Raw genomic sequence first — 72,089 nt, 5'->3', positions numbered from 1 at the left:
CCTGAGGGATGGGATGGGGAGGGAGGTGGGAGGGAGGGTCAGGATGGGGAACACATGTATACCTATGGCTGATTCGTGTTAATGTAGGGCAAAAACCACCACGATATTGTAAAGTAATTAGCCTCCAATTAAAATTTTTTTAATAGCAAAAAAAAAAAAAAAAAAAAAAAAAAAAAACAAAGATCTTCATGACCCAGATAACCAAGATGGTGTGATCAAATCACCTAGAACCAGACATCCTGGAATGTGTAGTCAAGTGGGCCTTAGGGAGCATCACTATTAACAAACCTAGTGGAGATGATGGAATTATGGTTGAGCTATTTTAAATTCTTAAAGATGATGCTGTGAAAGTGCTACATTCAATATGCCAGCAAATTTGGAAAACTCAGCAGTGGCCACAGGAGTGGAAAATGTCAGTTTTCATTTCAACCCCAAAGAAAGGCAATGCCAAAGAATGCTCAAACTACTGAACAATTGCACTCATCTCACATGTTAGTAAAGTAATGCTCGAAACTCTCCAAGCCAGGATTCAAAAGTACATGAAACAGTAACTTCCAGAATGTTCAATCTGGATTTAGGAAAGGCAGAGGAACCAGAGATCAAATTGCCAACATTCATTGGATCATAGAAAAAACACGAGAATTCCAGAAGAACATCTACTTCTGCTTTATTGACTACACCAAAGCCTTTGACTGTATGGACCACAACAAACTGTGGAAAATTCTTCAAGTGATGGAAATACCAGACCACCTTATGTGCCTCCTGAAAAATCTGTATGAAGGTCAAGAAGCAACAGTTAGAACTGGACATGGAACAACAGACTGGTTCCAAATCAGGAAAGGAGTAGGTCAAGGCTATATAATGTCACACTGCTTATGTAACTTGTAGGTAGGGAGTTTGTGATGGGAGGCCTGGCGTGCTGCAATTCATGGGGTCACAAAGAGTCGAACATGACTGAGCAACTGAACTGACTCACTGACTGACTGACTGATGCAGAGTACATCATGTGAAATGCCAGGCTGGATCAAGCAGAAGTTAGAATCAAGATGGTTGGGAGAAATATCAATAACCTCAGATACGCAGATGACACCACCCTTGTGGCAGAAAACAAAGAAGAACTAAAGAGTCTCGATGAAATTGAAAGAGGGGAGTGAAAAACTTGTCTTAAAACTCAACTTTCAAAAAATGAAGATCACGGCATCCAGTCCCATCATTTCATGGCAAATAGATGGAGAAACAATGGAAACAGTGACAGACTTTATTTTCTTAGGCTACAAAATCATTGCAGATGGTAACTACAGCCATGAAATTAAAAGACGCTTACTCCTTGGAAGAAAAGCTATGACCAACCTAGATAGTATATTAAAAAGCGGAGACTTTACCTTGCCAATAAAGGTCCATCTAGTCCAAGCTACGGGTTTTCCAGTAATCATCTATGAATTTGAGAGTTGGACTACAAAGAAAGCTGAGCACTGAAGAATTGGTGCTTTTGAACTGTGGTGTTGGAAAACACTTTTTTTTTTTTTTTAGCTTTTTTATTTTTTTAAATTTTATTTAGTTATTTTTTTTTCAGTGGGTTTTGTCATACATTGATATGAATCAGCCATAGAGTTACACGTATTCCCCATCCCGATCCCCCCTCCCACCTCCCTCTCCACCCGATTCCTCTGGGTCTTCCCAGTGCACCAGGCCCGAGCACTTGACTCGTGCATCCCACCTGGGCTGGTAATCTGTTTCACCATAGATAATATACATGCTGTTCTTTCGAAACATCCCACCCTCACCTTCTCCCACAGAGTCCAAAAGTCTGTTCTGTACATCTGTGTCTCTTTTTCTGTTTTGCATATAGGGTTATCGCTACCATCTTTCTAAATTCCATATATATGTGTTAGTATACTGTAATGTTCTTTATCTTTCTGGCTTACTTCACTCTGTATAATGGGCTCCAGTTTCATCCATCTCATTAGAACTGATTCAAACGAATTCTTTTTAATGCTGAGTAATATTCCATGGTGTATATGTACCACAGCTTCCTTATCCATTTGTCTGCGGATGGGCATCTAGGTTGCTTCCATGTCCTGGCTATTATAAACAGTGCTGCGATGAACATTGGGGTGCACGTGTCTCTTTCAGATCTGGTTTCCTCCGTGTGTATGCCCAGAAGTGGTATTGCTGGGTCATATGGCAGTTCTATTTCCAGTTTTTTAAGAAATCTCCACACTGTTTTCCATAGTGGCTGTACTAGTTTGCATTCCCATCAACAGTGTAAGAGGGTTCCCTTTTCTCCACACCCTCTCCAGCATTTATTGCTTGTAGACTTTTGGATAGCAGCCATCCTGACTGGCGTGTAATGGTACCTCATTGTGGTTTTGATTTGCATTTCTCTGATACTGAGTGATGTTGAGCATCTTTTCATGTGTTTGTTAGCCATCTGTATGTCTTCTTTGGAGAAATGTCTGTTTATTTCTTTGGCCCATTTTTTGATTGGGTCATTTATTTTTCTGGAATTGAACTTCAGGAGTTGCTTGTATATTTTTGAGATTAATCCTTTGTCTGTTTCTTCATTTGCTATTATTTTCTCCCAATCTGATGGCTGTCTGGAAAAGACTCTTGAGAGTCCCCTGGACTGCGAGGATATCCAACCAGACCATCCTAAAGGAAATCAGTCCTGAATATTCATTGGAAGGACTGATGTTGAAACTGAAACTCCAATATTTTGGCCACCTGATGCAAAGAATTGACTCATTGGAAAAGACCCTGATACTAGGAAAGTTTGAAGGCAGAAGAAGAAGGGGACAACAGAGGATGAGATGGTTGAATAGCATCACTGACTCAATGGACTTGAGTTTGAGCAAGTTCCAGGTGTTGGTGATGGACTGGGAAGCCTGGTGTGCTGCAGTTCATGGGGTCACAAAAAGTCAGACACAACTGAGTGACTGAAATGTATTGTGCTGTATTTTTTCCCATTATCCAAAAATCTAGCCATGGCAAAATAGCTTCTTTACAGAACTAAAATGTAACTAGGTTTCTCGGTTCTAAGGCATTACTGTTAAGCAGAAAAAAAATAGCTTCTATGTTCCTTAGGCAATGTGCTTTTCACTTGTGTTTGCAACTAAGGTGTTGCTCAAAGTCAAATATAGGCATTGTCAGCATTTAAGACAGAAGGATTGGGGATAGGCAGCATGGAAAGTTAGAAACAAAAATGACCTAAAAACCCAAGATTTTGTGAGGGAAAGAACTAAGAATTCTTTTTTAATTTCTAAAAAATATTTTACGGTGGTAAAATATACACAATATAAAATTACTCTTTTAAAGCATCCATGGCATTAAGTGTATTCACATTGTTGTGTGACCAACACCACCCTCTGTCTCCAGAACTTTTTCATCTTCTCCATCTGAAACTCTATGGCTATTAAGCAATAGCTCCCCAATCCTGACTCCCCTGGTAAGTATCATTCTATTTTTGTGTCTATGAATGGCATCTCATATAAACTGAATCGTACAATTTTTGTTCTTTTATGTCTGGCCTATTTCCTTCCATCATGTCTTTGAAGTTCATCTGACCTTGTAGCCAATGTCAGAATTTCCTTCTTTCTAAGGCTAAATGATATCCCATTAAATATATAAGCTTCATTTTGTTTATCTGTTCATCTTTCAGTGGACTTTGGGGTTGCTTCATCTTTTAGATATTATGAATAACATTGATATGAATATGAGTGTAAAGTTATCTGAGTGTAAAGATAAAGAGCCTAAGAAGTCTTTATTCACTTTGTAATGAGAAAGTTGCAGTGACAAGCTAGTTAAGGAAGATTTCAGTTCAGTTCAGGTCAATCATTCAGTCATGTCCGACTTTTTGCAACCCCAAGAACCGCAGCACACCAGGCCTCCCTGTCCATCACTAACTACAGAGTTCACCCAGACCCATGTCCATTGAGTCGGTGATGCCATCCAAACATCTCATTCTCTGTCATCCCCCTCTCCTCCTGCCCCCAATCCCTCCCAGCATCAGGGTCTTTTCCAATGAGTCAGCTCTTCACATCAGGTGGCCAAAGTATTGGAGTTTCAGCTTCAACATCAGTCCTTCCAGTGAACACCCAGGACTGATCTTTAGGATGGACTGGTTGGATCTCCTTGCAGTCCAAGGGACTTGCAAGAGTCTTCGGCAACATGAAACAAAATATAATAATATGATGCTATCGCCATCCTTGAAACACCTCAGTTTTTATCAAAAAGGCAAATGAAAATGGTTTAACCAAAATGGTTAAAGGGGGACAATATCATTATTTGATATGTAGGTAAAAATGCATATGAACAAAACATATTGAATTAAAGTAGAAGAAAAAATAATTATGCATTAGATAATCAGGAAACGTTTCATCAACATAGAGGTTTTTAGCAACACGTGACTTTTCCCTGCCAAGACTGCCCTTGTATAGAAATGGTTTTAGTACAATGGCTTTCAGAAGGTCAGAAATAGAAGCTTCCCAGTGTGTGTGTTCAGGAAACTCAGCTTGTTTCATGAAATTTAACCTCTAAAGAGCATCAGTATTTCACATATGGTAATATACAAGTTTCAATGCTATTCTCTCAAATCATCCTACCCTTGCCTTCTCCCACAGAGTCCAAAAGTCTGTTTTTTATATCTGTGTCTCTTTTGCTGTCTTGCATATAGGGTCGTTGTTACCATCTTTCTAAATTCCATTTATATGCATTAATATACTGTGCTGGCACTTTTCTTTCTGACTTACTTCACTTTGTATAATATTTCATTATGCAACTTGGGCTGCATACAACGAGGTGGCTCAGAGATCTGATCTCCATTTTCTCCTGCCCACCCGCTCAGCTTTCTGAATTTCTAGTAAAATGTATGATTCCGTGGAACAGTTCTTCTAGAGAATACCAGACATAGGCATGAGTGCAAAAACTTCTTACCCCAACATCCTATGCGAACTTGCCAGTAAAATAAACTTTAAGACATAACTTTTCCTCCATTTAAAGATGGTAAGTGAGAACTGTCAAATGCCTATAAAGGGCACAGGGGACTTTTTGGTAATTAAAAGTTCTAAATGTGTAACTTAAATAGGCTCCATGAAGAAATGGAACCTCCCAGTAGTGTTTGAAATGGCAACTCTCTCAAGCAATAGCAGCAGGCAGTAATGGAAAATCCTGGTTTGGCAGAAAAAAAAAAAAAAAGAAATAGGTTTCATAGTTAAAGGTGTGGCGAAACGATTTTGTAAATTAACGCATAAATCAGTCCACTTTTATTTTAATTAACAGCCAAAAACATTATGAGGAAAAAAAAAAAAAACTTTGTTGGAATTTAGAATGAACTATAAATCACTAATTTAATGATGTATAGTGCACATACAGAAAAGTGCAGAAATCCTAAGTGTACACATCGATGAATATTCACTGGTGAACACACCCAGTAACTGCTGTCCAAATCCAGAAAGTAAACGTTATTAGCACTCCAGAAGGCCCTGTCTTGATGCTCCCTCCTAATTACTACCTGCCCCATCCTCAGAGGAGACCATTTTCTGACTTCTAACACATTAATTAATTTTGCTTGTTTATGAACTTTACATGAATGGACTAAACATAGATGGACTAACAGAGTACTTTCTTGTGTCTGGCTTCCTTTGCTCACCATGATTTTGCGGGATAGATACATATTGTGTGACGTTCTAGATTTTTCCTTCCCATTCCTATTTGCTATTCCACTGTGTAAATATACCACAATTTCATTATTCATTCTTTAATTGATGGGCATTTGGGTATTTTCCAGATTTGGGCTGTTACTAATAGAGAAGCTATAAGAATTTTAGCATATTTTAATTTCTAGTCTATGTACATTACTCCTGGGTACATGTTTAAGAGTAGAATTGCTGAGTCATTGATTACACATGCATTCTGCTTTAGTAGATACTGTAGTTTCCCAAATAATGTGCCAATTAAAATTTCTATCTGCAGTGTACACAAATTTGAATTGCTCCACATCCTTGCCAACACATGATATTTCCCATGATTTTAATTTTAGCCATACTAGTGCTAATTTATGTTTCTGCCATGATTAATAAATCTGGTCAGTTGGATATCCTCTCTTGTGAAGTACTTGTTTAAGTCTCTTGCCCATTTTTTATTGGGTTGTCTATCTTACTGACTTGTGACAGTCTCTACACGTTCATATATGTCTTCTTAAAATGTGTACGTGTTTAAGTGTCCTTCATCAGATGGAGGTATTGAAATTATCTTCACCCACTCTATAGGCTACCTTTTTACTCTCTTAATGTTGTATTTTGGTGAATTAAAATTTTAAATTTTAAAGTAATAATATACTTCATAATTTTTCTTTACGATGAGCACATTTGGAATCCCTTTTATATCTTTCTCTAAAGGCTGTTTTGCTCTATTTTTATCTTTAGGTCTGGAGTCCATCTGGAATTAATTTATGCTTTCATGTTAGCAGTTAAGATATATACATTGATGTGTGTATGTGAGAGTGTATCTTTTGCTTGCTATTGTTTATTGATTAAAATTTTTTCCTTTTTCCATCACACTATATTGTCACCTTTGCCATTAATTTAGTATATGAATCTGTTTCTAGACTGTCAATCCATTGGTCATATATTTGGGCTTCCCTGATGGTTCAGATGGTAAAGAATCTACCTGCAATCCTGGAGACTTGGGTTTGATCATATATTTATCCTTAAGTTAATCCCACACTGTCTTGGTTACTCTGGCTCTCTAATAGGTCCAGCTAGCTAGTAGTGTACCTCCTCTAAAAGATTTACACAATTATAATAACTTTGGTGGCTCAGATGATAAATATCTGCCTGCAATGCTGGAAACCTGGGTTTGATTCCTGGGTCAGGAAGATCCCTTGGAGAAGGGAATGGCAACCCATTCCAGTATTCTTGCCTGAAGAATCCCATAGACATAGGAGCCTGGTGGGCTACAGTCCATGGGGTCACAAAGAGTCAGACATGGCTAAGCGACTAAGCATGAATAGCATGCATTTTATTAACAGCATTTTTCATAAAAGCAAAAATTCTCTTCTTTGGGTTAGTGAAAACAAATAATACTGTAGGTCTTTCCTAAAAATGAAATGGTATAAAGTGAACTTTCAAAAAGTGGGGGATACTCTTCACTTTATGTCATTTCAGTTTATAAAAGACTTCATAGAAAGCTTTACTTTCTGATAACAGGGGAAACCTATTTTAATATCTATCAAAACATTGAATCTTGCAATTTCTTAATGCTATAGCTCTCCATTTACTTTGGTGCTCTCTAATTTTTCTCAATAGTGTTTCTATTTTTTTTTCAATATAAAGGTCCCACATTTGTCTTCTACATATTACTGGTCTATGTTGAAGTCCGACTGATTTTTGTAAATTTACTTGTATCCAAAAACTTTGCTTGTTTTTGAATTTTCTATATGCATAATTGTCATCTCTGAATAAGTTTATTTCTTCCTTTCTTATTCATATATATTTTAATATTTTGCCCTTGCCTACTGAACTTTCTAAGACTCATATTAAGTGCAATGTTGAACAGAAGTAATGTTAGTGGACATTCATGTTTCATTTCCAATCTCATGGCCAGCTTTCCTATTTCACCATTAAATATGTGCTTGTTACATGACCTTTTAACTTCCCTTTATTAGAGTAGAAAGTTTCCATTTATTCCTCTGACCTGCCTTGAATAATATACCAAATGTACTTTCTGCATTTCTGAGTTTATATGATTTCTCTCTTTTATTCTCTTAAGGCATTAAAATATATTGACTGATTTTCAATGTTAAACAACTTTGCGCCTCTGGACTAAAAATTGCCAGGTTATAATGTATTATCCTTTCTATATTTCATTGCTTACAGTTTGTTTAGAATTTTTGCATTTTTGTTCCTGAGAGATTGAACTACGATGTTTCTTTCTTCTCAAGTCTTTGTCATGTTTTTGATCAAGCTTATGTTGATTTCAGAAAATGATCCTCCATTTTTAATTCTCTGGAAATATTGGTGTTTGTTCTATCTTAAATATTTGGTCAAATTCACTAATGGGGCCATCTGAGTGATTCTGAGATTACCTTTTGAAATAGTGTTTAATTATGACTCAACTTAATAGTTATACCACTAGTCAGATTTTCTGTTACTCCTTTTTATTTTTTTAATAAAGTTTTGCTAAGACTATGTCCCATGTTTGTACCTTTTTACATTATTTGGCATGAATTCATATTAATGTCTTATTATTGTCTTTGTAATGTCTATTGGATTTGCTTTAATGACTACTTTTTTCATTCCTGATTATTAGTAAATTTTCTCCCCCACCTAACTGTTTCTCCTTACCCCTTGTCAATTTTATTGGTCTTTTAAAAGAATCAAACTTTGTGTTTTTTTGCATTGTTTATATTTATATTTTAATTTATATCTATTTATTTCTTCATTAATTTTTGCTGCTGTCTTTATTGTTTGTGTCTACATCACTGTATTTAGTTCTTTCTTTTGAATGGATACATCGATTTTAGTCTTCCTTCTTTTTTAATGTATACACTTCGGGCTATACACTTCCTTGTAATCACTGCCTATCTCACAAGATTTGATATGTTACATTTTTATTATCACTCAGCATAAAATGTTTTCTACTTTCCACATATGAACTCCATATGTGAGCTGATATATTTTCAGTTTCCAAAAGCTGAGAATATTCTTATTCTCTTCTGTTTTCCATTTTAGCTTTACTGTCATGTTGAAAAGAAATAGTACCTTGTGTGTGTGTGTGTGTGTGTGATAGTCAGTTGTGTCCAACTCTTTAAGACCCCATGGACTGTAGCCCGTCAGGCTCCTCTTTCCATTGAATTTTCCAGACAAAAAACCTGGAGTGGGTTGTCATTTCCTTCTCCAGGGGATCTTCCAGACTCAGGGATCAAACCCAGGTCTTCCACATTACAGAACTGAAAGTCGCTCAGTCATGTCCGACTCTTTGTGATCCCATGGAACTCTCCAGGCCAGAATACTGGAGTGGGTAGCCTAGCCCTTCTCCAGTGGATCTTCCCGACCCAGAAATCGAACTGGGGTCTCCGGCATTGCAGGCAGATTTTTAACCAACTGAGCTATCAGGGATTGCTATTTACAGCTATTGCAGGCTGTAAATAGTACCTTATCTCTTTCTATATTGTGAATAACTTTTCAGTATTCCTCCCTTAAGTAAGATATTTGTTATAAGATTTTTTTAGTATGCATTATCATGCTAAAGAAGCATAACCTGTAGTCTTAGACAAAACAATATATGTCTCATTAACTAATTAATATTCAGAATATTTTCCTTTAGCCTACTTGTTCCCTAAACTTTCCCTGAGTTAAGAAAGACCTGTATAGTTATTGTCCATCATTGCTCTTTATGGAGGGCAGGGCTTGAAAATAAATGTCCCAACATTTTAATTTTCTGCACCTCAAATGGATTTCTCAACAAAGTAATTCATTAGAAAAATAGTTACTTCTTTTGCAGCTGCCAGACTCACTGAAGCAGGTTTCTGGGACAGTTTGGATACGAAAGATATGACTGATCAAAGGGTAAATTTCAGGGCATTGTAGTCTGCATCCTTTTTACCCTGTAACTGGGCATCTGGTGCTTTGACCCCTCTTCACTCCTCTCCCCTTCTCCATATATACACTCCCACGATCAATAAAAGAACTTCTGATTTCAATCACCACCTCCATACATGGAACATGAGATTTTTCTTTATTCCAAGACATTTTCACTGCAACTTCTTTTGTGTTTGTGGGCTGAAGAGATCTAGTCAATCCCTTTCCACTTCCTCAAATGGTTTTCCATTCTTAGCAAGCAATGAATGAAATATTTATGAGTAACACTTGTTGTAGGTGCCTCAAGAACCATGTTATTTCATCCAAAGATAGTAAACATAACATTTGTATTACCCCATCACCCTCAAACGCTGCAGTAGACTTTATTAATCTTCCACAGAATACAAAATTTACTATCCTTGCCAACACTGCACCCTGGGCTTCCTCTAAGAACATTTACTTTTCATGCCTGGGACAGATATTTACTCTTCTCCTCTGTAAAACATTTTATTTCACTGTGGATTCTGAAGTTGGGCAGCCCTTTGGTGGAGGATGTGATCTCCAAGTTGCTGCTTACAAGCAAGTATGGGTTCCCTTTCAACCCCTTGAAGAGTGGAAGACAACACTGCCCGGAATATATCATCTTTAAGTGGATTTCACTTTTTATGTATTGAGAAAATCAGTGCTTTAGGAAATGAAACTAGTTGCTAAAAGAGTCATTAAAAAAAATGAGACAAAGATTGAAATTCACTTGCATCCTGAAGTTTTTAAATGCAAGAAAGAATCAAAGTCAGATGACTCACTGTTTTGTGATAACTTTCCATTTAATTTCGTCCTCTTCCATGTCCAATATTCACCTATCCTCTTTAATCTCATAACTTGGAAGTTACTAAAAGTCTCTCTCCTTTCCCATCTCCTTTCCTTATACATTAAGTCCCCAGGACTCCTCTTATTAGGTGAGTAAGTGATGAGCCTTCTCATGACTAGTGCAGCTAAGTGGAGATTCTTTCTCCAGGTTCCCACACACGCTTCCAGAGCAGAGCAAGGCCTGGTCAGTCTTGGTTACTCAAGAAAAGGAAAAGGAACCACATGACAGCTTCAAGTTGGTTCCCTCTTATACCAATTCCCTGCTTCTGGCTTTCTCTTAAAGAAGCAGTCCCTTAGGTACATTGTTCTCTTCTGAGGAATTATTGACAGCTTCCTGAGTTATGAAATGCTTTAAATATACAGAATGGGTTGAGTGACCCATTAAATAGGCATTCTGTGTAGAAGTGAGTACCAGCCTCTTTTAACAAATGTGATAAAAATAAATCCTCTTTTTGTTCTCCTTGACCTCTGTGGATACACTAGTGAAAAGGCAATTCCCAAACACATTAAGGTCCACATTGGTGTGCTAAAGATATTTTTCATTGTAAACACAGAAAAAAATTGGTGTTATACCATAGCAACTATTTTTCATGAAACACAGAGCCATATTTCTATTGTTCTGACCTCCCATGACCTTGAAGATGAACTACTGTGTTGCAATGGAAGAGGTCATAGTTACTAAGATAATTACAGTTGCTTTACCACGTCTGGATCTGCAAGTGTTCTCTCTGCCCCTCAGGTCTCCCTCTCTTCTCTCTTGCCATCTTTCTTTGCTGGCATTTGAGAGCAGCCACATAATGAACAGACACATGAGAGATCCCCCCTGCCGCTGCTCCCCCCACACATATTTAAGAAAACATGAAGACTTTGGAATGAAGTGGGGAGGCCAGTGTGTAAGAGCCAGCTTCTGTTCTATTTACTTCATGTGTATTTCTCAAGAGAAAGATGGTCCTTTTCACGAGCCTGGGACCACCCAGGACAGTGAAACAACCTTCAGACAGATGGCCTCATCAAGTGGGCCTCTTCGGGCACAAGTAGTCTTACTTCTCAAGAGATTGGCTGAAAAATTCAGTCACATTGCATAACAGATCCTGGGGCTTCAAACTGTAATATGTGCAAATTTTGGAGGGAGGGAGGGAGGGTTTACAGCAGTCCCTAGCATAGCTCACTTTCTAAGCCTCCTACCCCCACAGCTCTGCCTGATTCCCCCTTCTTATTTATTCCTTGATTCCCCTGCTCCCAGCAAATCCCTGTAACAGGGCACCGACCTACTTGAAAGTCGGCTTGCAGATCTGAGAATCCCAGTTCTTTCCAAGTCTCTGTGGTTGCCACATTCATTACTCATAAAAGAGACAGGGAGCCCCAACTCTCCACGGAGCCTCTGGTCTTTACTTTACTTTATTTATTTGTTTATTGATTTTGCCACAGCTCACACTGGAGTCCAGGGAGGGCCAGTCTACTCCACCAAGTCTGTGAGCACTCAAACTTTGCTAGAAAGAGCCATCAGATTTAGCGTCTCAATCAGGTGAGAGGGTGGTGTTTTTTTAAAATTAGCTCAACCAAAGTGTTATGCTTTCATGATTGTTCCCTACATGTGCAATTTGAAAAATGTGACTGTTCATGGAGGCAAAGAAAAAATGTCTTCCTGCATGTGCAATACTTAAAAATAACAATACCAAATGTAAATAAAAAGGGAAGGCACTTCCTGTAAGTTTGTGAAGGATTCTGAAAATAGCTTCCAGTCTCTGCCAATGCTAATATAGTTACACAGCCAGCATTTCCATGAAAGCATTGGTACCTTGGGTGTTTGTACTAGTAAAACTGTGCAAATATCTGCAGCCTGGATGCTCTGCCCGCCGCAGCCTGACTGTCTTGCATACAGTGTCTTGAGGTTCCTTGGTTCTCCTGCCCACTTTTTAACCCCCAATTAGAAAGATGGCAGTTATGTACCCTCTGATGTCCAAAGAGTTTCAAGCTTGTGCTGTATTTTGTAAAACAGCATGAAACCGGGCTGTGTCATTAAATCAACACACTGAAGGGATTTTCGTCCTTCTGAGAGTATGCATGTGTGCGTCTGCGCGAGAGTGGCCCGGGGAACTTTCCTTTCGTTCGCCACAAAAATGAAAAGGCTTGCTCGGTGTTGATGAAAACAATCATGGTTTTTCAAAATATTTTCACTTAATTAACCCATTTAACCTTCAAAAAATTCAGTGCAGTTCAGAAGCCAGAAAGGACGATTTTCACCTAAGAGATGAGGAAACAGAGACAGAAAAGCCACAACATTGAATAATTTCTGACTTTTTCATGGTCTATTTAAAAATGTAAAACTAATTCTGCAGGCCATTTAGCATGATTAGAATTTTGACAAAAAAGGACATTAAAAATTTTTTTCGTTAGTCATAGACGATCAATGCCACAACCCTTACCTTGAGCTGTGGAATCATGGGCGGTGAAGCCCCTGTTCCCTTATAGGTGCATCACTTTCCTCGCCTTTGAGATAAAATAATAACAGGTATCTCATGAGTTTGTTGTTAGCATTATGTAAGTTAACACTGGCAAGTACTCAGAGTAATGTCTGGCTCAGGAAGCACTATGGGTATTAAATGAACAAATAATCTCATTTACTGCAATACTGTGGCTGTCTGATGCAAAGAGCAGATTCTTTGGTGGGGCGGGGCGGGGGGGGGAACCACCCCAATGCTGGGAGAGATTGAAGGCAAAAGGAGAAGAGAGTGATAGAGGATGAGATGGTTGGATGGCATGACTGACCCAATGGACGTGAGTTTGAACAAATTCCGGGAGATAGTGAAGGACAGGGAAGCCTGGCATGCTGCAGTCCATGAGGTCACAAAGAAATGGACATGTTTTAGTGACTGAACAAAGAAACAATCTCATTTAACCCTCACAACAGCCCAAGAGAGGAGTAGCAAGGTTAACTAAGTTGCCAAAGGCTACACAGCTAATACTTGGTAAAAAATAATGCTCTCACCTGAAAATGTGAGTCCAGAAGTCACTCACTGAGGGGCCCATGCAATTCTGAGCATTAGCGTTTAGACTGTATTTTTTTTTTTTTTTTCCATTAAGGGGACATTTTAACCCAAGGTTAAGCAAAATTTAGTGTTAGAAGAAAGGACATTTCTCCTCAGAAAACAGAAGTTTTACAAAGTCATAAATGTATATTTATATATTTTGATTTATTTAATATATTGTTGCTATTGTTTAGTCTTTAGGTCACATCCAACTCTTTGCAACCCCATGGACTATAGCCTGCCAGGCTCCTCTTCCATAGGATTTCCCAGGCAAAAATACTGGAGTGGCTTGCTGTTTCCTTCTCCAGGGTATCTTCCTGATCCCGGGATTGAACCCATGCTCCTGCATTGACAGAAGGATTCTTTAGCACTGAACCAGCAGGAAAGCCCAATATATGTATATATATAACTGTATATGCTTGTATACACTGTATTGTGCTGCTTCCAACATTTGTATTATGTAACAATAAAAACTTGGCAGTGAGTGGCACTGATGCTTGGGACACATTGGAACTGTTGATTTGGCATATTGTTCCAGGAGATTCTTGGCCAAATTCTCTTTTATCTGTCTGAAACCCACCCCATTGCCACCTGGCAAGCAAGGCCTCTGTGTGCTGTTTTCCCGAAAAGAAGATTCCAGATGTTGTAATAAATACAAGCTAGAATGCTTCTTCCATTTTTTTAACGCTGTTGTCAGAGAAGAAAGGATAACTGACCCATGGAACTTGCCTTGCGTAATAATAGAATCATGGGTGGATGTTACTATAGCTCTCCGTCACCTTCAAGGTAGGTATGAAGAATTCAGGACATGCTCAAACTCCTAGCACCACTTTGAAGAGGTCATCTGAACATCTCTGTCTGCCACCCACCAGCAAAAAAGGAGTGAAGTCTAGAACTATTCAGACTTTAGATGAAAGAATTCTTAACAGCAAAAGGATGAAACCTGTGTGAATAATATCTGAATGGGGTTTAATGATGGATTGGGTAGAGAATAAAAGGCCAAAGAAATACCTTTGATTATCTTTTATTAAGTTTATTCTTGAATTTTTAAATCGAAATATCATTGATGTACAATACTATGTTAGTTTCAGGTGTACAACATAATAATTTTACATTTGTAGACATTACAAAATACTTACCACAGGTCTAATAACCATCCATCCTCATGCAAAATGATTATAATATTATTTACCATGCTCCTTTTGCTGTATATTACATCCCCATGATTTAATTTATTGACTAGTGTCTTGGTACCCTAAAACTTCTGTCTCACAGCTTGTTAAAGTGACTCCTGATTTGGTCAAGTTCTGAACAATTCCTTAAGATTTCATGGCTAATACACTCAGAAAGATTTCCTGAGCCTTGAATCCTAGTCCAGGGAGATTATCATCTCAAAATACTAGGTCTTGGTGATGTTGACTATCAGGACTTTAACACCCAGTGTTCTGGCAAGTTTATTGGAGGTCTTTGTTCAACCTGATCTGACCCAGTGAAAGCAGTCATTACCATGTTTCCCACGGATACAAGAAAGGATCTAGTTTCAGAAGTTTTGCATCTAATCATATTGTAATCCTGAGTGTTGGGGGTGGGGGGGTAAGATAATCATAAGGTAAAATTTACCATCTTATGCAGTTTAAACATACAGTTCAGTGGTATTAAATACATTCATAAAGTTGTGTAACCACCACCCCCATTCATCTCCATTAACTCTTTTCATCTTATATTAATAAAACTGAAATTCTATACCCATTAAACAATGACCTGGCCACCTCCCAAGTCCCTGGCAGCCACCTTTCTACTTTCTGTCATCAAGATTTTGCCTATTCTAAGTACCTCATATAAGTGGAATCATACAGTATCTATCTTTCTGTGACTGGCTTAACTTACTTAGCATAATATCCTCAAAGTTAATCCATGTGGTAGCATATGTCAGAATTTACACACAGAAATCCTCTTAGGAATCTGCCTGCCAATACAGGGAGCACACGTTTGATACTCAGTCTAGGAAGATCCCAGATGTTATGGAGCAACTAAGCCCGGGTACCACAAGTACTGAGTCCATGCTACAGAGCCCGCGTTCTGCAACTGCTGAAACCCACACATCGTACAGCCTGGGATCTGCAACTAGAGAGTAGGCCCTGCTCACCACAATAAGAGAAAGACCATGCAAAGCAACAAAGAGCCTGAGCGCAGCAGCAAAATACCCAGCACAGTCAAAAATTAAAATATAATAATAAAACATAATTAACTATTTTCTCACTCTTACTTTTGTTATTTAATGCACTTCGATAACTAAAATCATCATCTATATGTATTCTAACATATATTTATTTTAAAATTTTGACTTCTTACTTGAATTCTTTTTCTTTCTGATTATTGTTAGCAGTGTGCATCCACTTAATCAATCATCACTACAAATCAGCGGTCCCTAAAGGGACTCAGTATCCTAGTCCCTTCCAGTCTCTCCTTTACCCTCTTATCAGTGATAAAATTCTTCCAGGGACCAAGACTAAAATATTAGGATGATTTTCTTTTTAATTTTTTTGTCATTACTACTTTTTAAATGTACCCTTAATACACACTTTCCTATTTATCCCAGTGGTGACTTTAACCAGGCTTTAGGCCTCTGTTACCATGGCAGGTACTTTTCTTGGTGGTAAGTCATTCTTATTCACTTCTGTCCTACCTTACAGTCTGGGGTAATTTAGAAATCCCAAAAATAGGATGTCCTTCTTTCCTGTCATTTACTAATGTAAAAAAATACAAGGTTCCTTCAATCACGTGAAAGAAAAGGAAAGTTCAGTCACTCAGTCATATCCAACATTTTGTGACTGCATGGACTGCAATATGACAGACCTCCCTGTCTATCACCAACTCCCGGAGACTGCTTAGACTCATGCCCATCGAGTCAGTGATAGCATCCAACCATCTCATCCTCTGTGATCCCCTTCTCCTCCTCCCTTCAATCCTTCCCAACATCAGGGTCTTTTCCAGTGAGTCAACTCTTCACGTCAGGTGGCCAAAGTATTGGAGTTTCAGCTTCAGCATCAGTCCTTCCAATGAATATTCAGGACTGATTTCCTTTAGGATTGACTGATTGGATCTCCTTGCAATCTAAGGGACTCTCAAGAGTGTTCTCTAACACCACAGCTCAAAAACATCAATTCTTTGGCACTCAGCCTTTTTGATGGTCCAACTCTCACAGCCATATATAACTACTGGGTAAACCATAGCTTTGACTAGATGGAATTTTGTCAGCAAAGTAATGTCTCTGTTTTTTAATATGCTATCTAGGTTGGACATAGCTTTTCTTCCAAGGAGCAAGCATCTATTAATTTCATGTCTGCAGTCACCATCTGCAGTGATTTTGGAGCCCAAGAAAATAAAATATCTCTCTGTTTCCTTTGTTACCCATTTATTTGCCATGAAATGATTGGACTGGATGCCATGATCTTTGTTTTTTGAAAGTTGAGTTTTAAGCCAGGTTTTTCACTCTCCTCTTCCACTTTCATCAAGAGGCTCTTTAGTTCTTCACTTTCTGCCACAAGGGTGGTGTCATCTGCGTATCTGAGGTTATTAATATTTCTCCCGACTCTCTTGATTCCAGCTTGTGCTTCATCCAGCCTGGCATTTCGCATGATGTACTCTACATGTAAGTTAAATAAGCAGGGTGACAGTATATACAGCCTTAACATACTCTTTTTCCAATTTGGAATCAGCCCGTTTTTCCATGTCTGATTCTAACTGTAGTTTTTTGACCTGCATACAGATTTCTCAGGAGGCAGGTAAGGTGGACTGGTATTCCATCACTTGAAGAATTTTCCACAGTTTGTTGGGATCCACACAGTCAAAGATTTTGGTGTAGTCAATAAAGCAGAAGTAGATGTTTTTCTGGAATTCTCTCGCTTTTTCTATGATCCAACGGATGTTGGCAATTTGATTTCTGGTTTCTCTGCCTTTTCTAAATCCATCTTGAACATCTGTAAGTTCTCGGTTCACACACTGTTGAAGCCTGAAAGTGAAAGTGTTAGTCATTCAGTTGTGTCTGACTCTTTATGAGCCCACAGACTGTGGCCCACCAGGATCCTCTGTCCATGGAGTTGTCTAATTTGGAGAATTTGAGCATTACTTTGCTAGCGTGTGAGATAAGTGCAATTGTGTGGTAGTTTGAGCATTCTTTGGCATTGTCTTTCTTCGGGATTTGAATGAAAACTGGCCTTTTCCAGTCCTGTGGCCACTGCTGAGTTTTCCAAATTTGTTGACACAATGAGTGTAGTACTTTCATAGCATCATCTTTTAGGATTTGAAATAGCTCAGCTGTAATTCCATCCCCTAGCTTTGTTCATGATGCTTCCTAAGGTCCATTTGACTTTGCACTCCAGGATGTCTGGCTCTAGGTAAGTCATCACACCATCATGGTTATCTGGGTCATGAAGATCTTTTTTGTATAGTTTTTCTGTGTATTCTTGGACCTTTTCCAAATATCTTCTATCATGTGAACCCATTTCTAATTTATGGCCTGGCATCATTTGCTTGCTCTGCTACACACACTTACCCAGTCTGACTTTGACAGAGTGTTATTTTTTCACAATTTTTCCTCTTTGTCATGACTTCCTTCTAGGTTTATTTCCCCACTCTGCTATTATTCGGTGTAGACATATCACTTGGTTTTGCCAAAGGGAATGAATGAAAGAGACAAGATGTTAGTTCTGAGCCAAGAATTTAAAAGACATAGCACGTTTCTGTAACTCTCCTCAGTTTCTGGTATCTTTCCTTAGAAAGCCTGCTCCAGATCACCCTAGATCCTGCAGCCTGAGTCCTAGGATGAGTAAATGTCACTTGCAGACTAGAACCAGCTGAACCCAGGAAACATTAACGAGACACAGCAGAAGTGTACTTACCCTGCAGACTCACGAAAAAGAAAGAAATGTTTGGTATTGGAAGCCAATAAGATCTGGGGCTTGTATAATACACAGCAATATTGTAGCAAAACTGACCAATACACTAACTCCCAACTTTATTTTTCACCTTAAAATATATCTCCCACTCTAATTAGGTTTTCTGCTCTCTTCACACACAATCTCATTTATTCTTCCAGTTCCCTTCTTCTGTCCCCTCCCAGACTCCCAGATCAAGTTCTCCTTCATAGGCAAAGCTTTCTTTGACTTTTTCTACATGATCTGAACACTCTGCCTCAAGTTTAATATGGACCGTATATTTTAGCTCTGATTCACTTCATTTCTTAATAAAATAGTTGACTCATATTCACTTGGTAGTTTATTTTATGACCCCAGTTGAAAAAGCTGATTATCAACATAGTAGAAAGAACCCTGGCATTGAATCTAAGGACAAGTGTTCATATCTTATGTCTGCCATGTTTGCCTTATAAACTCAAGCATATCATATAACCTCTCATTATCAATCTCTTCAAATTTAAAATGGAGTCTGTAATATCAGATTCAGAGAGAAGATTAAATAAAATGAAGTATAATATATGCTCCATATCTCTTCCTCATTCACATTCATTCACTCCCACCCCCTTCCAGATACATTATTTTATTCCATCTGTTTTGATGCAGCAGTCATTTCATACAGATTTTTGAAATAACTAGAAAATTTGCATGCATTTTTGCCAGACAAGGCCAAATCAATCACCATACAGTATCTATGTGACATCAGTTTAAGTCCAGAATTGCTAAGATTTGTGTTAGATTGAGTACAAATTTAAGATGTTTTCTCCCTTAGAGAATTTAATAATATAGCTTAGAAGTCAAGCTATCAAACACACTTGAAAACCATTAGAACACCATTAATGGATAAATTGTGCAGAGTAAATTTTTTTAAGTTTAATAAAAAATAAGTAATCCAAGTAGTCTAAGAAGCAAAGTTTTCAAGAAGAAATGTGGGCTGAATATGTTTTTTAAAAAATCTGTAAGTCCAGGGTAGGCAGCAGTTTGAAAGAAGGCTATTCCAGGTAGGGTATAAATAACATCAATGAAACCCACTGGTTAAAGGATGATGCAGTTTATGCAAAAAGAGTGGAAGCATCAAGAATGAATGTATGTGCCAACCAGAATGCAAAATGAGACTGGGCCAGATAAAGAAGAACCAAGAAATATTAACGGGATTTTATGTGGCTTGCTGGGCTCCCCAGGGGGCTCAGTGGTAAAGAATCCACCTGCCAACGCAGGAGACACAGGACTGAAGTTTGAACTTCCTTGAGGATCATGCACCATCTGTCTAAAATCCCTGGGTTGGGAAGATTCTCTCGAGGAGGAAATGGCAACTCACTCCAGTATTCTTGCCTAAAAAAAAAAAATCCCATGGACAGAGGACCCTGGCAGGCTACAGTCCAAAGGGTCACAAGAGTCTGACATGACTGAGCACACACGCACACACACACACAAGGCTGCTGAAAGTAAACTATTATCTGGACTTGGGCAGAACAATGGTCTAAAGAAGAGCTAGATGTGGTTTATTGTCTTGATAATTAAATAAAGCATTTTACATTTGTTCATTCTGCTTTCTTTTCCCCTCCTGAGCCTGCGGTGCACTCTGCCCAAGTGTAAACCTAGCAGAGGTATAGCTTTCTAATCAACCTTTCTAAGTTATTATTGTACCTTATACTCTTTTGAATAGCTTTTTTAAAAAACAAAATGTTTTTAATATTTAGAGTTTATCTGCCCTGATTTCTTTCCTCATTCCTTATGCAAAGAGCTGAGCAGGGAAGATGGAGGAAATTATATAAATCTATCTTGTGATAAAATGTTATATTTAATAACTTGAAAAACTTTCTAACATGATGATCCTTCTCATTTGAGATAAATCTTATTTATAAGTTTGAAAAAAAGTGAAAAGCAAAAGTGTTAGCATCTCAGTAGTGTCTAACTCTTTTCGACCCCATGGACTATAGCCAGTCAGGCTCCTCTGTCCATGGTATTCTCCAGGCCATAATACTGGAGTGGATAGCTCTTCCCTTCTCCAGATATACAAACTTATTATATGCATATTTTCTATACTCAAAATAAAGATTTTCATCCCTTCATCTATGTAAAATCTAGATGTTTGCATCCCCTGCTAAATTCTCTTAAATAAGAGGCAGTTTTTTAGTATAGCTGTAGAGTCTGGATGATAAAAAGAGTTGAATCTACTAGAATTTATCATAATATTTATAGAGGGACTGACATTTGAACTTCCTTGGGGATAATGCACCATCTGTCTAAAATTATTTGGCACGTAAATCACAAAGCCCTGAACGGTGACTTACTCTTCTTTCTATCAACCGTTATAAGGAAAGAGACCAGTATTTCTTTCAAAACTTCTTGATTTTTGAAATAGTCTTACTCTGAAAACAAAAGAAAAGTCTGCTTAGTGATTTTGCCAAAATGTGAGTCTGATATCAAAGCACTGGCCAGACGATAAACTCATGGTTTATTTATCATACAGGAAATGTGAACTTGTGGATGAAGAAAGGGATGACAGATGCTGTTTCATTGTCTTTTTCTTTTGCTGAAACCTCTTTTCTCTCTTCCTAGACTGAGGCATAGTGACACTAAGACTTCCAGTTCTACTGCCAAAGCGTTTAAATGATCCCATTCAAGCCATCCAAATACTATGTGATGGGGCAGGTTCAGCCTGGAGTTCCCCACTCTGAGGCTGAATTATATTGCTCCCTGTCTCTTGCTATAGAGCACGTGGGACAACGACCCAAAAACTTTCTAGAAATTTCTCTTCCTGTCAAATCTTTTGAGACTGATCACCCTTGAAGTCAATTAGGCCCAGAACGAGAAAAAGAGAATGATTACAGACTAATAGGATGTATTTTCATAGTGGATATTTTCATGCTGAGTGAGCTAGCTCAGGAGACACTGTCTGAACAAAAAAAGACAAAAAGCAAAGAGTGGGAGAGCGCAAGAAATAAGAAGCTGTAAGCCTGCTCCATGAAATCTGAATGTGTGTTGTATTAGGAATAAATGTATGATGAATCTGAATTTGGGTGGTTTCTGCTCCTAAAATTCTGAAGAAAGAAGAATAAGATTTTTGAATTTGCCTTAAACCACTCTGAAGAGGACCATAGGACACCACTACTACTGGTTTCAAATACTTTATAGTGGCTTCTTATAAAGGAAAGTTATAAAAAGTCTTACAAAAGAGTGGGAAACAGTCTGTGTGGCAATGAACATCATACTTATAAGTAAAGATGTTAGATCTAATCTTCAAGGATTCACTCCTTCCCAGTTTAACATTGTCCTTCTGGTTCATTCCAGCCCAACTTCTTCAGTTCGCCTCAGTGTTTTTTTCAATCATCCCTCTGACCACTGCTATCTTTCTTGTTGGTGATGTGTGAAAGTCACTTCAGTTGTGCCCAACTCCTTGCAACCCAATAGACTGTAGCCCACCAGGCTCCTCTGTCTATGGGAATTTCCAGGCAAGAATACTGGAGTGGGCTGCCATGCCCTCCTCCAGAGGATTTTCCTGACCCAGGGATCAAACCCACATCTCTTATGTCTCCTGAATTGACAAGTGGGTTCTTTACCACTAGTGACACTTGGTAAGTCCTATCTTTCTCTTTACTATGAGAAATACTTTTCCAAGTCCTGGAATTTTCCTTTTCTTTGGAAATTTTTAGATGGTAAGCCTGCCAGTACCAATTATCCTGCTGTAATCCCTTACCTTTGTTTTCAAAGCATTTTCAAGATACATAATACAATGTTATGTTCATAAAAGATATTCATTATTTCCAAAAAGACCATTAGGCTGATTTGTAAAGTGCCTGAATAAATGGAGCTCTTATAAGAAGACCAAAGTTCTACAGCAACAGATTCTGGGTAAACACATTGATAATAATTTAAACAGTAAGTACTCAAGACTGGAGTAGTCCACACACTACTTATTTTCAGTAGCAGGAATCAAGACGTAGCCAGCGTCATAGTTTACAGAGGTGGGGGCAAGGCTGGAGAGGAGACTGTGGCTGGAGGAGATGGAATCCCAGGATGAGCCAAGCAAAACTTCAAGCTGAGTCCTTGATTTCTCAGTGGCAGGTATGGTTCAGCAAATAAGGATTACCCTTGGAAATGTTTAATAAAAACAGCCTGTTCTGTACAGCTCAGTGGTGCTAGGAAGCCCATAGTGTTGAATATAGTCAAGCATTGCATTTTTGGTCCAAAAGCCTGGGCATTCCTTTTCTTTCTTCTTCTTTTTTGATATTCAATGTGTGTTCATTTATTTTACATTTATAAAAGAAATTCCCCACCCTCTGCCCCAATTCCCTCCAAAACAGTCTCTTTTTACAAACATTTAAAAATTAAAACCAAGTGAAGATAGACAAGTGACTTTCAGTACAATTAATTTGCAATGTAGCTGTCCTAATTAGAGTTTGCATTTCTTACAAGTGACTTATAGGGAAGCCCTGATTATTGGCCAGAAGGAAAATTCCATATTACAAGTTAACAAATTCTAGTATAAAAATAGTCTTTATGTACTGGAGTAGCCTTTCCATTTACATAGGTCTCAGGTCAGTCTACTGACTGCATAATACACTAACATCTCAGGGTCCTCTCTTTCAAAAACAACTCATTCCTCATAGTTAAAGTAGCAGGACAACTACGGGGTAAGGGCTAGTGTTCACCTTGAGGCTATCTAGTGTCCACTCGAACTGAGTTTAGCAAAGAGCTGGCACTCAAAAGGCGTTTGTGGAGTAAATGATGAATGCTGACAATTTAACCTGACCACTTCACGTGTGTACTATGCAAATTAGTCAGTACATCCTAAAGAAGTCAGGAAAGCAGAGGAGGTGTTTTCCGAGACCTTTCCCCATCTTACCTTCATTTTCATGTTCGAATGTTGCTGTTCCTGTTCCTTGTGTTTACATATATATTGCAACATACAAAGCAAAGGCAAATTTCAAATAAGTAACTACGAGCCCCTTGAGGGGCTAGAGAATCACACCCCATCTCTTTAGGGTGAACTGTGCATAGTGACCCCTTTCCAGAGCGTGTACCATAAAAAGAGGTAGAATAACTTGAGAGTGGGAGAAAGCAGACAAACTCTCCCTCAGACAGGAGATGAAGTTCAGCCACATCAGTAGTGATAAGTCATGTCCATGGTATGTACCCTTGACAGATGGGGTGAGAAGAGCACGTAATACTTTGTCATCTTCCTCTTCAAAATCTGTAACCCCAGTTCAATCATAAGAAAAACATCAGATGCTCTAAATGAAAGGATATTCTACCAAACACTTGACCAATCCACTTCAGAATTTTCCAGGTCATGAAAAATAAGTACAGTCTGTGAAAGTCACAGTATAGAAGAACCTAAGGGGTAAATGTAATATATATGACCAGTAAATATAATGTGGTATCCTGAATCTGGGATAGAAAAAGAAAAATAGATAAATAAAAGAGAAATCTGCTGAAACATCCCACCCTCGCCTTCTCCCACAGAGTCCAAAAGTCTGTTCTGTACATCTGTGTTTCTTTTTCTGTTTTGCATATAGGATTATCATTACCATCTTTCTAAATTCCATATATATGTGTTAGTATACTGTAATGGTCTTTATCTTTCTGGCTTACTTCACTTCGTATAATGGGCTCCAGTTTCATCCATCTCATTAGAACTGATGCAAATGAATTCTTTTTAACGGTTGAGTAATATTCCATGGTATATATGTACCACAGCTTCCTTATCCATTCGTCTGCTGATGGGCATCTAGGTTGCTTCCATGTCCTGGCTATTATAAACAGTGCTGCGATGTCACCTGGTGTCATTCACTGAATTCAGGAAGATGCACATAGTCTTTCTCTCTGTGAGTAGCTTCATCCTAGGCTGTGATGGTAATCTTATTTTCTACTTAAGATCCACAGCATTTTTAATAATGACACTGTATTATAAAGACATAAACCAAGAGAAAAATATAGTTATTCAACTTCCTATCAATAAAAAAATAAAATAAATAAATAAATAAATAAAATTTTTAAAAAAGAGAAATCTGAATAAAGCATGGACTTCAGTTAAAATTTACTTAGTTAATAATGTATTAGTAATGTATCAATATTGTGACAAGTTTACCACACTAATGGAAGACCTTAACAAAAGGGTGCACCAGATGCTGGGTGTATGAGAACTGTGCAGTGTATCTGCTACTTTTCTGAAAATTTAAACATATTTTAAAATAAAAAGCTCACTTAAAATAATCAAAGACATGATCTCAAGTCAATTTTAAGAGGAGTCGAAGAGTCCGCCTTTTCTCTGCCTACTATTTGTAGAATCCCGTCATGTGGACCCTATTTTTAGATGCTATGTCTTGAGTTCTGATTCCTGGATTTGTGTGTGTGTGTGTGTGTGGATGCACTCACTTTGTCTTATGTAAAGTAGTTACTGTCTAATATTGTTTGGCAGATGCCAATTTAGATATAAATACTCTCTTCCTATTTAGTAAATAACATGAATATGTTTTGAACAACATTACATAGAATTTTCCTGGAAAATATTATGACATATAACTTGAGCATTTAGAATGCTGCCTGAAATATTTTGGACCAAGAATGACAGTAAATGAAGTAAAGAACAAAATTCCAGATTAGGAACTTCTTGAAATATACCTTACCCTGTCTCTGTCACTAGATATTTCTATGTAACTGGGACAAATCTGACCACATCTCTGAGTTTTAGATATTTAGACATTTTATTCCAAAATGATACATGGGGATTCTGTCATTCAACTGGAGGTGGTGCTCATCGATGCTCATTCTAATTTACTGTCAGTTCATACAGTTCCTGAATGTATATTTGTCATGATTCCTGGCTATAAAAAAAAGGAGAGTTAGGCACTTAGAGGGAAACAGAAATTATATTCCCAAAGCTGAAGCTCTAAGCACAGACAACTAATCCTTTATCAGCACCAGAAATGGAAACGCATACACACGCCATCCACCATCATCACCACTGCCACCACCATCCACGCTGCTTAAGGAAAGCGACAGGATCATCAGACTCTTTTTCCATTCCTCCTAACTTGTTGAAAAGTTTGAGGTGCTAGATGCTACAACCTGCTATTTGTCTTTGCCTAAAGACAACAAGGGTAGAGAAATTCTATTCTGTTTTCCTACAAAAGTCTGTGCATGGAGGCTGTATGCATGTGCTAAAACATATAGTCTAGTCCTTAGATTTACTCTTTGGTGGTGAAAAGTCAGTTACCTTCTTTATTAATGAGGCTTCAGGAGCAGATACAGTTGCTTTTGGGTTGAACTTCCATTGTCCTAGTTGCAAATTAAGAGTCCGATGCCTTCATTGATTTCTGTTAGAAGAGAGCATGCTATCTTCCTTAATGTAAACTGCCACTGAAGAAACTGCTGTGGGAACAGTTGTTTAACACAAGTGAAAGCAAAATTTCATTTAAGAAAAATCAAAGAAGTAATTCACCAATGATTCCCACAACTCTTTGGAGAAGCTTTGGGCAGCCACAGTGAGTTTATCATGTTGTTGATACAGACAACAGTCTAAACCACCCAGGGGTCTGTGGGAAATCAAGCCCCAAGGGGCGGAGCAAATAGGCGCTTTCTGGGAGAAATTCCCAGGCAGCTTGTGAGTGTGGTTCTAAATGAGACTGGTGGGAATTTCCACATAGACAGCACTTTTAGGGGGGCAGGGCAGAGGAATGGGAAATCTCCCTTCTGGAGTGGGGCTAAGAATGTTTCTTATGTGCAAAAACGGAGCACCCACAAGTTGGACTGGCTTCTTACAGTCAAGTTATAAATGATTAATTTTATCAAGGAAAAGAAACAGTGTCTCTTTGCTAATCTTTGTAATGGGGGGGTGGGGGTTGTATAAATTTGCATAAAATATTATGTGGGATTAGCGTAGCCAGCCAGGAATTGAGCTCCAGGAGCCAAGAGGAGAATAGGAGCTCAGCCAACAGGAGAAGCGGGATATGAAGTGGATGGAGCTCGCCAAGTCAAGGACGCCAGCCAAACCCGAGCTACAGTAGCACAGAAAGAAGTGAGAGGCTGGCTCATATGAAGGGTGTTGCCAGTGTTGTCTGTACACTGTATTTTCACCTCCTCTTTCTCCCCAGTAATATCCTCATCACTTTCAAGTTTGGTGGAATATATGATTACTAATGGGACTCCCCTTGTTTGCTCATTGGTAAAGAATCTGCCTGCCAATGCAGGAGAAGCTAGAGATGAGAGTTCAATCCCTGGGTCAGGAAGATACCCTGAAGGAAGAAATGGCAACCCAGTCCAGTATTCTTGTCTGGAAAATTCCATGGGAAGAGGAGCTACAGTCTATGGGGTCGCAAAGAGGCGCACAAGACCAAGTGACTGAACACACACACACACACACACACACACACACACATACGGAGGGAATCAAAGAAGTTAATCTGCTTTTCAGGTTCAGTTTTTCCAAGCTGGCCTGAGAAGACAGCCAGTGCATTTGGAGGTGGAGGATGGGAATACCAGTGGCCTTTCAGCCCCATAACTGCTGGAAGGCAGTAAGGAGGGCTGAGTGTAGAACAGGGGGTCCACATTATTTACTGCAGAATCCCATGTTAGAATCAAAATACTTGCTCCCAGAGAGTCTGTAAGTTTTCACTTTGGTCCGTAAATTTCACCCTTTCCATGACATCGTCCTTGGTCTACTTTCCCAAGAGTTGGAAATGGAATCTCCCAAAGCTTACATCAGGACTGGCTTGATTTTGTCTCCTCAGCTCCACTCTTGATAATTGGGTCGTTCAGTCATATTCCTATTGGGATAAAAGCACAAGGAACTGATCAAAATGAACACATTGGGATCACACACAAGAGGTCACTTTGGCACAGTGGCCTAATCTGGTCAGATTCTGAACTCGCACCTATGGCGCCCCTCCAAGCCCCCAGGATGGTCCTGGACTCCTGGTGAAGACTCCAGGCAAGAGCCAGCACCCCACCCCCCAAGACAGAGTGCCCCTTCTCACAGTCAAATAGCTTTCTTTTCTCCTTCCTGGGCTTCCCCACGCATTCTCAACACGGAGGTCTAAACTGAAAGGACCCCAACCATCTGTCAACAGCAGCTCCTCCGGGACAGAAGAAGGGAGCCACCCCCTGACCGAGCCAGTAGGAACTGTCTTGCTCCGTCTCAAGAGGGAATTATTTCTGGCTTGACTTCCAACCCTTTCTGCACAACATACACAGTGTACAAGCGCAGGAGGCGAATCCCAGCTCAGAGGACCTTATTCCAACCCGTTCCCTGCCTGGCGTGCCTCCGCCCCCGCCCCACACACACAAGCATTCAGGCACCCCAAGCAGAAGCAGCCCCACACACATTTAGCAAATGCTGTGGGCTTTGCTCGGCTGAGAGGAGGGTGACATTCTTTTCACTTACAGTTGGAGTGAGACTGACTATCTTCTCGTAAACACAAACTGAGAGATTCTTGTTTTCTGGAAAGAGGGTGAAGTCTGGACTTTCTCCCTAAGCCATCGTGGTGGGAATTTCCCTCGTGGAAAAGGGAGTCTTGCCAGTCATGGCTGGCATCACAAATGCCTAGAAATGGATATTTCCAACCAAGGTCCCTTTGTCTGAGACTTTTTTTTTTCTTCTAGTGCTACACAGGGGAAGCCTACCTATGATTTGCTAAAGCCCAAGAAAATAAATGTTCCTGATTGGGGTGCTTTATGGTGACCTAGGACACAAGAAACTCATGAGTTGCCTATGAAACTGCCGTGCACCCATCTTAATAGACTGTGTGCTAGCCCAAGGGTGTGTTTGAAGAGAGGGTGGGCTATACGACCATTTATTGAGAACTAGGACATTTGTTCTTTTTTTTTTTTTTTTTTTGTAATTCTTGTGACCACTTTATGAAGTACAACACTATTTTCATTTTACAGATGCAGTATAACTTCCCTAAAGCAACTAGCCTAACAAATTCTAGTAAGTTCTAGCCCAAGCGTTCCAAGTCAGGTCCCTCTGACTTTGAAGCCTGGATTTTTGCTGCTGGGACACCAGTTTTACAAAGTCCTAGAATCCTGCATCCCAGGAGATGAGTTCTTAACCTGGAAGCCTTATCTGTGTCTCCCACAGATCTAGAGCCTAAGATGTAGACACAAAGTCTAATGCTGCCAGGGAAGCAGATTTATTTTCAGTCCTAGGAGATGACTAATATTTCCACTGCACGTGGCTTTTCCACCCTGTCTCATCACAGATAATAAGAGCTACGAGAAGTGAAAGAAAAGACTTTTTGACAATTTAGAAGGATAAACAATTATCTTCATTAAAATTTCAAATGTAGAAGGAAATTTTCTACATTAGCTTTTGTATTAAATTTCATGCCACCCAAATAATCACTCTAAGAATAATCTTCTATTCCTGCTTTTTAATTAAACTTTGTCATCTCTAAATAAGCATATAAACTCAGGTTTAGTAGATGGTAATATGCTGAAATCCTTATGTGCAGCTTATCTTCTGCTCAATAAACAAAACCATTTTCCCGAGTTTAGAGATTCAAGAATATAAGATGATTCAATATTATTTGGTGATATTAAATGATATTTGATCTCTGTGTACAGTCATCCATCTGCTATATCATAAAATCCTTACAGGCAGGATTTTTTTCTTACTAATCTATATATTCTCAGTGTTGTGCAAAAGTGATTGATCAATAAATATTTGAAAAATGAAAGATAAATACATAGGACCGGCTGACCCTTAGGTTATCTATTCCCTTCTTCCAGGAAGTTGGAATCTATAATTGAAAAGCTTGTTAGAGACAAAACCAGATTCCTTCTTTAAATGTGAAGGAGCCATAAAGCCTTTAATCTTCCACTGTTTATCCCTTTCATTCACTTGTTGAGGCACCACCCACTCCCCTTCCCGGTACCAAGCACCCGGCTGGATGATCTTAGCATCAAGTTCCATCACAGGAGGCAGAGGAGCAAACATGGACAGGCTCAATGATAAAATAAAGAGAAGCATCTACCCCAGTTCCCAGGGCCCAGAACTGTTTTAATCTTAGAGACAGAAAATAATTGTGATGCTCCAAATTGAAAAGGCACAGATACCATTGGTAATCCTTTGTGTAACCACAAAGATAATTTTCCAACTATTACCCCTAAATCAAAGGTAATATAATTATGGCTCTGCCCTTGATACCATCACCTCAATGCCCCTTTTAGGATATCTTGATTCCTTTCCTCCTATCCTAAATACACTTTTGGCCAGGCAGAGCTCTTTTCAGTCTCTCTTGGGGTCTCTCTTCACAATCACTTCTCCAGTTGACCCCTCTTTTCTCTGTGCTTGCTCTTTGGCCTTGTTATATGAAAACCCACTGTTGGCAGGCTTCTGTAATGAATAATGGGCATACAAAAATATGGGTGCCACTCACAAAAAAATTTGGAAGTTACCAAAGTTTTCTGTTTGATTTCCCTGAAAAGCTGCAATTAGTTAAATGAATCTGTCTCTAAGAGGTAGCACTGGTTGGAACTAGGGAAGGAAATGGCAACCCACCCCAGTATTCTTGCCTGGAGAATCCAATGGACAGAGGAGCATGGTGGGCTACAGTCCATGGGGTTGCAAAAGAGTTGGATATGTCACTGACTGAGCACACATGCACTAGTTGGAACATACTGTGAATTTTACATGAATTTTTTAAAATCAGTGGTTAGAATGAAATAATTAAATAAAAATGTAAAATAAGCTTTTCATGAACTGATTATACAGTAGGACATAGGGAGGCACTGCTGTCTAGATCCATGAAATTTCAGATAATTTTAGAAAAACAAAAGGACTTTTCTAAGTTTCATCCAACATTTCTCCCTTGTTCTTAATATCTTACAATTCCAAGAAAATGTATAAAGTATTTTGATATCATTTCAACATAAAAGATCTCTGAACTAAATTTTACAGAAGTTTATAGAAGTCACAGAATAAATTGATCTGTACATACCTGGCCTGTGGTACAATGCTAATATACTAGAGAGTTCAATGGCAGTAGTGAGGGAGAGCATATTAGATAGGGGAGGGTAGAAGTGCTATTTATCTTCTGATCAAAATATGAGTAATAAGCAATTATGTGTCTTTGAATGTTGGTGCACATGCATGTAAAAGTACACACGTGAGTATGGATACTAGGTCCCTGTCTGTAAAATTACTCTTTCTATAGAAGAGCAAAAAATTTCAAGAATAAAGATTAAAATAAACATGATTAAATTTTTATACTTGCTTTTTTGAAAAACATGCTTTATTCTGAAGAGTTTATATAAGTTAATTTCATTATATTTCTGGCACACGGGGATTTGGTTATTTGTGTTGTTCATTGTTTCTGGAGCAGTTTTCTTGTCTTTATCAGGTTGGTGCAAAAGTAATTACAGTTTTGGACCCTGAATTTTAAATCATTGTAACTAGGCTCAAACATATCTTTACTAATCAAAATAGGGACCATTATAATCAATACATTTTTGCCAATGAGAAATAAGTCTATATATCCCAGTAGCATAAAAATCTGTGCTTCAGAATTCAACAAACTCTTAGAAAGCATTTTCTTTGACCTGCTGGTTGTGGAGACACTTTCCCTGCAAAATGTTGTTGAGGTGCTTGAAGAAGTGGTAGTCAGTCGGCGAGAGGTCAGGTGAGTATGACAGATGAGGCAAAACCTTGTAGGTCAATTCATTCAACTTTTGAAAGATTGATGTTGGGCATTGTCATGGAGAAGAATTGGGGAATTGGGACCTTTCTGTTGACTAATACTCACTGCAGGCATTGCAGTTTGCAGTGCACCCCATCAAATTGCTGAGCATATTTCTCAGATGTAATGGTTTTGCCAGGATTCAGAAATCTGTAGTAAATCAGACCAACAGCGGACCACCAAACAGTGACCATGACCCTTTAATCTGGTGCAAGTTTGGCTTTGGGAAGCGCTTTGGAGCTTCTTCTCAGTCAAACCACTGAACTGGTAAATGATGCACTTTTCATCACACATCACAATCTGATTGAGAAATGGTTGGTCGCTGTTTCATAGAATTTACATTAAATAAAAGGACATGACACTTCAAAACGACAATTTTTTGATTTGCGGTCAACACATGAGGCACCCACTTATCAAGTTTTTTCACCTTTCCAAGTTTCCAAATTTTCCAAATTCTCCTTTCAAATTCCCAAATTTGAAGCATTTACTTCAAGTGCTGAAGAATTGTAGGGTGGTGGAGGTTGAGTTTGTGGACAATTTCTCTTGTAGTTGTAAGAGGATTAACTTCGATGATCATCTCAGTTGGTCATTATCAACTTCCAATGGCCAGTCACTGCACTCTTCATCTTCAAGGCTTTATATATCAACTTGACTGGTGCCTTGATTAAAAATTATTTCTGGGTGTTTCAGGATGAGATTAGCATTTGAATTGGTGGACTCAGTAAAGTATATTGCCCTCCTCAATGTAGGTATATGTACACACTCATTTATTTGTATCTCACTGGTTCTGTTTCTTTGGAGAACACTGACTAATACAGTGGGCTTGGGAAAGCCTTGACCATCTTTCCAACTCCATCATTTTACCAATGAAGGAAATAGGTACAAGAAAAGAAAAATAAACTCTCTAAGTTTACTGGTGAGCACAAGATTACCATTCCATCTATCTATTGTGTAATCATTTTATTTTACTGCTACATCCACGTTCTGCCATTAATATAATTGCTAAAATGATAGGACACTGATTGGCTGATGCTTTCAAAGAAGACCTCAGAGAGTTGAAGGGAAAGCAGAGAACACCCTATCTAGTAGGCAACGGACAGAAAAATATTTTTCAACCAGTGAGCATCCATGGACAATAAACAGCTGGAGAGGAAGGATGAGGGGGAAGGCAAAACTGTAGGGTAGAGATAATCACTGCATCCCCCAGGGAGCTGGTTAAGAGGTTGAAAAGGGCAGTGACAGGACTAACAAAGGTTGGGATGACTGAGTCTGGCTTTCTTTGGGGATTTCCAGTGCATCTATTTTGAACCTTCACAGTTAGAGGGAAGTAAACGCCCAAACCCAACAAATGTTCTAAAAGAAAGTATTCTTAGATAAAGAGTTGAAATGTCTGTTACCTTCTTGACAGAAACTGGAACTTGGTTAGATTTCTTTTTTCTCTTCAAGATTGAATGTCATACAAGAAATCTAAAATGACGTATAGATTTTTTTAGGTGAAAAACCTGGGGGTATTCATGTTTTTATTTCAACAGTCAATAGCGATTGCCATGGGACTCCAAAATGGCATAACTGTGAGTAATGGTCTAGGACATTGAAATGTTTTGACTTGATGCTTTTTTGCTTTTCTACAATATGCAAGCAAAGTGTTTTGTTGGTAAATTGGATTTTAATTTATGTTTATTCTTTGCCACTAACATATTATAAGACCAGTAGTTTTCATAATTTGAGAGAGTCAAGACACCAGATATTTGCTATGTAATTTTTTTTACATACTCAAATGGCTTTAGACAAAACAAGAACCTAATTTAGCCACCCACTAGCCATGAAAGCATCTGGGGCACATATTTTTTCCATGGGGCCTGGATGACTGCTTTTTGGTACTTGTTTATTTGATCTGGGAAAACACAGCTCACAAACAGCATCTGGATTTCAGAGACGGTTCCTATATTTGCCCCCAAATTCTCCCTTTCAGTCAATGCTATCCAAGTGACTCATCTGCAAGGTCAGAGAGTTGAGTTGCTCAGCAGAGACTGAAATGCAGGATTCTCTGGCCAGTTCCTGTAACCACCAAACCCCACAATCTCCTCCGTGGGTGTGCGGCCTGGGAACCTGCTCAGGGTTTTGCCAAGACCACCAGGAGTTGGGAAGAAAATCCAGATCTTAGAGCCAAAAGCAGGCAACACAGACCTGACAAGGGTAAGAGGGACCCTGGAGAGGTTCGTGAGCTTGTTTATTTTATTTAAAGAGTTCCCTGTTAACTAGGGAGAAACTAAGGTGGGATAGAATGGGGAACTTTCTTTTTTTTTCATTGAAAGGTGTGACTGAGAACTTGCAATTTTTGATGACATGTTTCTCCCTGAGAGATCTTCACCATTTGAAACACTGATGAAAAGCTGTGGGGCACCGTTTTTTGAGGTCTCCAAGAGAAACCCAACAGTTTTAACTTATTTCAGCTCCAGGTGGGCAAGTAGCTCAGAGTAAATGAAGAAATAAACTGCAAGTGATGCTTCTTGAACAGTTGAGCAAAGGTGAAACAAGGCGAGGCTATGAGTGTTAGCTTGACCTGTAGCCTCTGAGAAGCCGGAGAATTACAGCTTCTCTGGTTTTTGCATAGTCTCTTCATTTCCTTTATTGAATAACTTCTGGAAACAGGCCATCTGCCTAACTTGAAGTACCTGCCACTGTGATTTTTAGCAACACCAGATTGAATTCCCTAGCTGATTTATTATATTGCCATTGCATCATCAAGACATATCTCAGCAAAAAAGGAGGGCTCCAAGAACATGAAGACTTTGAACTGTCACTTTAATAAATGCATAGTTAAGACTACTCAAAGTAAAAAAAAAAATCTATTCATTTTTCAAACAAGCACAGTATTTTGTGACCCCAGTGAACATTTAGACTTCTCTTACCTTTTTAAATCTTTTTTTCTTTGTTTCTTTTTAATTTAATTATTGATATAAGGAAGAAAAACTCTAGTTATTCTGCAATGTGTGAAGTCAAGGTCTAGTTATATCTACAAAATATTAGGTATAAACATTGCAAATCTGCTAAGAATTGACAAGCATTATTAGGGATTGTGCGCCGCACACATGTGGCCTTGGAGCCGTATGCAGAGCTGGTGTGCCTGGATGTGTGTCTGCTTCTGCAGTCAAGAGTGTCCTGAGCAGGAGCCTGCTTTTGTAGACATCTCCGTAGTTTCAGAGGTCTTCCCAGGTGGCACTACTGGTGAAGAGCCCGCCTGCCAATGCGGAAGATATAAGAAATGCAGGTTCGATCCCAGGGTCAGGAAGATCCCTTGGAGGAGGAAATGGCAACCCACTCCAGTGTCCTTGCCTGGAGAATCTTGTGGACAGAGAAGTCTGGCAAGTGATAGTCCATAGGGTCGCCAAGAGTTGGACATGACTGAAGCGACTTAACACACATTATGTTAAGAGAATACATAAAACGAAGTCTAATACTTATATAGTGATAATTTCATAGGGACATATTTTCAAAACAGAAAAGTAAAAAGATAACCTTTCCTTATATCTTATAAGTAATATTTAAACGCTGCTAACTTTCAACAAAAGAACTCAATATTTCAACCTCTGGACTCTTTCTTCCATACATTAGATGAATTCCACATGCTAGATTAGATCCCTTTTTTCTTTTCTTTTTCCCCCTCTCTGACTTTTTCTCCATCTTTTCTTTCCTTTTTCCTTTATTCTTTGTCTCAGTAATTTCTCCCCTGTTGACTCTAGGACATTGTTTTATTTATTTATTTTACCCTAAATAATGGTGCTTCTTTTGTCTTTATATAACATTATATTTTTGAGACTCACAGCTTTCTTCATCATCTTAAAATAAATTCATAGTTATAGACAAGATCTATACTTGATGTACGTACTCTCCAGTTTTGAAGAAATGTGCATATCATTCAGAAACCTAGTTTAGATTTCTCTCAAATCTCCCCAGTGTTTTTATAATGAAATCCTATCCATCCCCAAACTAGGTATCTTTTGTAACAGCCATGGTCCATCTCTGAATGAAAATGCTACTGGAGAAAAATTAGAGGTGAATTTAGCCAATTTATCCTATTAAGAAATTCCATACCACAACATTTCCTGCCTAGCATTTTCATATTAATAAATTCTCAGGATTAAGGGAGGCAGTGTTGCAGGTTGGAATAATCATAGCTTTTGGAATAAACACATCTGACTTCAGACACTGGCTCTGCTACTCACCAGCTCTGTGATTGTGATTGAGTTCATCTCTGTCTGCCTCAGTTTCTTTACAATGCCTACAGTGGTGAAGATCAATGAGAAATTATATATGTGGTATTAATATCACTTAGTATGTCACATAGTATGCTTAATGGAATTTTAACATGATGGGGAAATAATTTTAATTAATGGTGAAAGCAATAAGCCACCACCTTAAATAAGTCACATTCGCTTAAATAGCATGACAAGAAGGTATACTTTCTACAGGTTAAATTTAACATGAGTTAAAATTTTCATTTCATTGATTTTTTCATGGAGACAGTGTCTTAATTTGAGTTTCAGCTGAATTAACTTAATTTTTTACTCTGGCTTTGGGAGGTCTGGTACTTTGTTCTGGATGTTAGCTTTTTTATGAATAAAGCCCACTTCCCATAGTGGTCACTGGCTGGTTGATGCTAAGACAACTTTAGCCATTATATTGCACCATTATATTGCACTAAGGACATTAGCATTGCAATAGTGACTCTCTGGGGACTCTATTCCATTATTTCTCTAACTCCTCAGGAAAACCTACCTGAGCCTATTCACAAGCCTGATCTAGTAAATCAGAATGTTGTAAATAGAGCCCCCAAATCTGCCTTTCTCCCATTTCCAGGTGTGATTGATGCATTAGAGAACCATAATGAAAGTTACAATGTGACATCCATCAGCTTTATCATCAGCTTTAGATCCTTCATGAGTCTATATTTTTGAAGCCTATACAATGTATACAGTCACGTGCTGAGTACAACTTTGTAGTTGTCAACATCTTCATGGAAATGTTGCCATCCCCATAATATAGGCATGTATCTGCTAACCATGACCAGACGTGTTTGAATTCCAATGAGAAACTTGACAAAACTTAATATTGGACACAGTGATGACCTTGCCTTGTTTAATTCTTGCTCAAGTGTTTAAGAAGCACCACTTGCTGTTTATTTCTTCATTTTCTCTAAGATGCTTAACCACCAATTAAGTTAAAAGAGTGGGTTTTTAAAAACAAAAACAAAAAGAGTGGGTTTTTCTGGAACCTGAGAAAACTGTGCTCCACAGCTTCTCATCAATGTCTCAAATGGAATAACCAATAATGAAGGGTGTATATAACTTCTTTTTTATTCCATTTATTTTTATTAGCTGGAGGCTAATTACTTTACAATATTGTAGCTGTTTTTTGCCATACATTGACATGAATCAGCCATGGATTTCCATGTGTTCCCCATCCTGAAACTCCCTCCCACCTCCCTCCCCATCCCATCCCTCTGGGTCATCCCAGTGAACCAGTCCCGAGCACTTGTCTCATGCATCCAACCCGGACTGGCAATCTGTTTCACACGATAATATACACGTTTCGATGCTGTTCCCTCAGATCATCCCACCCTTGCCTTCTCCCATAGAGTCCAAAAGTCTATTCTATACATCTGTGTCTCCTTTTCTGTCTTGCATATAGGGTTATCATTACCATCTTTCTAAATTCCATATATATGTGTTAGTATACTGTATTGGTCTTTATCTTTCTGGCTTACTTCATTCTGTATAATGGGCTCCAGTTTTATCCACCTCATTAGAACTGATTCAAATGAATTCTTTTTAATGGCTGAGTAATATTCCATGGTGTATATGTACCATAGCTTTCTTATCCATTCATCTGCTGATGGGCATCTAGGTTGCTTCCATGTCCTGGCTATTATAAACAGTGCTGCGATGAACATTGGGGGTACACGTGTCTCTTTCAGATCTGGTTTCCTTGGTGTGTATGCCCAGGAGTGGGATTGCTGGGTCATATGGCAGTTCTATTTCCAGTTTTTTAAGAAATCTCCACACTGTTCTCCAAAGCAGCTGTACTAGTTTGCATTCCCACCAACAGTGTAAGAGGGTTCCCTTTTCTCCACACCCTCTCTAGCATTTATGGGCTAACAAACACATGAAAAGAGGCTCAACATCACTCATTATCAGAGAAATGCAAATCAAAACCTCAATGAGGTACCATTACACGCCAGTCAGAATGGCTGCTATCCAAAAATCTGTATATAACTTCTAAGGCCAGAGAAGAAAATATTCAACCCATATAAAATCAAGAAGAGAGAGACAAGGAACTCGGAATAGACAGAACAAATACTTCTCTTTGAATGAGATGATAGATTTAAAACTGAATGTAAAAGCAATTTCCTTGAATATAAATACATTAATGCAAATTAATTGAAACTTTCAGAGTGGAATGTTTTTAATTAAAAGAATAAACAGAAGGCATACAGCATATAATTCTTCACTACATTGCTTACAACAGTTATGCTAGGAACCAATAATAAAAAGATAACTGGAAAATCCTCTTATGATTGGAAATTAGGAAATGTGCTACTAAATACCCTATGGGTCAAAAGAAATCCCAGTGACTATTAGAAAATGTTTTGACCCAACTGAAAATAAAAGTGCATTTCAAATTTGTGAAATGCCACCAAAATAACATACTAAGAAGTGTATAAGTTTCGGTACATTTATTAGAAAAGAAAAAAGGTTGATGTATGAGCTGGCATATGTCTGAAAAAATTAGGAGAACATCCAACCGAACAAAAAGAAAGTAGAAGAAAGAAAATAATAAAGATAAGAAAAGTTAATGACACAGCAAAAAATAGTAGAGAAGGCTACTATAGAGACACTTCTTTGAAAAACCTAACAAAATCAATAAACGGTGGCTGAGATTATCAAGAAAATAGGAGAGAACACACAAACAAGCAATATCAAAAATAGAAAACAGGCAACAACTATTAAATGTCCTGAAAATACCTGAAAAAAAAAAAAAACAGATGCAAAGAAAGGGTGTCTGAGGTTTGCTTTTAAAGCAATGCAGGGGAAGTGGATAAAGAGAGGAATGAAGATGAAACAAACTGATTATGTGTTGAAAATTATTGAAGCTGTGAGAAATTACATTAGCGTTCATCATAATAATCCCTCTTATTTGGTATAAGGGTGGAATTTTTCCGAGAGAAAGAAAAGATTTGGAGGGAAAAGGAGAGAAAGAGAGAAAAAAAAGAGAGAAATGAGAAAGAGGGGACAGAGGGTGGGAGGGAAGGAAGAAGGAAATGAATTACCAGAGTATTATTCGTAGAATGTTACAGTTTACATCATTTGCACTGGTATCCTAACTCCTTTTTTCCCTGAGCTTTCCTTTTGTAACAAATTATCAGTTTTAATACTTGCAGTAAAATAATTCCTGATGAATTCAGTAGAATTTCTTTTTTGTGCTTTGACTCAATGCCATTGCTTTATCTAGTTGTGTATGTAATATATGTTCAGTGAACGAAGTTCCGACTATAAACCTGAAGATGATAAATGGCAATCTGTCACTCTTTTTGCTAGCCCTGACCAGCCTGGCTAACACCTTCCCCCATAGGAGACAAGAAAGGCACTCACTGATAAAGTGATGTGCACTTTTCAGGAAAGGCACCCTGGGCTGACTCCGGGCTCTGGTGAAGGTAGGGGACTATTCAACACCGTTGCCCTTTTTCAGCTTCTTGGTATTCTACTGAGCTGTACTATGACTCATGGTGTGGCCTATGAATTGCATGAAATGGACAGGCTACCAGTGGTAGAGTCTGAGAGGCAAGTGAGAAATTACAGGTTAAATGAGGAATTTATGTGGGAATTTATGTGTAGCCCTGCCATAAACTGTATAGATTAGAAAAACCTAAGCTCTCTTGCTACAATGGTTTTCATTTATTGAATGGAGTAAATCTGTAACTGTATGCTTCCTTTATTGTTAGGTAATGCTTGGAGAAGGCAATGGCACCCCATTCCAGTACTCTTGCCTGGAAAATCCCATGGATGGAGGAGCCTGGTAAGCTGCGGTCCATGGGGTCACTGAGTCGGACACAAATCCGCAACTTCACTTTCACTTTTCACTTTCATGCATTGGAGAAGGAAATGGCAACCCACTCCAGTGTTCTTGCCTGGAGAATCCCAGGGTTGGCAAAGCCTAGTAGGCTGCCGTCTATGGGGTCGCACAGAGTCGGACACGACTGAAGCAATTTAGCAGCAGCAGCAGCAATGCTTTCTTATTTTCTAATCATTTGAATTTTAAAATATTTAGTAAAGATTAAGTATGAAATTTCAGTTTCTCAAGAATATTGCTGATAAATGTGTTACTTACACAAAATGTTAGTTTACATTTACCCATCTTTATAAGAGTCATGGCATTATTCCTGACCACACACAAAAAAAATAAAAGACAGAAGACACATATACTTCTAAATTAATAGTTATTTTGAGAAGGCTATTCTTGAATACAAAATCTAGCCAAAGCAGTTGTAGATATATTTACATCCTTCATGCTTCCCTGACAGCTCAGTTGGTAAAGAATTCACCTGCAATGCTGGAGACCCCAGTTTGATTTCTGGGTGGGGAAGATTGCCTGGAGAACAGATAGGCTACCAGTATTCTTGAACTTACCTTGTGGCTCAATTGGTAAAGACCCCGCCTGCAATGTGGGAAATCTGGTTTCGATCCCGGGGTTGGGAAGATCCCCTGGAGAAGGGAAAGGCTACCCACTCCAGTATTCCAGACTGGAGAATTCCATGGACTTCACAGTTCATGGAGTCACAAAGAGTCGAGCACGACTGAATGACTTTCACTCAGTCTGTGAAGTATGGCTTTTCATTTAGGTCAAATGACTGCTATAATTAATTCCATTCATTTTGTTAAGATAAAGTTTCTTCTGCACATATGAAAATTAAATGACAGCCATGAATATTTTGTCTCCCTTAGTTCAATGAATACCCAGATATGTAAGCACTCTCTTTATATGAGTGTCCTCAGATGCTTCAAATAGAACATCAGTTGATTTCATAATGCTTTTGTTGCTTACAAAGAATCAAGTGCCTGGGAATTCATTTATACAGAAGCAAATGCTTGGGTTTTCCTTCTGTTGAAGGTCAAAATGGGACATTTTTGTGAATGCTACTGTAAATTTCATTTGAAAAGCCAATAATAAAGACAAAATTATTTGCTTTTGTGATAAATATACAAATTTTGATGAAGCATGATGCCAACATAAGGCAATAGTCTTACTAAATTTCAAACGTGTTAATCTTTGATTTGGTACATACATAATTCATAAATGCATCCAAAGAAGTTGCTGTTTATGTGTGCTATGTTGCTTCAGTTGTGTCTGACTCTGTGTGACACTATGGACTGTAACCATCCAGGCTCCTCGGTCCATTGGGATTCTCCAGACAAGAATACTGGAGTGGGTTGCCATGCCCTTCTGCAAGGGATCTTCCCAACCCAGGGATCGAACCCATGTCTCTTATGTCTTCTGCTTTGGCAGGTAGATTCTTTACCACTAGTGCCACTTGGAAATTCATAATTACATCCAAAGAAGCTGCTATACTCTGCCAATTGAAATTAAGACTCTAGTTGTCAGTACTCAAGAAGTATGCAAATTTCAACAACAAACTTAAAATTTTGAGATAAATTTAACACTGAATATCTATATGCTTCTACATATGTAAACTTAATAATAATTTAACCTCAATGGCCTACAATGTTTTTGAAGTTCTTGAAAATAAGATTCAAAAATTTGGTTTTATTTTTATCAGAATCAGTTGGAAACCTCTAATGAAAATATTCACTAAATGGAATAGCATAAAACTTCAACTCTCAGAGTTACTAATTGCAATTAAGTGACAAACATTCAGACAAATAGAAATATAAATATATTCCTTTAAAAACAAGGGAGACTTGGGCAAATAATTTATTAGGAACTCAAACAATGTATAAGATTTAGCATTAAAATATTGCAGTTGAGGAATACTGTTGGAAGATTGTTGGAAGAAAACTGAAAACGGCATAAAGTGAAGATCGACATTAAAATGAGGTGAAAGAAAACTACAGTGGCATAGAAAAAGTATAAAGCTCGGTTAGTTTGTTTGTTTGTTTGTTTTAACTAAAAATTAATTCAGGACTGATGTGACCTATCAGATTTCAGAACATGTATTAATAGCATATATATGCCACTGAAAACTTAGGTCCTGTATCATATCTTTTTCTTTAAGACTTTTTAAGAAATATTACCTAAACATGTGGCTTGCTCAGTGTTTAACTGCAAGTTTTCATTCTTGGGACTTTGAAAACGAGATTAAACGTTAATATTTGTGTGAAAAAAAAAATATTGCAGTTGAAATTTGTGACACTTTAACTCGTCATAAGAATCTTTTGAAGGAGTTTCTACTTCTAATTGGGTAAATTTATGTTCTGAATTGGAGTGGAATGAAATTGAAAAGGCCCAAAATTTTACAGCATATGAATTTAGTGAATGCTCAAAAGAGTCAAAACCATAGACAACTTGTTTGATGAATTCTTCCTTGCAAAAATATTTTTCAAAGACGTGTACTCTGTATTGAAGAAAAAAGACAGAACTTGTGAAAATATTTAGACTGAAATATTTATGTATTTCATTATAAAAAAATAATAAAGTTTATTCCAGGAAACTACTATGAGCTTTGAGGTACCTCAACACCTGTAGAAAGAGTATGTTCTTAATTTAAAATATTTTGTTTTACAAAAAAAGTCAACTGAAATTGTCAACAGTTTCAAATTCAGAATGATAAAATCTATTTTTAAAACACTGCAAGCAATTATATGAAAAAAATTAAGAATAATAAGACAATATTGTAAAAAAATATATTCTTCAGAAAAATATCAGTGATAAATACAGCCAAGAAACTAATTAAGTGACATGATTATTTACTAAGAACAAACATTTTCTTCATTTTATAATGCTTAGGAATTGAATATAAAGAAAGATTTTTTTGCATTAATGAAAATAGATAATGCTATTAATATTTTGTAGAAAGACTTTCATTTTTAAATAGACTTTCAATCATTTTATAAGTACACCAAAATAATGAAATCATATTATAAGTACACCACATAATGAAATCGTTAGATAAATAAATATAGAAATTCTATCAAAAATAAACAATTTCAATAATTTGTATTACTCTTCTCACTCTCAAGGGTTCCAGTAGGATTATGAATCATATGTTTACTATAATCATAAACAACTTAAAGAAAAGGAGGCTGGAAACTTACATTACACATTTTTACAAGTTTCCAAATATATTTGACTTACCTAAAAATATAGTTACCAAAGTTGAAGGAAGGAATTGAAAATGCAAACAATACTATCACTATTCCCTGTAATCAAAGCTATGATTTTTCCAGTAGTCATGTACAGATGTGAGATTTGGACCACAAAGAAGACTGAGCATGGAAGAATTGATGTTTTGGAATTGTGGTGCTAGAGAAGACTCTTGGGAATCCCTTGGACTGAAAGGAAATCAAACCAGTCAATACCAAAGAAAATCAACCTTGAATATTCATTGGAAGGACTGATGCTGAAGCTGAAGCTTCAACACTTCGGCCACCTGATGGGAAGAGCCGACTCATTGGAAAAAATCCTGAGGTTGGAAAATGTTGAAGGCAAAGGGAGAAGGGGGAAGAGTATGAGATGGTTAGATAGCAAACTCTGGGAGATAGTGAAGAACTGGGAAGCCTGGCATACTACAGTTTATGGGGTTGGAGAGTCAGACACAATAGCGATTGAACAGCAGCAATACTCTGTAATGGCAAAAAATACTCTGTAAATAAATATCTTCCCCCAAAGAAAATCCTGGACCAAGAAAATTTACCTGTGAGTTTTAGGAAATATTCAGAAGGAATAATGTCATTTTTACATAAACGCAGAGAAAAGATGGAAAAGCTTCCCAACTTTATTTATAATGCCAGTATAATATTTATGACAAAACCTGATAAAGGCAATATGGGGAAAAAGAATTACAGACAAATCTAACCCTGGTAGCTCAGCTGGTAAAGAATTTGCCTGCAATGCGGGAGACCTGGGTTCAATCCTTTGGTTGGGAAGATCTCCTGGAGAAGGGAAAAGCTACCCACTCCAATATTCTGGCCTGGAGAATTCCATGGACTATACAGTCCATGGGGTCACAAAGAGTCAGACACAACTGAGTGACTTTCACTTTCACTAACTCTTGAATACACAAGCAAAATTTTTAAACACTGTATTAGCAAAGCCATACCAGGATCACCAATTTGTACTGGACCAGGAGAGTAAAACTGGTTTAACAGTAGAAAATCAACTAGTATACTTTACCACATTAACAGAATTACAGAGAAAAAAATCCTCAATATTAACAGAAACACGTTTGAAAAGATTTAACATATATGTATGATTTTTTTAAATTCCTAATGAACTTTGAATATTAAGAAGCTTTGTTAATCTAATGAAGAGTATCTTCAAAACCTTCAGCAGACATCTTACTTTATGATAATAAATTTTGAAAGTTTTTCCTTTGAGATCAGAAATAAGAATAAGATGGCCACCATCACCATTTCTACTCAAAATCATAATGTTCTATGAGAAAAATAAATAAGAAGTATAAAGACAAAAAAAGAAGAAATCAAATTCTTATTATTCACAAATGATGTGATTATATAGAAATTTTACAATAACACATGGCTTTTAAAAATTGTTGGGTAAAAATTAATATAAAAAAATTGTTGGGTCATGTTCAGTTGCAATTGACAGAAAGGGAAGTTGAATTTTTTGAAAGATAACCTGTTCTATAGTATCAAATTGTCAGATTTCTAGGGATAAATCTAAAGAAAGTTTTATGAGACTTCTACATAGAAATGTACAAAGTATATAGCAGAAAAATAAAAGAAAATGTAATTCAATAAAAGGATGTATTATGCTTATAGAATGCTAAAATTAATATTTAATATGTCAGTACTCCCCAAATTGATTTTGATGATTTAATGCAATCCCCTCTCCAAAAACTTCTAAAGTTTGTGTGGGTTTTTTAGAAAATTTTGGTGAGTCTTAGAAAGCTGATTCTAAAATTTCTATTAAAAGACTAAGAAAGTCAAGACAGTCCAAGAATCATCTGATGGAAAAGCATTTAAGTATTTGCTCTCCCAAATATCAGATTATATTATATCAGACTCTTAGTTATAAAGCATCAGTAACTAAGATAATATAATATTGGCTCAAGGACCAGCAGTTAGATCTATGAGAAAAAGTGAAGAATCTATATAACTAAGGAATCTGTATCAATCCTACCCATATGTGGATTCTATACTGAAGACAAAGGTAGCACTGTACAACCATGCAAAAAGTGATATCTCTTTAATAAGTAGTTTGCACATAGTAGGATACACATAAGGACAAAATATCCTCTACCTTAAACTGCCTCCAAATATCTACTTCAGGTAGATTGTAGATCTAAATGTGAAAGGCAAAACAGCAAAGTTCTAAAATATAAGAGACACGTACATTACTGAAGGGAAGGAAGGATTTAGCCAGCAAGTATAAAGCACTATCCTTGAAGGAAAGAATTAATACAATAGAATATATTAAATTAAAAATGTATATTCCTCAAAAGACTTCAAGAGAATGGGAAAAATAAGCCAGGGAGATGAAGAAGATATTTACAATCCTAAAACTCACAAAGGGTTCATATCCAGAAAATAAAGTGAAATCAGTAAGAAGGTGGTCCATTTGATATAAAAATACCAAAATAATACTTCATAAAAGAGGATATACAAATGGCCAATAAACAGAGTGAAAAGGCTCAATGTCATATCATCAGGGAATTGCAAATGTAAACCACAAGTGCAGTATCATTACACACTTGCCAGAATGAATAAAATGAAAAAGACAAATAACAAATGTTGATGGGCATGTAGAATAACTGGAATTCATTGCTGGTAGCAGTGTAAAGCATATAACTACTTCCCAAAGCTGGTAGCACTTATTAAAACTGAAATCTCACATATCTTACAGTCCAACAATTCTACTCCAAAAGAAATGCAAGCACATTTGCACCAAAAGACAGTACAACAAAAATTCACAGCAGCGCTATTCATCATAGCTTCTAACTGAAAACTCTCCAAATGTCCAGTTATGGTGTACTCCTCCCAGGGATAACCATTCACAGTTGAAAATAAATAAACTACAGTTAGATGCACAACTTCAATTAACTTTCCAAATATATTGTTGAGTGAAAAAAAGTCAGATACAAAACAATATATGTTTTATTATTGTAATGCAATATTAACAATCAGGACTCTCACAGAAGAAATGAGTAGATGTTTTCTTGATTACCAAAATATCTCAAGGTTTTTAAAAATAACTCAGAGAAAAAAATGCAATCTTCTTGATTATTGAGTAAAAATGACTTTTTCACTTTGATAAAATCAAAAGTAGAACTAAAAGCAAGGGATAAATTGGAGTTTGATATTGACATGAACACAGTGCTATATTTAAAAAAGGTAATCAACAAGGAACTACTGCTCAATAACTACTGCTCAACAGGGAACACTGCTCAATATTCTGTAATAACTTAAAGTGGAAAAGAATAGATACATGTGTGTGTATAACTGAATCATTTTGCTATATGCCGAAAGCTAACACAACATTATTAATTAACTACGATCCAGTATGGGCTTCCCCAGTGGTAAAGAATTCACCTGCAATGCAGGAGATACAGATTCCATCCCTGGGGTCAGGAATATTCCCTGGAAGAGGAAATGGGAGTCTACTCCAGTACTTGTGCCTGGGAAATCTCATGGATAGAGTAGCTTGGCAGATTTCAGTCCATGGGGTCACAAAGAATCGCTGCCAAAAAAAAAAAAAAAAAAAAAATTGCAAAACACCTGGTACTTAATAGTGAGCAATGACACTCAATTAGTGGGTGATATAATTGTTGTGCTATACTTACATGTTTTAACAGTTAGGTTCATATAAAGGAAGAGAACTAGTATTCTTTAAGTCTACTATGCTTCAGTTACTGCATCAGCTAACTTCTATATTTTAATTCAGTCCACAAAATAATGCTACTGAGAAAAAATAATTTCTAATTAATGGTATTAGGGAAGCATATGATGGGAGAGATTAAATATCTTGTCAAAGATCAGACAACTTGTTTTACAACAAAGTTCTCTTTGGAATAAGTAACTGGATAGTCATCAGCGCAGTTCAGTCTCTCAGTCGTGTCTGACTCTGCGACACCAGGGACTGCAGCACTCCAGGCCTCCCTGTCCATCACCAGCTCCTGAAGCTTGCACAAACTCATGTGCATTAAGTCCCTGATGCCATCCAACCATCTCATCCTCTGTAATCCCCTTCTCACCCTGCCTTCAATCTTTACCATCATCAGGGTCTTTTCAATGAGGCAGTTCTTCACATCAGGTGGCCAAAGTATTAGAGTTTCAGCTTCAACATCAGTCCTTCCAATGAACATTCAGGACTGATTTCCTTTATGATTGACTGGTTGAATCTCCTCGCAGTCCAAGGGACTCTCAAGACTCTTCTCCAACACCACAGTTCAAAAGCAACAATTCTTTAGCGCTCAGTTTTCTTTATGGTCCAACTCTCACATCCATACATGACCACTGGAAAAACCATAGCTTTAACTAGATGGACCTTTGTTGGCAAAGTAATGTCTCTGCTCTTTAATATGCTGTCTAGGTTGGTCATAGCTTTTCTTCCAAGGAGAAAACATATTTTAATTTCATGGCTGCAGTCACCATCTGCAGTGATTTTGGGTCCCAAGAAAATAAAGTCTGTCACTGTTTCTACTGTTTCCCCATCTATTTGCCATGAATTAATGGGACTAGATGCCATGGTCTTCATTTTCTGAATGTTGAGTTTTAAGCCAACTTTTTCACTCTGCTCTTTCACTTTTATCAAGAGGCTCTTTAGTTCTTCTTCCATTTATGCCATAAGGGTGGTGTCATCTGCATATCTGAGGTTATTGATATTTCTCCTGGCAATTTTGATTCCAATTTGTGCTTTAGCCAGCCCAGCATTTCGCATGATATACTCTGCATAAAAGTTAAATAAGCAGGGTGTTGGTATATACAGCCTTGACATACTCCTTTCCCTATTTGGAACTAGTCTGTTGTTCCATGTCCAGTTCTAACTGTTGCTTCTTGACCTGCATACAGATTTCTCAGGAGGCAGGTAAGGTGGTCAGGTAGCCCCATCTCTTGAAGAATTTTCCACAGTTTGTTGTGATCCACAGTCAAAGACTTTGGCATAGTCAATAAAACAGAAGTAGATGTTTTCTGGAACTCTCTTGCTTTTTCGATGATCCAACAGATGTTGGCATTTTGACCTCTGGTTCCTCTACCTTTTCTAAATCCAGCTTGAACATCTGGAAGTTCAGTTTATGTACTGTTCAAGCCTGGCTTGCAGAATTTTGGACATTATTTTGCTAGTGTGTGAGATAAGTGCAATTGTGTGGTAGTCTGAACATTGTTTGGGATTGCCCTTCTTTGGGATGGAATGAAAACTGACCTTTTCCAGTGCTGTCGCCATAGCTGAGTTTTCCGAATTTGCTGGCATATTGAGTGCAGCACTTTCATAGCATCATCTTTTAGGATTTGAAATAGCTCAGCTGGAATTCCATCACCTCCTCTAGCTTTGTTTAGTAGTGATGCTTCCTAAGGCCCACTTGATTTCACATCCCAGGATGTCTGGCTCTAGGTGAGTGATCATATCATCGCAGTTATCTGGGTCATGATGATCTTTTTTGAATAGTTCTGTGTATTCTTGCCAGCTCTTCTTAATATCTTCTGCTTCCGCTAGGTCCATACCATTTCTTTCCTTTATTGTGTCCATCTTTGCATGAAATATTCCCTTGGTATCACTAATTTTCTTGAAGAGATCTCTAGTCTTGAAGAGAAGCTCTATATGGTCAACAAAAACAAGACCAGGAGCTGACTGTGGCTCAGATCATGAACTCCTTATTGCCAAATTCAGACTTAAATTGAAGAAAGTGGGGGAAACCACTAGATCATTTGAGTATGATCTAAACCAAATTCCTTACAATTATACTGTGGAAGTGACAAATAGATTCAAGGAATTAGGTCTGATAGAGTAACTGAAGAACTATGGACAGAGGTTCATGACATTGCACAGGAGACAGTGATCAAGACCATCTGCAAGAAAAAGGAATGCAAAAAGGGAAAATGGTTGTCTGAGGAGGCCTTACAAATAGCTGAGAAAAGAAGAGAAGTGAAAGGCAAAGGAGAAAAGGAAAGATATATCCATTTGAATGTGGAGTTCCAAAGAATAGCAAGGAGAGATAGGAAAGCCTTCCTCTGTGATCAATACAAATAAAGGAAAACAGTAGAATGGAATGTCACTTATCTGGCAATAAAATTTGATACCTTCTCCATGTGTTTCTGACATTTTGTTTATTAAAACAGTCCCCATTTTTCAGGGTCAGCAAAATTCTCAGGTTCCACTTCTTCATTTTGGTTTACATTTCTTGCCTTATCCTTTATCTAAGCAACCAATCTCTTCCCAAATCCCAATCATGTCCTTTTCAATCCAAACCTACAATTAGACTAGTCACTGTTAGGGACTGGTATGGGTTAGTTCCAGAATCTTCTACTGATACCAAAATTCGAGGATGCTAAAGTCTCTAGATGTCAAAGAGTCAACTGTAACAAGTAGAAGTGAAATGAATCGAAGTAGACATTCTACTGGGGGCTTTCTGATGTGTCCTGCTCTAGCAGGTCAGGGTAATTGGTTTCACACCTTTGGAAGAGAAGCTACACCTAGCCATCTCTAATTCAGCATCACCACCCACTCCTAACACATACCCTTTGCTAGTGTGTGGAGACTGATTTTAATTTAGCCTCTAAGTATATCTCAAATCTTAAAGAATGATGAGGTCTCCATATTCCCAGGACCCCATCGAGGAGTCAAATTTAAAAACAAAAGCAAAAACAAAAACAGAAACTATGAACAAGAAACTATGGCCTGGATGGTCCTTCTTATAGTTGCTCAGAAAAAAAAAAAAAAAAAAGAGCTATATTTGCTTCCATGTGAAGTAAGGAACACAAGCTTGAGGTATCAAGATGATAAATTATTAAGAACCTTCCCAGTGGTCAAGTAAAGGAAAATCAGAAGTGGTATCTATACCTTGGCTAAGGCTGCTGTCCAATAGGGCTGCCCAGTCTTCCTGTGGTATATAGGAGGGGCTAGCACAGATACCTTAGGAGCAACACCATGATGAACTCTGGCACGGAGTGCAAAACTGAATGGGCCAATAAATGGGCAAACTGCTTGTTTGAAGTTTCTAAACTTTCTAAGTGTGGAAAGTCTAAGGATGTCAATTTTCCAGACTTCTTTCTCTGTAAAGGAGACTAAGCATGCCATTTATCACCCTAATTGTATAATTAATTTTTAATATAAAATAATCATCAAAGTTGTCTTGTGGATACAATTATGGGTGTGGGAACCAAAGTGGTGTTGCTATATCTACTTTGACCACATCAATATAATCAAAACTTCTAGATAACAAGATGGTTTAAGCAAATCAGATCCCCAAATCAACATTTGCAAAACAAATAGATCAGTGACTTTTTTTCCCCTAAGCATTCACCATAGAATTTCTTTTTGAAATAGAAAGGCTCTCTAGAACATTTAAAGTTTTTTTTCTTTTTTCTTTTTTAATATCAGGGATTCAAACCAAGTGAAATATCAGGTTGGGTCAGGTTGGGTTTGGAGAGCATTCTGATGTTCTGGTTTTGTTCCATTTCAATTGCTTTAGAAAAATTTATAATGTCAGTCACAGCACTAACTGACTCACAGAGGCTTTTTGGAGGAAGTGGGGTATGAAGTGGGGGACCTGTGGTCTGTTCACAGTGCCATAGAAAAGAATAACTCAGGGTTTTCACTTCTTTCAGTCTTGAATCTATTAATGGAATTCCTCGGCTCTTTCCACTCATAGTTTTGTTTTAGTGAAAACTCTTGATTTAGATATAATTTTTCAGAAAAGAAAATTTCCTTGCCTAAAATGAGGTAAATCTGAAACACAATCTGATCCTTCCCCTCCATGTAAAAGTAGAAGCCAATGAAAAAATTCAGTTTTTACAACAATTTTAGGTATACAGTGAGTGTTAATCTTGATCTCTCTCTAAACTGAACAAGTCAAAAGCTATTAACACTTACCCATAATTCTCAGCTTCAATGTCTTCTGTCTTTTGGTAGTTTTTCTCTAAATAATCTTTGATTTCTCTATCTTTTCTTTAAGGGTAAATCAAATTTCAGTCAATATGTTAGTAAAGGCATTACCTTTCTTAGTATATGAGAAAAGTGCATTTTCCTAGTCTCTCTTTTTTCAATTCTAAGTCTTAGGCTGTCTTAACATTTCTTTTTTTTAAAAAGCTAATACAATACATGTTTTGGTACCCAAGTAATTTTCAGGTTAGCTTGTGTCACCTAGTTATTCCTATTTTGTATTTTATTACTTTAATTATCTTTGCACTTTTCTATTAACCAACATTCCATTATTAATATTATATGTCTCTCTTTTGGAAAAACAATCTTTCAAGATAATGTCTGTCTTCATAGCTTCATCCAGAGGAATTTTGACTAATTTCTAAGTGTATCATTCAGGTATTGGTTCAGCTGGTAAAGAAGCTGTCTGCAATGTGGGAAACCTGTGTTTGATCCCTGGGTTGGGAAGATCCCCTAGAGATGGAAATGCTACCCACTCCAGTACTCTGGCCTGGAGAATTCCAAGCACTGCATAGTCCATGGGGCAGCAAAGAGTCAGACATGACTGAGTGACTTTCACTTCACTTCACTATTGCAAAAAAAAAAAAAAAGAAAAAAGAAATAGCAGCAAACCCAAGGTCCACAGTAACAACCTCAAGTCCTGTCCTCCCCTGTCACAGATTAGCCTTGTTTGTGGTTGAATGGCGAAGACTGTGAGAGTTCCTCCTGAAAAGAGGATTTTAAAAAGATGGTTTAGAGCCATCAGACCTGGATTTCAGTCCTAGCCCTGCTACATTCTCACAATGCAACTTTGAAATGTTTACTTATTCTGTCTAAAGTCTTAGTTTCTGCATCTTTAATATGGGGATCATTGAGTTACAATGAGGGAAGAGTAAGCATTATCTCTATGGAAATTGTTTAATACAGACCCAAATACACAGTATGCTTTCAACACTATTTTTATCATCATCTTTTTGCCCTGTATTTATGAAAATGTAAAAAAAAAAAATCTTCTAAAAAGGACAATGAGAAATTTTCGGGGGATATCTGAGCAGAGAAATCTATCTCTGAAATTTCTAAGAGGTTTTCAAACCCTCTGCTGCTCTAAAGCATGCATTTTTAGACCCTAACTTAACAAAATTGATGATGTGGTGCATAAGACAGCAACATGATTACCTCACTTAAAAATATTAGCTCAAAAAAAAAAAAAAAAAGCTAGTTCACAGTCAACTCCCAAATAGTTTCCTAGTTCCTACCCTCTCAGAGCTTATCATTTAATTCAGAGCACAACTGATATTATATACACCTACTAGTGAGGGAAAAATAACCAACTAGAATAGCATTGCTGGAGCAGCTGGAGGAAAGTATAGCTCAACATATCTGTTCCTACTGAGTGGTTTATGGAGGTGGGAGAGGATGGTAGTACAAACCAAACAACTCATAGGAAGCTGTGGTTCAAAGAGGAAACAATGTTTTTTACACAAAAAGATAGCCTTCAAGTTGTCCTAGTAGAGTGGTTGATGATGCCAGGAAATCACATTGATTTACATAGTCTAAAGACTATGTGGATACAGAACCATGGGTTTCAACACAGCTTTTTATACCTTAGAATAAAACCTGAGTGCCTTCTGTATGTTTAACCAGAAACTTCAATTGAAACTACACAATTTCTGAAAACAAGTGGTTGTATTTAGGATCCAATTTAATTGATGTACTAATTATTACATTAGACACTCATGAGTCAAGGTAAAGAGACCTTTTTTAATTAATTCAGTTCAGTTCAGTCACTCAGTCATGTCCGACTCATTGGAGCCCCATGAATTGCAGCATGCCAGCCCTCCCTGTTCATCACCAACTCCCGGAGTTTACTCAAACTCATGCCCATTGAGTCAGTAATGTCATCCAGCCATCTCTTATTCTGTCATCCCCTTCTTCTCCTGCCCCCAATCCCTCCCAGCATCAGGGTCTTTTCCAATGAGTCAACTCTTCGCATGAGGTGGCCAAAGTATTGGAGTTTCAGCTTCAGCATTTTAATTGGAAGATAGCTACTTTCCAATATTGTGACTGCTTTTGCCATACATCAGTATGAATCAGCCACAGGGGCACATGTGTCCCCATCCTGAGCCCACCTCCCACTTCTCTCCCCACCCCACCCCTCTGAGTTGTTCCAGAGCACCAGCTTTGAGTGCCCTGCTTCATGCATAAAACTTGCACTGGTCACCTATTTTATATATGGTGATATACATGTCTCAGTGTTATTCTCTCAAATCATCCCACCCTCACCTTCTCTCACAGAACCCAAAAGTCGGTGTCTCTTTTGCTGCCTTGCATATAGGATCATCGTTACCATCTTTCTAAATTTTATATGTATGTGTTAATATACAGTATTTGTGTTTCTCTTTCTGACTTACTTCACTCTGTATAATAAGCTCCAGTTTCATCCACCTCATTAGAACTGACGCAAATGTGTTTCTTTTTATAGCTGAGTAATATTCCATGGTGTATATGTACCACAACTTCTTTATCCATTCATCTGCTGATGGACATCTAGGTTGCTTCCATGTCCTAGCTAATGTAAACAGTGCAGTAATGAACGCTGGGTACATGTGTCTCAGTAAAGAGACTTTAAAGTCTCAGACACTGAGCCTAGTTTATGTTTGCTACCACCAAATGGACAACTTGCTGGTTATAGTTATAGCTTCTAAGCCCTTACTGATAAGGTCTTCAGGCATGTCAGTAATATGCTTCATTACTCTCTGAACTCACCACAGCTCTCCTCCACCTCAGAACCTCACTTAGAGGAATTTTAATTCAAACTGTTTTACTGTTTGATGAGAAGAAAAATGCTATTAACTCTACCTTTTATGCTACCATAGGAAGGTAGAATGGTGGAGGAGTAAAACTACACATTCCATCTTTTATAGACATGGTTGGCCTTTGTTCAAATGTACTTTTATTACCTTAGTACTTTATTATACTGCCTTTGAGAAAAAGGCTTTACTTTTTTTTTTCTCTAAACTAGATGGTATACTCATATGTCTGTGCTTTTGTCCATGGAAGTGAAAGTGAAAGTCACTCAGTCGTGTCCAACTCTTTGTGACCCCATGGACTATATAGTTGATGGAATTCTCCAGGCCAGAATACTGGAGTGGGTAGTCTTTCCCTTCTCCAGGGGATCTTCCCAACCCAGGGATCGAACCCAGGTCTCTCACATTGCAGGTAGATTCTTTAACAGCTGAGCCACAAGGGAAGCCCAAGAATACTGGAGTGAGTAGCCTATCCCTCCTCCAGCAGACCTTCCAGACCCACGAATAGAACTGGGCTCTCTTGTATTGCAGACAGATTACCAAGTGAGCTATCAAGGAAGCCCATATGCTTCCATAATCCTCAGATGTCTTTTCTCTCCTGTCTGTTGACACATTTATACTTTGTATTTTAAAAATAAATGTGTTCTTTCAGAAACAGCATTAGATGAACCCACCACATTCTCCTAGCTAAGCAGAATCAATAGATTCCTACTAGGCATTTCTACTGCACTTTGTTTATACATCTGTCTGACCTATTTATTTAATGTTCCTTGTGCTGGTACTAATGCCAGAAGAGGCACTTATGGGCCACAAAGGCAACTCAAACAGGGACCAGTAGAAAGGCATCCCTGAGGGTCAGCAGAAATAGGGGCTTCACTGAAATTTAACAAAGCCAAGAGGGATTACTACAATGAATGGGCATAGGAAAGGACAAAAATAGTGTTTACAAAATGGTGGCCAATGATTTAGTGGGTGGATCACTCATAAGACAACTCCTGGATACCAATGAGTAATTTGAGAAGTAGAACCAAATAAAACCCTTTTGTGAGAATCATTTTGATCCTATTTTAACCCCTGGAAAACATTGAATGTATTTGTAAATTCACTAATTCATTTTCCCCCTTTAAACTGTGATTCTTGAAGGCAGGGAAAGTTTTTTTCCTTCTAAGTTTGGGTCGTGGCCTTGCTGAGAAAAATCTATATTGAAGTACATTCTTTTAGTCAGTTTCTTTGAATATTAAATCATTTAGATTGTTACTTTTAAAATGCCTAGGAGCCATTCGTCTTAAGAAAAAACTCAATAGTGATTTTCAATTTCTTTAATCTTGAAAAGTGCTTTGGTTAACATACTAAACAAACCAGAAGATGGGAACATTAGAGGTTTTATTTCTCCTTCTTCCTGTGCACTGATTAAACTTTATTTCCCCATTGTTAATTTCTTGTACTTTCTCCCAAAATTACTTTCAGAAAATATAGCTTTTTTTTTTTTTTGGCATAGAGTTTTGCACACAGAAGTACTCTATTCACTCTGAGCATAAGAATTATTTCATTAAATAATGATAATATCCCTAATTAATATATCTCTTTACTCTTGTAATACACAGACATGTCATCTCTCAGATGATTCTTAAACCAACCCTCTTGAAATAAGCAGGGTAACTATTATTGAATCCATAATCTATGTGGAAGCTGAAGTCATTAGAAGCTAGTAAGTCAGAGTTCAAACTAGGTCTTCTGTCTCCATATTTATATTCTTTCCACTGTAGCAGAAGATGTTACATCCTGGTGCTTTCCCTCAAACTTTGTTCCAGGAACATCTAGAAAGTACTTGTGAGCTCAGGTTTCTTGTGTACCATCTCTCTGTTTCTTGACCACATCCCTTCAAACTCTGCCCTTTGTAGATTTTGACCTCTGAGTGCCTCTGGACTTACATAAAGTATTTATTCTTCCCAGAGTAACCAAGTAAAATATAACAAATAAAAGGAACAGCAGGATGGGCAAACACAAATGTGTATTAGCTATTAAATCATCTATTCCCAAGAACAATGGTTCACAGAAATTGGAGATGAAAAAGACCTATGAGGTCATCTTATCCATCCCCATGCCAAAACAGGTTCAAGCCCAGAATACTGACAGCCAAGTTGTCGTTTAGTTTCCAGCCCTGCCTTTTGAGGCTCTAGATTGTATCTCCTGCTGGAATCTGCTGGAGGGAGAACAGCAAAGTGATCTCAAAGTTGGAGCACTAACTGGGGTCCCAAGGGTCTTATTGCTCCGTGCAGAGAACAGTGTGCTTGTAATTGATCAGTTCTCCCCTAATGGATGTGGTTGTAATCAGGAGTGATTCCCACAGAAACTTGCGTAGGTAACTGGCTGAGTATGAAAGTCCAAACTAATAGAAAACACACAAGCTCAAATTCTTTCTAAAGTGAGAAATGCCTGATGGGGATGGCATAATACACACACACAAGCAGTTTGGGTGACTGGGAGACATGCCAAAGCCAATGCCTTGATTCTTTCCCTATCATTTCCTAATTAATCTCTGAGGCAATCAGTCAGCCTCAAAGCTGGAGTGCTGAAAGTTGCTAGAGGTCCCTAAGTAGCCCCTTTATTATTTTTTTTTTCTAAGTAGCCCCCTTAAAAAACAATATTTGAAGAACAATGGTCACATATAGAATCATTCTTTATATAGGCCTCCCTTTTTTAACTCTATCCTTATTTAAGAGAATACTTCATTCTATATTTTTAAAAAATATTACTGAAAGAAACTAGATACATGTTCTTAAGGTCCAGGGAAAAGAATACTGTGCTGAGCATTTTAAAAAATGGAATAATAGCCAGGTTCTTATTTAATCACTCACCAACCAGGTGACCAGGAGAAAGGTCAAAAACAAATGCTTTTATTTTCTGGAGTATTTCCATACTGATAATGAGTGTATGAATATTTTGCAGAATCTATCTATAACAAGCATTTGTTTTTGGAAGGTCAAAAACAAATGCTTTTTTTTCCTATGAAATAAGAGCACAAAACAACATATTGCCTCTAAAATATTTCCTATTTCTAAAGCCAAAGAGCCCCTAAAATCTATTTATTTTAAGCAAAGGCAATGGAAAAGTGACTCCCCTATTTTTCTGGTTTTCCAGGATGCCCTCAACCAGACAGATCTAGGAGGAGAACTTGAAATGTTAAGAGAATGAACTTCCATTTTATGCTTCGGTTTTCAGATCTCAGTTAATTAGTATCTTCTAGGAGAGAGATATTGGAAAACAAACTAAGTTTAGACACAAATAGTTCCCTGTGTAAGTCTGAATTCCTACTACAGAAGTTTGGGGCAGGAACGAGCTTCAAAGGCAGTACTCTGTCTCAATCATTTTTTCCTCCCCCGTCTCTACCACCAGCTCCCTGCCACCTACTTCCCTGCCCACACTATCTCCCTTCCAACCTCCCTCCATCCCCTCCCTCCCTGCCTCCATCCCACTTCCTCCCTTTCTTTCCTGGCCCCAGTCTGTCTCTGTACCATTTCCAGAAAGCACATTTCTGTTTAATATCCCAGATGTTCTTGCTGCTGCTGCTAAGTCGCTTCAGTCGTATCTGACTCTGTGCGACCCCAAAGATGGCAGCACACCAAGCTCCCCCATCCCTGGGATTCTCCAGGCAAGAAGACTGGAGTGGGTTGACATTTCCTTCTCCAGTGCATGAAAATGAAAAGTGAAAGTGAAGTTACCAAGGCATGTCCGACTCTTAGAGACTCCATGGACTGCAGCCTATCAGACTCCTCTGTCCATGGGATTTTCCAGGCAAGATTACTGGAGTGGGGTGCCATTGCCTTGTCTGCAGACGTTCTTAAAGAACTCCTAATCTAAGCTCCTTTCCCACTGCTGTTGTTCAGTCACTAAAGTGTCTGACTCTTTGGAACCCCATGGACTGCAGGACACCAGCCTTCCCTGTCCTTCACTATCTCTAGGAGTTTGTTCAAACTCATGTCCATTGAGTCAGTGATGCCATTCAATCATCTCATCTTCTCATCTCATCTCACCCCCTTCTTCTCCTGACCTCAATCTTTCCCAGCATGAGGGTCTCTTCCAATGAGTCTCTTTGCTGTTTGCATCAAGTGGCCAAAGTATTAGAGCTTCAGCTTCAATTGATTGATTTTTGCCTCAGTAGCAACTTTTATCTTACCTTTATCCTAATCTCTATCTTATCTCTTTAAATAACTATCTTTGGCCAAAATTGTGGGTTTAAATTTGGCTTCCTTGGAGTTCAGTTCAGTTCAGTGGCACAGTTGTGTCTACCTCTTTGCCATCCCATGAACTACAGCATGCCAGGTCTCCCTGTCCATCACCAACTCCCGGAGTTTACTCAAACTCATGTCCATTGTGTCGGTGATGCCATTCAACCATCTCATCCTCTGTTGTCCCCTTCTCCTCCTGCCTTCAATCTTTCCCAGCATCAGGGTCTTTTCAAATGAGTCAGTTCTTCACATCAGGTGGTCAAAGTACTGGAGCATCAGCTTCTGTATCAGTCCTTCCAATGAACACTCAGGACTGATTTCCTTTAGGCCTGACTAGTTTTACTTCCTTGCAGTCCAAGTGACTCTCAAGAGTCTTCTCCAATACTCTACTTGTAAGTTGAACAAGCAGGGTGACAATATACAGCCTTGACATACTCCTTTCCCAATTTGGAAACAATCTGCTGTTCCATGTCCAGTTCTAACTGTTGCTTCTTCACCTGTATGCAGATTTCTCAGGAGGTAAGTAAAGTGGTATGGTATTCCCATCTGTTGAAGAATTTTCCACACTTTGTCATGATCCACGCAGTCAAAGGCTTTTGTATAGTCAATAAAGAAGAAGTGGATGCTTTTCTGGAACTCTCTTGCTTTCTCGATGATCCAATGGATGTTGGCAATTTGATCTCTGGTTCCTCTCCCTTTTCTAAATCCAGCTTGAACATCTATAAGTTCATGGTTCGCATACTGTTGAAGCCTGGCTTGGAGAATTTTGAGCATTACTTTGCTAGTGTGTGAGATAAGTGCAATTGTATGGTAGATTGAACATTCTTTAGCATCGCCTTTCTTTAGGATTGGAATGAAAACTGACTTTTTCCAGTCCTATGGCCACTGCTGACTTTTCCAAATTTGCTGGTATATTGAGTGTAGCACTTTCATAGCATCATCTTTTACAATTTGAAATAGCTTAGCTGGAATTCCATCACTTCTACTAGCTTTGTTCGTAATGATGCTTCCTAATGCCTACTTGACTTCTCATTCCAGGATGTCTGGCTTCAAGTGAATGATCACACCATCTTGATTATCTGAGTCGTGATGGTCTTTTTTGTATAGTTCTTCCTTTGAGAGCTAAGGTGTAAATTTTCCTTTTTTCTTGTTTCTCTTTCCTTTCCTTGTCACTTTCAAGGTAATTTTCTAAGTCATAGAACTTAGAAAGAACCACCTTTGTTTCTCTCTCTGAGAATTGTTTAGTCCTCCCAGGTGGCTCAGTGGTAAAGTATCTTGCCTGCCGAGCAGGAGATACAGGTTACATCCAAGGGTCAGGAAGATCTCCTGGAGAAGGCAATGGCAACCCACTCCAGTATTCTTGATTGGACAGAGGAGCCTGTTGGGCTACAGTCCATGGGGTTGCAAAGAGCCGGACATGAGTGAGCAATTACCAATAGCACAGCACAGCAAGGTGTTAAATAAACTCTCATTGTACCTCAAAGTCTTAAGAATTTCAGGGAAAATTGATGTCTGACCCTTCAGGCTCCAGTTACAGAATACAATCTCCCTGTCTTTTCAGTGATCAGCAGTTGCTAAAATAATATATTCAATTATGTAAATTATCTGTTATGTATGGTTATTTTTATTAACAGAAAAAAATAAGAGGATAGAGTATAGAAAATAAGAGAAAGAAGATGAGGATAGAAAAGATGAGTACACATTTTATCTATTCATCTTTGAACAAATTAAGAGAAGATGAGTCAAAGTATAACTTGCCCTTTACTTGAACCATTGAGTTTAGCTAGGGATAAAAAGGACTGACATAATTGTATCAGAGTGAACTCATAAATGTTCATCAGGCAGAACTACGTTATTTTAACTCTAATGTGAGGACAGATGGGGTGTGATAGCTCTGAATACAAAGAGGATTATCCATCCCAAGCACCTATTCTACTGAGATACACGTTTGGAAGCCTTCAGGATATGAAAGCTGATACCATTAATGATGATGTAGAAGGAAAAATATCAGGAAAGCATCTGGTTTCTGTGCTGCAAACTCCCTCAGTAATTTTAATGGCTCTATTACCTTCTAACATCATTTATTAAACAAACATAAAAGCCCAATTATGTATTGGTCAGCAGTGAGAATGAACTTTGGTTCTCTTAGGATCCTCTTCCTTGACTTACGCTTGGATTGACTCTTTTAATCCAGTGCATATGTGTAGATTAGAACTGAGGCATATAGATTTTTATTTCAACTTTTAGATTTGAATATTAAAAGAAGAGGAAAAATAAAGGAAGCATTATAATCACTAATCACACACACAGACACACACACACAGACACATCACTTTTTATTTCACCAAATTATGCTCACAGACAAGTGTTATCTTTACCAGGAATATATTTAACTTCTATTCGCTGTGGAATTATAATTTATAACAGTATTTCACAAACCCACAGTATACAGGATAATGCCTTTAAATAAACCAATAAAAAAAAATAGGATACTCCAAATTAATGACAGATTAATTACACTATTGTTCCAAGAGAAGGGGAGATAAAAGAAATAAAGTCAAGTTTAGTACAGATGTACCTTTCTCTGAGTTGCTTCTCAGAAGAGTCAGCTAACACAAGCAAGAGCTGACATCCAGCTGCTACTGCAAATCAAAAGTTCTTTTTCTCTAGAGCACAGTGCTAACAGAACAAAGGCCCCAGTTGGTGAAAAAGATGGTCCCCTTCAGGGAGCCAGTGTACAGTTTTCACCAGTGTTGGCAAAGAGTAGCCTCGCTGTGGCAAGGACTGATGCCCTAAGGTCTTGAGAGAGCTATTTAAATCAGCAAAGAGTAGCCTTGTTCATATTTAATGCTTTCAGAAAGTCTTCATGTATTCTTGGAATTTAGAGTTTAAATGCCCATGACATCATAGTTGCTCCTCCATGACTTCATGTCAATAAGAACTCAGTAGAACAATTTGATGACACCATCCTGACTTGACCTCCCCTATATGAGCAAATTCATCCTTAGATCAAAACAACTTCACTTAAACCAGGAACACGTGGATTTTAAATCATAAACAAATCAATACATAACAATCCATCCTGTGACCAAACCACTCATAGACTAGTTAATCCTAAGGACCCAAAGTCCCAAACAAACTTAAGTTCACGAAAATATCAGTCCACCCTGTGAGTCTACATCACTTATAATCTAATTTCCCCTTAATTTCTGTTTTTGCTACTGCAAAATTCTTAAAATAAATATTTGATATATCAGCAAAAATATAACAAATAATTCTTTAATATGGTGTCACATCCAATCACCAAAAGATCAAAATTTAAGTTCACCCACTCAGTTAAGCTTCCTTGACTATTGTATTTCCTTGTAAATGGCATTTTTTTTTTTAATTGTAGAAGTTACCACATTGCATAGCACTAACTGCAGCATCAGCATTCAAGGCTATTATTTTAGGGAATGCATGTTTTTGTTTTCTTTTAAATTCTTACAGTTATTTATAAGGTTTCTGTAGTGGTTCAGACAGCAGAGAATCTCCCCTTCAGGGGGGAGACCCAAGTTTGATCCCTAGATCAGGTAAGTCCCCTGGAGAAGGGAGTGGCAACCCACTCCAGTATTCTTGCCTGGAGAATCCCCATAGACAGAGGAGCCTGGTGGGTCACAGTCCCTATGGTCACAAAGAGTCGGACACAACTGAAGCGACTTAGCACCCATGCAACTTCTATTGTTATATTCATTACCTATTCTAGTTTACACATCCTATCATGTTATGTTCCTTATTTTCCCCTTGGCTCCATTAGATTAGGGTAAAACTTGTCTTTAAGCATGTCATCATGATCCAGTTTCCCATATTACAGGTACCTGGTTGAGGAGGCATCATGGTCATAGGTATTTGTACCATAGGTATATTGAAAGGTCTAACAGTAGTAATGGTATTTTGGTTCCACTCCATCAATACATCTGTAGGAACATGATTTCCTTCTATCATAATGGGCCTTTCTGTGGCCTATTATAATTAACCATAAATCTTTAAAAAAAAATCTTTATCTTTTTGCAACCTCATTCCTTTCAGAATTATCTCCAATTGTTTTCTTCAGAATATCCAGTGCCTAGTCTGTTTCCCTCTGAAAATCATTGTTTTGTACAATGCTGCTATTCATATCCATCTGCGGTCTAATGATGATAATGTCCCCATTGTAAGTGTATTTTTTTTTCCATTTATTTTTATTAGTTGGAGGCTAATTACTTTACAATGTTGTAGTGGTTTTTGCCATACACTGACATGAATCAGCCATGGATTTGCATGTGTTCCCCATCCTGATCCCCGCTCCCACCTCCCTCCCCATCCCATCCCTCTGGGTCTTCCCAGCGCACCAGTCCTGAGCACTTGTCTCATGCATCCAACCTGGGCTGGTGATCTGTTTCACACTTGATAATATACATGTTTCAATGCTATTGTCTCTTAGGATTGTCTGTTTTCAAAACTTTTGCATTTCAAATTAATTTAATCAATGTAAACTCATTAAAACGCTGCTGCCATCATGACTCTAATTAGTTTTCCAACAAGTCCAATAGGAATGGAAGGGGTTTTCTTACCTTTAATGAATCAGTCTTTAGTATTGGTTGTAGATTAGGCATACAACTGGGTGGATAAAATTGACTACAAATAGGGGGTCTATATCTGGTTTTAAGATCCTGTGTGTTGAATTTTAGAGTGTATGCTACTATAGAGGGTTCTTCTTTACAATGAAAAGTTTAATAAGCATAGTTCCCTTATTCAGGAAGTCAAGACAGTAGGTCCCAGAGTGGACCACCATGGATAATGATAAGCATTAGATATTAGATTTCTAATGTATCCTCTCTATACATTACATGGTATCCTCATTTACTTGAAGGCAAAGCATAGTGTCCATGGGCTATAGTTCACTTTCTAATGGGCCAATATGGGTTATATAATGTAAGTAATGGGTATTGTAAGTGATCTAATGTGGGCTTATGAATGTTTAGTGTTAGAGCATCCCATGAATTATCATGAGGGTGTGCTGTAACTATATCTATTCTTAAGACATCATCATTGCTCATGACTGCAGTATGATACTTAGAATTTCAATGGTAAATTCTTGTTGGTATAATTTTCAAGTTGCTTACAGGTCCCACATGTTTGATCTCAACTTTTTTACTTTTAACTCTAAGTTTCCACCAGTTATCTATAGATTCCTTGTGCTTTCTTTCTTTCTTTCTTTTTTGAGGTTGGTATTATTATTTTTCAAATTAATTAATTTATTTTCATTGGAAGCTAATTACTTTACAATATTGTAGTGATTTTTGCCATACATTGACATGAATCAGCCATGGGCGTACATGTGTCCCCCATCCTGAAACCCCCTCCCACCTTCCTCCCCATCCCATCCCTCATCCCGGTGCACCAGCCCTAAATGCTCTGTCTCATGCATCAAACCTGGACTGGCAATCTATTTAACATATGGTAATATACATGTTTCAGTGCTATTCTGTCAAATCTTCCTACCCTCGTCTTCTCCCACAGAGTCCAAAAGTCTGTTCTTTACATCTTTGTATCTTTTGCTGTCTCATATATAGGGTCTTCATTACCATCTTTCTAAATTCCATATACGTGCGTTAATATACTGCATCGGTGTTTTTCTTTCTGACTTATTTTATTCTGTATAATAGGCTCCAGTTTCATCCACCTGATTAGAACTGATTAAATGCATTGTTTTTAACAGCTGAGTAATATTCCATTGTGCATATGTACCACAGCTTTCTTATCCATTCATCTACCTATGGACACCTAGTTTTCTTCCATGTCCTGGCTATTGTAAATAGTGTTGCAGTGAACATTGGGGCACATGTGTCTCTTTCAATTCTGGTTTCCTTGGTGTGTGTGTCCAACAGAGGGATTGCTGGGTCGTATGACAGTTCTATTTCCAGTTTTTTAAGATTCCTTGTGCTTTCTGTTCCATAAATTATTATTTTAGACCAGTTTGAAATCTTTAAGTTGTCATTAGTATAATATAGATTTTCTGCACTGAAAACTCAAGGCTCCTGCTTTCTATGTGGTTGTATTTACATCTGAGTTGGATTTTGTGCATCCTACTACCTGTACTGGTTCTGCAAAATTTGTTTCACCACTACTAGAATAATCAGATTGTGGTCTATTATCACAATATGTATACATCAAAATAGAGTAAGAAATTTGGGGCATTGTTGTTGCTGTTTAGTTGCTCAGTTGTGTTCAACTCTTTGCTGTCCCAAGGGCTGCATCATGCCAGGCTTCTCTGTCCTTCACTATCTCCTGAAGTTTGCTCAAACTTACGTCCATTGAGTCGGTGATGCTATCCAACCATCTCATCCTCTGTCACACCCTTCTCCTCCTGCCCTCAAACTTACCCAGCCGCAGGGTCTTTTCCAGTGAATGGGCTCTTCAAATCAGGTGGCCAAAGTATTGGAGTTTCAGCACCAGTCCTTCCAACGACTATTCATGGTTGATTTCCTTTAGAATTGATTGGTTTGATCTCCTTGCTGTCCAAGGGACTTGCCACCATAATTTGGTAATTTGGTAATTTGGGGCATAGGTCACTATAATGTTTGGTTCATGGTTTTGTTACTTAGTGCTTCATTACATGGAGATTTAGTATAATTTAATAAACTATAGCTTAGATTATAATTTGTTGGTGGCACTGTTATATTGATGTATTTTGTTATAGTGCCAAACTAAGAGTTTGTATCTCTTTACTATGGGTGTGAATGGTCTTATACATTCAGGCTCAAAGTAAACAATAAATATAGATTCTGTTCACATTGACTTTGGGCAGCACATTGATGATGGACATACTTACAAAATTTTACCTGACTATGCCTCATTCCTTATTATTGTACCACTGTTATTTTGTTCAAGAAACAAATCTTGGTCTTCTCCCAAGATTATCTATATTCTTAGATCTAGTCAAACTGCCAGGTTTGCAGGCATCTCTGTAATGCTAATTGCTTACAAAGTTTCTTTCAGATACACCTTGTGAGATAACCTTACCATTTGGGTAACCTATGGAATACTTATATATATAAGACAGGCCAAGTTCATTTGATTCATAATTCAGATTTGGAAGTACCAAATGAAAAAATTCTGTGTTGCCAGTTGAGTTCAGAGTATGAAAGAGAATTAGTGTAGGGCTTCAAAAATGCATATTGTAAAATTCTGTAGGGAATGTGGCAATTGTTGTCTGGGGTATAGTTCAGCTACCCTAATGGAACAGGTGAATCCATTCTGTGTCATGAATTCTAAACTCTGTGCTATCAGTGCTATTGTGTCCCTGTGGAATTCCTAAGTATAGAGGTTACTTTATATGGAAGTAGAGATAGTTTGTACTTTATTTTAGGTCCCTGTTTGGGGAGGTCAGTAAGTATTTCGTTAAATACATCATTGGTAAGTTGAGTGTACTTTGCATGGTCTGTGTAGTGTTTTCTATTTCCTCTACTGTGTGCTTTCTTTCTTTTTTCCCCATAGTCATAACATTGTTATTGTCAGTCACTAAGTCGTGTCTGACTGTTTTAGGGCCCATGGCTTCCCTGTCCTTCACTGTCTCCCAAAGAGTCCTGGGAGAGATTTCTCAGATGAGACAGTCCTTTAGATGAGTACTTTAAGCGCCAACTACATGACCCATTGTCTCAGGTGGTGGTTCTGCATGTCATGAGATTTGTCATCTTTTGTCCTGCCAGTTGGTAAAATGAATTCAAAGTGCATCCTACAAGGGTGAAGCATTGTTGCATTTCTACAAATGCACTTGTGGGGCTTGTGCTTAGAAAGCACATGTAACCTGTCGTTTTTTGGGTATTTAAAGTATCTGGAATCGTCCCACCAGTATGGTAAATAGAATTTTCCTTCCATTGCATGTTTGATTCTTTCACAGACTGTGTGTGCTCAGTTGCTCAGTCGTGTCCAACTCTTTGGGACCCCATGGACTGTAGCCTTCCAGGCTCCTGTGTCCATGGGATTTTCCCAGCAAGAATACTGGAGTGGGTTGCCATTTCCTCTTCCAAGAGATTCCCCTGAACCAGGGATCTAGCTCACATCTCTTGCCTCTCCTGCAATGGCAAGTGGGTTGTTTATCATTGTGACACCTTTCATAGCATGAGATATTAAACTGGATGTTTTACATTTCCCTGCAAAAGGGGTTTAAATATTTTTCTAACAATGTTTTATTAACATGAGCATATGTGGAAACTTGAGTGATAATTTGTAGCCATGCTTGACCTTGCTAAAGCCAAATACTTGTCTTTATATTGTGCAAGATTTTGATCTACTAGGGAAGGATCAGTGTTAGTACTAATTGGGCTAACGAGGTGTTTCATTAACAGACAAAGTATGCATAGGAGATGTAGTGACACTAGAACTTGGTGCTGAGGTTGCAGAGGATGCTATTGACAGAAGATAATAAACAATTTAAGCAACACATGATACCTGGAGATAGCAAATGGTGGATAACTAGTCTCCAGATTTTGAATGAGCAGAACAGCAAGTTGGTCTAATACAGAGCTTCTTCAACTTATGATAGGGTTACATTATCCAGCGAAAAATCTCCAGCCATTTTTAACATGTTCAATCAAGCACAGCACCTTCTCCATACACTGCACAATTTTTTTTTTTTTTGCATTTCAGTTGCGTTTTTACCTTTCTTGAAATAATACAGCAAAATATCCTGAAATGTGGCTTTTTTCTTCCACTTCCAATATTAAAATGGCCACACAAATATTCACCAATTTTGATGTTTTTTTAAATGCATGCTGCTATGACAACTGTCGTAATACAAATCAAACAAAATTGTTTTGAATAAAGCTAAAGACAACTAACCACTACTAGAACCATCCTATGGATAGATAAAGTCAACTCCTGAGGAGATGCAAGTGGTGGTTTCCTCTGCTTGTCAGCTTCCCTCAGTTCTTGACTTCTCTATTGATCGAAGGTGAGTAAATGATGTCAATGACAAGGAGTAGAAAGGAGAGTTCGGGCTTCATGATGCTGGTGATGTTGGTAGTCCTCAGTTGCAATAATGAGACCAGGATGGTGATATGTAGAGAGAGCAGAGGATGTCACAAGTAGTAGAGCAGTATCTTGACCTAACGGTGGCATTCTAGCTGGGAATAGTTGCACAACTGCTATTGTTGGTGATATCTATGGAGTATCCATAGCTACAATGAATATAGTATCCGTAGTGAGTAATAAGCAAAACAGTGTGGCCAGTAGGCAGCATGCAGCAGTGACCCACTTAGCAATGTTTATGAACTTTACAGATTATCTTTATTTCACAGATGCTAACAAAAGAAAAATAATCTGTAATTTTCCAATTCATTCTTGTTATTGTTCTTATCACTCAAGGAAATCTATAACCATTGTGGCTATTTCTGTCAATAATGCCCCAAACAATAGAATGGGAAAGACTAGAGATCTCTTCAAGAAAATTAGAGATACCAAGGGAACATTTCATGCAAAGATGGGCTCAATAAAGGACAGAAATGGTATGGACCTAACAGAAGCAGATGTTAAGAAGAAGTAGCAAGAATACACAGAAGAACTATACAAAAAAAATCTTAATGATCCAGATAACCAAAAGGTGTGATAACTCGCCTAGGGCCAGACATCCTGGAATGGAAAGTCAAGAGGGCCTTTCAACATGCATGCATGCATGGCAAGTCACTTCAGTCATGTGCGACTCTTTGCAACCCTAGGGAATGTAGCCAACTGGGCTCTGCTCTCCGTGGGAATATCCAAGCAAGAATACTGGAGGGGGTTGTCATGCCCTCCTCCAGGGGCATCTTCCCTACCCAGGTATCAAAACCAGTCTCCTGAAGCTCCTGCATTGCAGGCAGATTCTTTATTGCTGAACCACCAGGGAATCCCCAGTCCTGCAACATCCAGTAGATGTCGATTGATTGATTGATTACATTTTTTGCAGCCCAAGATGGAGAAGCTCTATACAGTCAGCAAAGTCAAGATTGGGAGCTGAATGTGGCTCAGATCATGAACTCCTATTGCAAAATTCAGACTTAAATAAATTAGGGAAAGTCACTAAACAATTCAGGTATGACCTAATTCATATCCCTTACAATTATACAGTTGAAGTAACAAATAGATTCAAGGGATTAGATCTGATAGAGTGCCTGAAGAACTATAGATGGGGATTCATGACATTGTACAGGAGGCAGTGATCAATACCATCCCTAAGAAAAAGAAATGCAAAAAGGCAAAATGGTTGTTTGAGGAGGACTTACAAACAGCTGAGAAAAGAAGAGAAGCTAAAGGCAAAGGAGAAAATGAAAGATATATCCATCTGAATGCAGGGTTCCAAAGAATAGAAAGAAGAGATAAGAAAGCCTTCCTCAGTGATCAATGCAAAGAAATAGAGGAAAATAATAAAATGGGAAAGACTAGAGAGCTCTTCAAGAAAATTAGAGATACCAAGGGAACATTTCAAGCAAAGATGGACAGAAATGGTATGGACTTAACAGAAGCAGAAGATAATAAAAAGAGGTGGCAAGAATACTCAGAAGAACTATACTAAAAAGATCTTCATGACCCAGATAACCATGATGGTGTGATCGCTCACCTAGAGCCAGACATCCTGGAATGCAAAGTCAAGTGGGCCTTAAGAAGCATCACTATGAGCAAAGCTACTGGGGATGATGGAATTCCAGCTGAGAGATTTCAAATCCTAAAAGATGATGCTATGAAAGTACTGCTCTCAGTATGCCCGCAAATTTGGAAAACTCATCCAGGGCCACAGGAATGGAAAAGTTGAGTCTTCATTCCAATGCCAAAGAAAGGCAATGCCAAAGAATGTACAAACTACTTCACAATGCACTCATCTCACACACTAGCAAAGTAATGCTCAAAATTTTCCAAGCTGGACTTCAACAGTATGTGAACCATGAACTTCCAGATGTTCCATCTGGATTTAGAAAAGGGAGAGGAATCAGAGATCAAATTGCCAAATCCATTGGATCATTGAAAAAGCAAGAGAGTTCCATAAAACATATATCTCTGCTTTATTGACTATGCCAAAGCCTTTGACTGTGTAGATCACGACAAACTGGAAAATTCATCAAGAGATGGAATACCAGACCACCTGACCTGCCTTCTGAGAAATCTGTATACAGGTCAAGAGGCAACAGGTAGAACTGGACATGGAACAATGGACTGATTCAAAATTGGGAAAGGAGTATGTCAAGGCTGTATATTGTCACCTTGCTTATTAAGCTCATATGCAGAGTACATCATGTGAAAGCCTGGGCTGGAGGAAGCACAAGCTGGAATCAGGATCACCAGGAGAAATATCAGTCACCTCAGATACACAGATGACACCACCCTTATGGCAGAAAGTGAAGAAGAACTCAAGAGCCTCTTGATGAAAGTGAAAGAGGAGAGAGAAAAGGCTGGTTTAAACTCCAACATTCAGAAAATGAAGGTCATGGCACCCAGTCCCATCACTTCATGGCAAGTAGATGGGGAAACAGTAGAAACAGTGACAGACTTTATTTTCTTGGGATCCAAAATCACTGCAGATGGTGACTGCAGCCATGAAATTAAAAGACATTTCCCCCTTGGAAGAAAATCTATGACCAACATAGACAGCATGATTAGATCTCAATTACAGGGAAAAAATTGTTAAAAATTCAAACATATGGAGGCTAAATAACACGCTTCTGAATAACCAACAAATCATAGAAGAAATCAAAAAAGAAATCAAAATATGTATAGAAACGAATGAAAATGAAAACACAACAACCCAAAACCTATGGGACACTGTAAAAGCAGTGCTAAGGGGAAGGTTCATAGCATTACAGGCTTACATCAAGAAACAAGAAAAAAGCCAAATAAATAACCTAGCTCTACACCTAAAGCAATTAGAGAAGGAAGAAATGAAGAACCCCAGGGTTAGCAGAAGGAAAGAAATCTTAAAAATTAGGGCAGAAATAAATGCAAAAGAAACTAAAGAGACCATAGCAAAAATCAACAAAGCTAAAAGCTGGTTTTTTGAAAAAATAAACAAAATTGACAAACAATTAGCAAGACGCATTAAGAAACAAAGAGAGAAGAACCAAATTAACAAAATTAGAAATGAAAATGGAGAGATCACAACAGACAACACTGAAATCCAAAGGATCATAAGAGACTACTACCAGCAGCTCTATGCCAATAAAATGGACAACTTGGATGAAATGGACAAATTCTTAGAAAAGTATAACTTTCCAAAACTGAACCAGGAAGAAATAGAAGATCTTAACAGAACCATCACAAGCAAGGAAATCGAAACTGTAATCAAAAATCTTCCAGCAAACAAAAGCCCAGGACCAGATGGCTTCACAGCTAAATTCTACCAAAACTTTAGAGAAGAGCTAACACCTATCTTATGCAAACTCTTCCAGAAAATTGCAGATGAAGGTAAACTTCCAAACTCATTCTATGAGGCCACCATCACCCTAATTCCAAAACCAGACAAAGATGCCACAAAAAAAGAAAACTACAGGCCAATATCACTGATGAACATAGATGCAAAAATCCTTAACAAAATTCTAGCAAACAGAATCCAACAACATATTAAAAAAATCATACACCATGACCAAGTGGGCTTTATCCCAGGAATGCAAGGATTCTTTAATATCCACAAATCAATCAATGTAATACACCACATTAACAAATTGGAAGATAAAAACCATATGATTATCTCAATAGATGCAGAGAAAGCCTTTGACAAAATTCAACACTCATTTATGATTAAAACTCTCCAGAAAGCAGGAATAGAAGGAACATACCTCAACATAATAAAAGCTATATATGACAAACCCACAGCAAGCATCACCCTCAATGGTGAAAAATTGAAAGCATTTCCTCTGAAATCAGGAACAAGACAAGGATGCCCACTCTCACCACTACTATTCAACATAGTGTTGGAAGTTTTGGCCACAGCAATCAGAGCAGAAAAAGACGTAAAAGGAATGCAGATAGGAAAAGAAGAAGTGAAACTCTCGCTGTTTGCAGATGACATGATCCTCTACATAGAAAACCCTAAAGACTCTTCCAGAAAATTACTACAGCTAATCAATGAATATAGTAAAGTTGCAGGATATAAAATTAACACACAGAAATCCCTTGCATTCCTATATACTAACAATGAAAAAACAGAAAGAGAAATTAAGGAAACAATACCATTCACCATTGCAACAAAAAGAATAAAATACTTAGGAGTATATCTACCTAAAGAAACAAAAGACCTATACACAGAAAACTATAAAACACTGATGAAAGAAATCAAAAAGGACACAAACAGATGGAGAAACATACCGTGTTCATGGATTGGAAGAATCAATATTGTCAAAATGGCTATTCTACCCAAAGCAATCTATAGATTCAATGCAATCCCTATCAAGCTACCAACGGTATTTTTCACAGAACTAGAAAAAATAATTTCACAATTTGTATGGAAATACAAAAAACCTCGAATAGCCAAAGTAATCTTGAGAAAGAAGAATGGAACTGGAGGAATCAACCTGCCTGACTTCAGACTCTACTACAAAGCCACAGTCATCAAGACAGTATGGTACTGGCACAAAGACAGAAATATAGATCAATGGAACAGAATAGAAAGCCCAGAGATAAATCCACGAACCTATGGACACCTTATCTTTGACAAAGGAGGCAAGGATATACAATGGAAAAAAGACAACCTCTTTAACAAGTGGTGCTGGGAAAACTGGTCAACCACTTGTAAAAGAATGAAACTAGAACACTTTCTAACACCATACACAAAAATAAACTCAAAATGGATTAAAGATCTAAATGTAAGACCAGAAACTATAAAACTCCTAGAGGAGAACATAGGCAAAACACTCTCCGACATAAATCTCAGCAGGGTCCTCTATGAATATTGGAAATAAAAGCAAAACTAAACAAATGGGACCTAATGAAACTTAAAAGCTTCTGCACAACAAAGGAAACTATAAGTAAGGTGAAAAGACAGCCCTCAGATTGGGAGAAAATAATAGCAAATAAAGAAACAGACAAAGGATTAATCTCAAAAATATACAAGCAACTCCTGCAGCTCAAGTCCAGAAAAATAAATGACCCAATCAAAAAATGGGCCAAAGAACTGAACAGACATTTCTCCAAAGAAGACATACAGATGGCTAACAAACACATGAAAAGATGCTCAGCATCACTCATTATCAGAGAAATGCAAATCAAAACCACAATGAGGTACCATTACACGCCAGTCAGGATGGCTGCTATCCAAAAGTCTACAAGCAATAAATGCTGGAGAGGGTGTGGAGAAAAGGGAACCCTCTTGCACTGTTGGTGGGAATGCAAACTAGTACAGCCATTATGGAAAACAGTGTGGAGATTTCTTAAAAAACTGGAAATAGAACTGCCATATGACCCAGCAATACCACTTCTGGGCATACACACTGAGGAATCCAGATCTGAAAGAGACACGTGCACCCCAATGTTCATCGCAGCACTGTTTATAATAGCCAGGACATGGAAGCAACCTAGATGCCCATCAGCAGAGGAATGGATAAGGAAGC

Source organism: Muntiacus reevesi, chromosome 1, assembly GCF_963930625.1.
Source record: "Muntiacus reevesi chromosome 1, mMunRee1.1, whole genome shotgun sequence".
In the NCBI taxonomy this organism is placed as follows: Eukaryota; Metazoa; Chordata; class Mammalia; order Artiodactyla; family Cervidae; genus Muntiacus; species Muntiacus reevesi.
Note: the sequence above shows the minus strand (reverse complement) of the source record.